This window comes from Hemibagrus wyckioides, linkage group LG07, assembly GCF_019097595.1.
Source record: "Hemibagrus wyckioides isolate EC202008001 linkage group LG07, SWU_Hwy_1.0, whole genome shotgun sequence".
NCBI lineage: Eukaryota > Metazoa > Chordata > Actinopteri > Siluriformes > Bagridae > Hemibagrus > Hemibagrus wyckioides.
The window spans coordinates 8,325,780-8,397,868 of NC_080716.1; the positions used below are offsets into that span (position 1 = coordinate 8,325,780).

General features: G+C 38.5%; 4 non-coding genes across 4 annotated transcripts; 2 read left to right on the forward strand and 2 right to left on the reverse strand.

Annotated features, from left to right (window-relative positions):
• The first annotated feature begins 21,311 nt into the window (after positions 1–21,311).
• On the forward strand, positions 21,312–21,400 carry trnay-gua (transfer RNA tyrosine (anticodon GUA)). The gene is given in 2 exon segments: positions 21,312–21,348; positions 21,365–21,400. It is a non-coding gene; the product is annotated as a tRNA-Tyr (tRNA).
• Positions 21,401–21,458: 58 nt separating this feature from the next.
• trnae-cuc (transfer RNA glutamic acid (anticodon CUC)) lies at positions 21,459–21,529 on the reverse strand. The gene has a single exon. It is a non-coding gene; the product is annotated as a tRNA-Glu (tRNA).
• A 24,960-nt stretch (positions 21,530–46,489) lies between these two features.
• trnae-cuc (transfer RNA glutamic acid (anticodon CUC)) lies at positions 46,490–46,561 on the forward strand. Its single transcript has one exon. It is a non-coding gene; the product is annotated as a tRNA-Glu (tRNA).
• Positions 46,562–46,644: 83 nt separating this feature from the next.
• Positions 46,645–46,733, reverse strand: trnay-gua (transfer RNA tyrosine (anticodon GUA)). Its single transcript is given in 2 exon segments — positions 46,645–46,680; positions 46,697–46,733. It is a non-coding gene; the product is annotated as a tRNA-Tyr (tRNA).
• Between the last annotated feature and the right edge of the window lie 25,356 nt (positions 46,734–72,089).

Consider the following 72,089-nt stretch of genomic DNA (forward strand, 5'->3'; position numbering starts at 1 on the left):
AGAGTGGAACACCAAAATAAAGCCAGCTGGTGAAGTGGAGATGTGTGACCAACCTCACGGACCTGCAGCCTTCTGGAGATTGCTAGGATCACGTACATCAAGACATGTGCACATCATTTCTATGTAAAAACTACATATATGAAACTCCTCACACATCACCATGAGCCAATGTATATACCTTAGAAACATTGCCAAGCTTAGGAACAATTTATATGTATCTGATGCAGAAAAGCTAGTTCATCCATTCCTGACCTCCAGACTGGACTATTGTCATGCATTACTAGGTGGTTGTCCTGCATCCTCAATAAACAAGCTACAGTTAGTCCAGAATGCAGCTGCCAGAGTTCTTACCAGATCAAGAAAATATGGTCATATAACCCCAGTATTACCATCCCTGCACTGGCTACCTGTTAAGTTTAGATTTGATTACAAACTAGCACTACTTGTGCTACTACTTTACTTTACTACTACTAAATAGTTTAGCTCCCACGTATCTAGCCAGTCTTCTGACACGCTACAATCCACCGCGCTCTTTAAGATCACAAAACTCTGGACTTCTGGTAGTTTCCAGAATATCAAAGTCTACAAAAGGGGGTAGAGCGTTTTTAAACTTTGGAATAGCCTTCCTGACAGTGTTCAGGGCTCAGACAGTCTCCCAGTTTAAAAGTAGATTAAAGACATATCTCCTTAGCCTGACATACACATAATACATCCCATAACCTTGTGCTCCAGTACATCTGATTAAATGCACATTATCATCTAGTGCTGCTAATATCATGAACAGCAGCTACGCTAATTCCTTTTCACCTGTTCCTTTTTTTATTCCCATCCTGAGGCATCTGGAGATTGTGCCAGCTTCAGTAGACAGAGGCCAATCCTTCAAGGATCCTGAGGCACCCAGAGATGGACCAGCTTCAGCTGGGTTCTGCTTGGTGAGGATTTGTGTATATCAAAGCAATGCTGCTAGCCCAATGTGGACTTAGAGGACGACAACAACCTCCTAATTAATACACACACTAACATTCTACATATGCTGGATCTGCATCACACTGTAGACTGTACATAACTGCAGAAATGACATTGTTCATAATCACACTCTTCGGTGTTTAGAATAATTTATAATCACACTCTCTGGTGTCACCCAAATGAGGATGGGTTCCCTTTTGAGTCTGGTTCCTCTCAAGGTTTCTTGCGTAAACCAATTTTTCCTTGCTACTGTCGCCATAGGCTTGTTCACTAGGGATGATTTTGTCTAACATCTATGTTTTTTGTTCCGATGTTCTGTAAAGCTGCTTTGAGACACTGTTCATTGTTAAAAGTGCTATACAAATATAATTGAATTGAATTGAATATATGTGCAATTCTGCATTCTTTATTCTTCTGTTCATTTGTTTATTTCAGACTTACATATTGCACACAGAAATTCTGGATAGTGTAGTCGATCAGCACCGTTACATCCTCCAAGGACACATCTGTACAGCCAGCAGCCCTGCTCTGGCCAGTACTGACAGCATTATTCCTAAAAGCACATGCAGATTCAAAACCATTTAACCCTTTCGAGTATTTCCAGAGCAAACTGTATGCTATATCTATGTATTTTACCTCTTTTCTCTCCCGTATGTTAGTCAGCATGACTATGGTGGCAGATTTGTGTTCTCAAACCATTCTCCAGAAATCAGCCACTGTCTCCGGTTTCGGACCTGCAAACAGACCTTTTTAAAGTTTTCCTACAGAAAGTCGTGATGTTCAGTAAATTCACTCTGACATGCACTCTTCTGATCTGTATGCTGTGTAACGTGTGGGTGACTGCTTCTGTGTAATAATCTTGAAAACTGATGAAACCCTCAGATGAAAGGTCACTTACACTAACTACAAGCTGGTGTTAATTGTAGAACCGCACAACACTAACTTGGTTTCACAAAACAACCCTTTACTCTTTTTTATCATCATACTGGCGTTCCTTCCATTTGACTTATCAAACATTTTTAATTAATATAAACAAATGAATTATTTTCCCCCCACAAATCTGATCCAGAATTAGTCAGAATACTGTTGGCTTTCAATGTGTAAAGTATCATGACTCTGTGTTTAGCTGCTGCTGACCAGTGCACTGAGAAGTGGGCGGTGTTTGAGCCCCTGCTGGGCAAATAAATCACACTTATCCACAGTAACACTGGTACAGAGATAAAACATTCAAAACATCTCAAACGTTTTTGATAGTAAAACACTGTACAACTGCTACAATAAAATTATAACATTTAAACCCAAGAATTAAGTAAATAAAATATAAATGAATAAAACTACACATTATTATTACAGGAGACATTCAGGACTTATTAAAGTCCTGAATATCACCTTTCGTATGACCATCCATTAACTACCACTGTGGAGTGTAACACAACAAAATGATTCAACACTGAACCCCCAAAACAGACAGAGTATTTTTCCTCTTGTAAGCTGTGTTGAAGCATGCCATTTCTTTCTAGGGTGAGCATACATAGTGAGGAATGATTTAGTGGCTTTACAGCTGGAACCAGAAGTTTACATACACTGTATAAAAAGACACATAACCACTTTTTCTCACCTTCTGACATTAAATCAGACTAAACTTTTCCCATTTTATGTCAGTTAGGATTTCTAAAATTATTTCTATTTGCTAAATATCAGAATAATGAGTGAGAGAATTTTTTAGATATTTTTTATTATTTCCTTCAAAGTCAGAGGTTTACATACATTTCCTTAGTATTTGGTAGCATTACCTTTAAACTGTATGACTTGGGTCAAACGTTTTGGGCATCCTTCCACAAGCTTCTCACAATAGTTTAGTGGAATTTTGGCCAATTCCTCCTGACAGTACCGCCTTTTCAGCTCTCCCTACAAATTTTCTATTGGATAGAGATCAGGGCTTTGTGATGGCCACTCCAAAACAGTTGTCCTTCAGCCATTTTGTAATTAATTTGGCAGTATGCTTAGGGTCATTGTTCATTTGGAAGACCCATTTGCACGCAAGCTTTAACTTCCTGGCTGATGGCTTGAGATGTTGCTTCAATATTTCTACATAATGTTCTTTCCTCATAATGTCATCTATTTTGTGAAGTGCACCAGTCCCTCCTGCAGCAAAACACCCCCACACCATGATGCTGCCACTCTCGTACTTCACAGCTGGGATGGTGTTCTCAGGTTTGCAAGCTTCCCCCTTTTCCTCCAAATGTAACGATGATCACTATGGCCAAACAGTTCAAATTTAGTTTCATCAGACCACAGGACATGTCTCCAAAAATTAAGGTCTCTGTCCCTGTGTACATTCGCAAAGTGTAATCTGGCTTTTTTTATGTTCCTTTTGGAGTAATGGCTTCTTCCTTGTGGAGTGGCCTTTCAGCCCATGTCGGTACAGGACTCGTTTCACTGTGGATAATGACACTCTCTTTCCAGCTACAGCCAGCATCTTCATTAGTTGTTTTGCTTTTGTTCTGGGGTTGATGCACACATTTCGCTCCAAAGCACGTTCTTCTCTGTGACACAGAACCCGTCTCCTTCCTGAGCAGTAGGATGGCTGGACATTCCTATGGTGTTTATACTTGTGTATAATTGTTTGAACAGATGAACATAGCACCTTCAGGCATCTGGAAATTGTATGCAAGATGAACCAGGCTTGTGGAGGTCCATAATTCTCTTCCAGATATCTTTGCTGATTTTCTTTTGATTATTCCACGATGTCACACAAGGAAGCAGAGTGTTTATAATACATCCACAGGTGTACCTCCAATTGACTCAAATGATGTCAATTAACCCATCAGAAGCTTCCAAAGCCATGACATCATCATCTGGGCTTTTCCAACAGGAAAGTCTGATTTAATGTCAGATAGTGAGAAAAAAAAGGTTATGTGTCTTTTTATACAGCGTATAAAACCTTACACTGACTCTGTGGTAGCATCTGGCATTTTATTTTTTTTTCTGGTGGGGCAGTGGGCATCTCTGCTGCACACAGGAAGAGAGTGGATAAAATCGTAAAGATAAAGATCTGTCCTTCGATGCAATCTCAATCCAGTGGAAGAAAGGAGGATGATAGCCAAGCTATCATGTATGTTGGAGAATCGACTCTCACCTCATGCATGAGACTCTGGGCAGCTCCAGAAGTGCAGACTACTTCACCCCAAGTGTGTGAGAGAGCAGTACCGTAGATCTTACCTCCCTGCTGCTGTGAGACTGTACAACCAGCACTGCTACCAGCAGACCCTTCCACAACCTGGACAACACATCATTGGGATTTCTACTATATAAGATTACAATTCATTATTATTATTATTACTAATTCAATCCAATTCATTTTATTTGTATAGTGTTTTTAACAATGGGCGTTGTCTCAAAGCAGCTTTAAAGAAGTAGAGAAACAGAGAAAGAAAAAATACATATATTTACAAGTTTAAACTTACTATTTTATCTCTATTTTATCCCTAATGAGCAAGCCTGTGGCTATGGTGCCAAGGAAAAACTACGTGTGATGATATGAGGAAGAAACCTTGAGAGGAACCGGGCTCAGAACGGATCCCATCCTCATTTGGGTGAAACTGGAAAGTAAATAATGTAACTGTAACTGATTAATGTCCTTTCTACAACAGCAAACAAGAGCTCATGGGGAACTATTAGGTTAGTGTAGTAACTGAGCCCATTATAGACATTAATTCCTTGCTGTCGCAAGCTGACAGATCTAACGGCACATCCGTGACAGTGTGAAAGTCCCCAAGTGGCTCTGTCCACAGCTGTCTCCTAGTCACAGGCTGTCCACACAGATCCATTCACAGCATCAGTGAGCACCACCAAGCACTGAGACTCCGACCAGGGGTAGAGCCAGTGATCACACTGTAAACTCAGAACACTGGGAGCTCTGGAGTGGGACATAGAGTTCGATGGAGAAAGACAGAGGGAGAGAGAAATATATTAGGTATGCTTGTGATCGTGGTGATGTTTAAAGACAATGTAGATTAAGTGTAAAGTGCAGGCAGGGACTCCGGCAAGACTAGCCAAGACAGCATAACTAAAAGGGAGAGCCAGAAGTTGACAGACATGAAGGCTTCCTGGGACATAAAGCATCCAACCACTTCACAGTCAGCAAACCTGAGCGACTTGTGAGGGTGGTAAGATGACAGCATCCAAACATCCCAGTACACCAAACACTCTATGACCATGAATCTTCCAGATCTGCTCCTTTACCTAAGAAAAACTATACATTGAAAGCTTCACTAAACAAATGTGTCTTTAGCCTAGACTTAAACATTGAGACTGTGTCTGAATCCCGAACACAATTTGTTAGGCTGTTCCATAACTGTGGGGCTTGAGGTATTACCAAATAAACAGCAACCTTGGATCGGAGTAGGTGTGGCAGATCATAAACAACCAAAAGATCACTCAGGTACTTTTACTAGTCCATATTATTATTATTATTATTATTATTATTATTATTATTATTATTATTATTATTATTATCTTCTGTATATTTAAATTTTATATTTATATATTTATCTGTTTGTCTTTTTAAATCTATAATATCAGTTACAATTTATAAAAGTCACTTTGTCTTGATATTATCCTTTTCTTTAGCTGCTATACCTTTACCGCTGCAACCTATGCAAATTTCCTCGCTGTGGGCCGAATAAAGAATGAGAAATGGAGAAAAAGGATTGTTGAATTTTTTAGTGACGCATTTATGAGTACTGTGTTCACATTTACAAAGCTCTTCACACAGTTAGAGCAACAACAGTCTATGTGGACTAAATTGTATATCACCTTTCATTGTTTTGACACAAAGCATTAAATAACCTCAACTTTCAGCTTCATCTATTCTTTTCTCGTTCAAACTCACCCTTTAACAAAACTATGTGTATCTACAGATCTACATTTACATTCTGTTTTCAAAACTAATCAATATCATTAAAAACAAGCAGATTATTTGTCTAATGAAATATATTTATTTAAAGTTGTAAACATTTAAACATAGAAACCAATAGATTAAAAAATAAATAAACTAATAAAGAAGTAAAGTTTATTATTAAGTAAGTGAATTGTTAAAGGATTAAGTATATATTAATATATAAGTGTAATTAAAGTAAATTAGTGCATTAAAGTGTATGTGTTAACAATAAGAACACCATAATAGTCATTTTTATTACAGTCATTAATAACGATAACAACAACCAATAATAATAATAATAATAATCGACATCATCATCATCATCTCCGTGACCCCAATCCGCACGTGGGGTCGCATCTCTTCATCTTTGACGTCATCTGCGTCATCGCTGCTGTAGAGTGGTTTATTTGTATTTAAACTGGCTCCATGGTGATGACGCTGTTCATCGAGTAGTTTCAAGTCAAAACCTGCATTGAGTTTCTGCGTGGCAACAGATAAACATCGTCTCCATCACCACAACTCTACAGATCTACAACTCTACAAGTCAACTCTACAACCAGCGACTTTCAACGAAGGACTTCTGACCACACCATGTCTATCCGAGGATTTCTTCAGGGACTGAAGAACTGGACTCTGGGTGAGATCGCCTGTGCTGCGGGTCTGGTCACTCTGTCTGCCGGTGCGGGATACTTCATTTACCGCAGCCTCCGGACAGAAAGAGCTCCTCCTGACCACACTGAGCTTCCTCAAGGTAGGAGGAGCTTTATCCTACCTCGTGACTTTAATGTCTCACTGATTTTACAATGAATCCAGTAGAAGGTACAGTGTTACAGTCTAATGTTATGTAGCTAACAAGCGACCTCATCTACTGCTAACAATTAGCCTCATGCTAGTTATCGTGCTAGCGAACTTGGCTACTGGTTTAAATTACACAATAAAGTCCTTAAACTTGGTTCAAGAATGTATTTTATTTCTACAATGAATAATTTACCCTGTTAGTAGGTCACTTTTAACAGCCCTGGCTACTGGTTTTACACTAAATCATGCTTAGCCTTGTGATTCTCCAGCTAGCCGGCTAACAGACTTTAGCCGATTTTTAGCGATTTAAATGTCACTGTAATAGTTGGACTAATCATATCTACAACTTATCATATTCTCAAGCTCTAGAGAACCTGTCTATTTGTTGTAATTATTACGCAATTAATTGGTAAATATAATATAAATATAATGTTTAGCCTAATGTTAGTTAAGCTGCTAGCTTAACTTGGCTGTTGGTTTAAAAACACTAAAATCCTGAACCGAGTTGATGAGCTTGAACAACGAGAATTTCATTTATTTCTACAATATAATATTCATCCCCATTAAAAAGTGACTTTTAACAACCCTGACTACTGGTTTTACACTAAATCATGTTTAGACTACTGATTAATCAGCTCTCCTAAAGGGCTTGGTTACAGGTGTATGTTATCTACCTAGAGAACTTCACTAATCATTTTATTTACACAATATCATAGTGAGTATGAAGCTAGTTAGCTTGATGAACTCAGTTTTAATAATTACACAGTATAATATTTGTATAGATTTGGGTGGCGGATAGGGGCAGGAGGTTTTAGAGAGTTTAATCAGTTCACATGTACAGTGAATTTACACAATCTGACTGCTACAATTTGTCTGTTTCTTCACAAGTTAACTAATTATCAAACTTGACAGGTTATTAAGCATTAATAGGAAAGTTTGATGTTGTGTAATTGAAGAGTCAGAATTCTGAGTCCCATAAAAGTGATTTTGTTACAGAGCCTGTGGATGTGCTGGGGGAATCAGTAGGTACTCCCTCTGTCCTCCAGGTATGTGTCTGATAAATAGTAATATTTAACTTCATTTGAAACCTGTAGGTCACTTTTGTCTAAGTGTGTGTGTGTGTGTGTGTGTGTGTGTGTGCACGTTAAGGTCGTTGAGCCAAACCTGCAGCTGCTGCCCCCCGAACCTCAGGACGAACCTTCAGCTGTCATTCTGGTAAACAAATCATTCATTTATTTACTAAAACCAATCAATAGATTTTACAAGGTTGTGTTTACTGTAAAGAATGTTAGTATGAATCTGATTTGATAAGAAGCACTTATGATCTTCATGCTCTCCATTTCACAGCCGCTCGATGCTGATGAGCCGAACAACGCCTGCCGCGATGTCCAGTGCGTGTCTGCAGACTCCTCCCTCTCCCAGTCTGGGGTATTCTACAGTGCTGCAGCTGAGATACAAACACACAAACACCCTTCTTTACAAGTTCTAATGTTTAGTTTTGTTTCTCTATTTCTAGCCAGTGGACATTAGAAGAGACATAGCTGGAATGATAAGGGGTCCAGAGAGTCGGCTCTACTGCTTTGACACTGCAGAGACATGCTGCTTGACTCTCGAGGTAATCACAGTCTTTATTACTCTGGTGAAGGGAATGGACATTTTTAAATTGACATGGTTTTTAGCATTATGTTGAAATGTTGATCCTGAATTTCATCTAATTGTCATTTGCAGGGATTCCCTTATTATACCAGCTATGAGGGGTAGATTCACTGGCATTCAGGTAAGGGACTATTCATTGTGGCATTGTAAAATTATGGTAATTATGCGTGACTAATTTTGTTTGTGTGTTTTAAGGTTGTTGAGCCAACTGTTCAGCTGCTGCCTACTGAAGAAGACCAAGACTCTTCACCTGTTTTTCTGGTAACCAGAGCTTTAAGGAAAGCTATAGAATATTAGTATGAAGCTGCTATGATCAGAAGCATTCACAATCTTCCTGCTTTTCTTTACACAGCCACTGATGCTGGTGAGCTGATCAGCGCCCACCGAAACATACAGTTCCTCTCTTCAGACCCCTCCATCTCCCAGTTTAAGGTATTCTGCAGTGCAGCAACTGAGATACAAACACACAAACACCCTTCTTTACAAGTTCTGATGTCTAGTTTTGTTTCTCTATTTCCAGTCAGTGGACATGAAGTCCTACTTCTTGGGGATGATAAGGGGCCCACAGAGTCGCTCTGTGTTGGTTTAAAACCACCACGACACACTGCTTGACTCCACCTGGTAATCACACACTTGATTATTCTGAGGAAGAGAATTGACCTTGATGATTATTAGATGCTCACGTTTGTGAAATAGATCTTGAGTTCCATCTATTTGTCATTTGCAGGGATTTCCTTATCACACCACCATAGAGGATTGTTTCTCTGGCATACAGGTAAGGGATTATTCGTTGTGGCATTAGGAAACTTTTGCTAATTGCAGTGACTAATTGTGTTCACTTTAAATTGTTCTTTAAGTCTGAATCTGGGAGGGTTACAGAGTTCATCTCCTGTAACCGAGTGGAGACATCGCTCATCGTGCCACATTATAACACGGTAAATTTATTGCACTGTCATGAAGTGTATATTGTAGTTAGTAACTTTGGAATTTTGTCAGATGTACTTTTATTTGTCTGCAGTGACAATATATTTTTTATTCAGCACAAAATCGTTAAAACGGTAACTTGCGATTACCTGTATGTGGCTGGAGATGGGCAGCTGTACACCTCCACCTGGGAGTATGACCAGAACGACTCTGAGGTAATTCCGAGTTTCAGATCTGATGTGTATCTACATATGTTGCTATTCCCTGATTCGATGCTGTAAAACTTACTGTGTGAGTTTTAATGATTTAATGATTCGGATTGCAGGAGAATGAGGAGGAGGTGGAGATGGAGGTGCCCTTTATTTGGTACGATACTATTCACTGTTTATTGATGTAACAGTGTATTGTATGTTTAACACACACTAAGCATTTACATCTCTTCTTCCTTAGCTGCCATCTCTTAGAAAGAGGGGTGACTGACTTCGGCCTGAAGGTGCCCGCTGTCCGTGAGGCGCTCGCTGTGAGTAAAACCTTTCTTCAGCTGCTGTTATTGCGCAGATAAAGTCCACTCTGCTTTAACGTATATTGTGTGCTGTCTTATATTCAGACTTTGCTTGCCAGCATCCACATCCAGGACTTCTTGTTCGTGGTGGGAAAAAGGATTGTCATGCGACTGGCAGCAGCTAACAACCAGGTGACTTTAGAATGATGAAAGACTGTTTGATTTTTGTGATGAACATCCTTTCAGTTACTCAGTCATAGCCAAAGTGAGTTACAGAGATTTTCTTGTTTGTTTGAACAGGATGTAGTTGGTGTGCAGTTGGCATACGAGGCCCTGATTCGATTCCTGAGGACGCCTTCATATCAGGATTCGATTAAAGCAGAGCTCTCCGGGCCCGATGTAAGCTAATAAACGCCTGTGTGAAATGACAGATGTTTAAACAGAAAAGATTTTGATAATATAGAAAACTGAACGTCAATATGTGAGGCTAATTTCTTTTGTACCTTTACTCCTCTGTGCAGGTCTACCACTACAACTTCCTGGATATTTTTATGAGCTGATTCTCTTCGGCTTCTTTTTAAAAATGGCTCAACACCTCAGCTAGTAAGTGTCTCATCAGGGGGTTTAAGTTTCAGAACATGGTCTATTTTACCTCATTTTGATTTCCCTTATTTTTTAATCCTGATAAAACATGGCATTAATGAAGTCTGTTGTCTTTCTTTTCTAAAGTTTAAGGGAGGATTCTTGGAGCGCCTGCTTCAGCTCATCAGCATGTGGGATATAGACGTGTGGGAGCCTGCAGCAGAGCTGTACTTCAAAGTGCTTATTGTAAGTGTTCCAATATCTTCTGATGCCACGATACACAAATTCTCAGGATTGTACCTTAAACTCAGTGACACTATGTTGAATCTGTGTGTCATTTGTCAATAGGATCACCTTACACAGCTTTTTGAAGTACTGTTCACTCAGCCTCTGGAGCTCTACAGCAACCCAGCAGCCTTAGCCTCCATAGTTCAGATTCTCGTCCAGCAGCACGTCCAGCAGATGATGAACATTTTGGAGAAGCTCTGAGCAATGTCTTTCCTTTGCCCTCTTCATCTTTTCTTCCTCTGTTTCATTTCATATTTCTTCTTTTCTCTCACTTCTTTTTCCTACATTGCTCAGGCTCTCCATATACGTGAGTATGAATTAATTTTATTTCTATTTTAGATTAATGTAATATTTTTAAAATCTCTTTTTTTTTTCCTACAGGTTGTACAGTGAACCCCAGGACTGAAGAAGGGCTTAACCCTATCTTAAGATCCCTTATCCCTTAATAATCATCCCTTATTAATCTATCCCTCTATTCCTGTCCCACTCTCCCATTCCCATAAATACCCTATAGTTCATAAATAGATAAATAGAATTGATTGTAAATAAACTTATATCTGTATAGTGCTTATATGCTTTATTTTAATAAATTTTTATATTTGTTCCTATTTCAGTCTCATTCTGAGTATTTTTAGTCATCAGTATATCTGTATATTTTTCCTTTAAAAAGCAACACAAAATGAATTTTTCACTTACATACAGATCCTTTTTAAAGAATTTCACAGTCTTTAAATGGTTCACTAAAATGTAAAATAGCATTTTATATTATATAATGTATTTATGTATTATATAATATATTATTTAATCTAAAAACACAAGCATGAACACAATGGCAGAAAAGAATGGAGCTCCACATTGAAGTGATAAAACAAGATGAAGGTCTTACAATACACTATACAGTTACTGGGGTGTGGTATAAATAAAAACATGAGGTAATTATCATTAATTGGTATTCATAGTAATGTAAATAATGGGATAAGGCCTTCAACCTTCCCTCTGCTCTGTTCCCCACCTTTTCTACATGAGGTATCATGCTGACCAGAGAAAGGGTCAGTGTACTGCTCATGATTTTTGAGTCAGTGGTAAACACAAGTCAGTGTCATAGGAAGTCTCTTTCTGTTCCCATCCTCTCCTGTCTTCACTACAGCCATGTAAGTTAAATAGCTTGTTCTCTTTCCATAGACAATTATGTACTCTTTATCTTGTCTTAGGCCTACAGACTGCATAATGCAGATTTATCCCTGTATAACTGTCTGTTAGACACATTTCAACAGTATCCATCTGACCAATAACCACAAAGAAATAAAAAGTGACATTCTTTACTTCTGCTTCATTCTTGATTTACTATTGTTGCAGTTCCAAGCTGCTTGATAAAACAACAGAAAAGAGATGTTGAAATGAACAATTCAGAATACCTTCAGAGGACCTTGTATTATATAAAGCTGCTATAAAAGTGCATGTGCAGAAATAATCACTCCTCATGGAAAGTTTATTGAATAGAGTATTAAGAAGAAGAAGTATTATAATGTGTGTGTGTGTGTGTGTTGTTTCACAAAGACAGTAAGACAGTACTTAGACAGTAAAGTCTGATCCTGAGGTTGATGAGATGAATGTGTGGGACACTCGGATGGATTATCATAAAGGAGATTCACTGTGAATACCACAATTTTCACAGTTTTAGTTAAGCTGTTCTTATTAAAATGATCGTTTTTATTTATTAATCTTTAGGAATTCACTGTTTAAGAAGTGATCTATGAGCAGTAGATATAAAGAGCTGTGCAGTAACTCCAGAGGAACTGAAAGCCATTATTGAGCTGAGTGAAATTTAACAGTTTTTTATTTTTTATTTTATTAGCAGTAACAACAACAAAAAAGTCTATTTTTAAGAATTTATCTTCAGATGTTTAATATAAAAGCTGTTTCCTGGTTGACAGGTAATTTCTTTATTTTCTGCTCTCTGGTTGAGCATCGCCTGGCTTGCTTTCTACAGCTTCAGCCTCAGCTTCTTCCTGAACCATGTTTTCAGCCTCATCCACTTCTAAAAAAATTAGCATTTTAAATGTGGTGTAATGTTTAGATTGTATTCACTGACACATATAAAATGTTGCACTTCAATTCCTCATTAATTTAATATCAGCAGATCTCCAGGTACATTACCGACATCATGACATGATATTAAGATTCGATTCGATTCGATTCGATTCAACTTTATTGTCACTGCACATGTGGGTACAAGGCAATGAAATACAGTTAGCATCTAACCAGAAGTGCATTCTCGCAGTGCAAATAATTAGCATATATAATCAGTATATAAACAAATAAATAATTTGCATATATAAACAATATATAAAAATATATAAATAATTTGCATATATATACAGTATACAGAGGGAGGTAAATTCAATGAGTGCAAATGAGCAAATGATTATAGGTGGTGCAATAAAGAATGTATTGTATACCATGAAAACAATTAAATATGTAAACAGTATTCAGAGAAGGAGGTATGTACAATGAATGCAATGATTTAGATGTATGCCGTGAGGAAGATATTGTTTACCATGGTAAATATTTGTGTATGTAAACTGTATACAGAAAGCTTCCTGTAAGTGTCCTCGATCTTAGGAAGTGGAACTCCTATGATGCGTTGGGCAGTTTCACCACCCTCTGCAGCGCTTTCCGAGCTGACACAGTGCAGTTACCATACCAGACAGTGATACAGCCAGTCAGGATGCTCTCGATGGTGCAACAGTAGAAGTTCACCAGGATGTCTGAAGAGAGATGGTTCTTCCTCAGAGCCCTCAGGAAGAAGAGGCACTGGTGAGCCTTCTTGACCAGACTGGAGCTGTTGGTAGTCCAGGAGAGAACCTCGGAGATGTGGATACCCAGGAATTTGAAGCTGTGGTGTCACGGTCCACCACCTCTCCATTGATATGAATGCCAAATGAATGCCAGGTGTGTGTCACCTTTCTCATTCCTGAAGTCCACTGTGAGCTCCTTGGTCTTTGCAGTGTTGAGCAGCAGGTTTGTTGTCCAGCGCACCACACAGCACTCAGCACACAGCCTTGAGGTACTCCAGTGCCAAGGATGAGGGTGGAAGAGCATTGGCAATCCATCCGAACATGCTGGGGCCTGTTGGTCAGAAAGTCCAGGAGCCAGTTGCATAGTGATGCATTGATGCCCAGGTCTCCAAGTTTGGTGACTAACTTGGAAGGGATGACAGTGTTAAAGCGTTGAACTAAAGTCCAGGAAAAGCATTCTGGCATAGATGTCTTTATTGTCCACGTGAGAGAGTACTGAGGTGCAGCGCTGTGGATACTGCGTCCTCCGTGCTCCTGTTCTGATGGTAAGCAAATTGATGAGGGTCAAGGGTGGCAGGAAGACAGGTTTTGAGGTGTGCCAGGACCAGCCGCTCAAAGCATTTAGTGATGATGGGGTGAGCGCTACTGGGCGGTAGTCATTCAGGCAGGATGCAGTAGAGTTTTTGGTACCGGCACAATGGAGGTGGTCTTAAGGCAGGTGGGCACAATAGCTAGAGACAGGGTGAAATAAGTCCGAAGGACCCATAGCTCCCAAGCACGTGCTCTGAGGACACATCTGGGGATACCGTCAGGCCTGCAGCTTTCCATGCATTGATCCTGCTTAGTACTCCACTGACATCATTAGTGGAGAGTGTGAGTGGCTGGAAGTCTGCCGGGAGCTCGATTTGATTGCTGGCTCCAGATTATCCCTTTCAAAGCGAGCATAGAAGTTGTTTAACTCATTCAGAAAGGAGATATCAGTAGGGTAAAGGGTTGATGGGCTTGTAGTTGCTAATAGCCTGAATGCCCTGCCACATCTGCTGAGGGATTGGAAGTTGGAGAAGTGTTCTTCAATACTCAGCTTGTAGGTAGTACTTGGCCATCTTAATGCCCGCCTCAAATTGGCCCTGGCTGTACTGTAGGCCTGTGCATCACCAAATCTAAAGGCGGTGTTCTTGCCTTCAGTAAGAGCGAACCTCTTTGTTAATCCAAGGCTTCTGATTTGGGTACATGGTGATCTTTTTCTGGGTGGTGACCCTGTCTGTCGTGGTGTTAATGTAATCCAGTACAGAGGAAGCGTAGCCTTCAATATCCAAGTGGGAACCACAGGTCGCCTGAGTGGCAAACATGCTCCAGTCGGTGTGTTGAAACTGGTCCTGAAGTTCAGAGAGAATATTCATACCTGCTTTGTTGACCTGGACTTTCTTCTTTCCTCCTCCTCATGTCCCTCTCCTGGGCCTTTACTTCCTTTCCTTTTCTTTGATGCTACTTTCCTCAGCAACAGCCTGAGTCTTGGTTTCCTCATCTACTTCAGAAACAAAATCACAATTCACAATTAAAATCTGATAAAAAGTTTTGATTAAATTAATTAAACACAGATAAACTCCATTATTATTGATATTTATTACATAATTAGGAAATAATATACAATGTCAAACACTATCACTAGTGACATTTTTGATTATTAAAAATTTTTTCTTTTTATGAATAAATGATGAATTTGTATTTTTTCATGCTCATTTGTTTAGTTACTTATTTCTTTGAGTATTTGATGTTCAGAGGGATCGTGTGCAGTTTAGTTTACAGTTAAAAAGCTGTATCAGTGTGAGTGATTGCTTTTACAAACTTCTTCTGGAAAGTTACATGATACACAATTTATTTATTTTATTTTATTTTTCAGCTTCTGTCTGCAGCACCTTCAAGCATTTATCTTATGAACATTGTCCATGTCGGTTTTGTGGTATCCTGAACTAAATATTATTATCGCAATGGAAAATGCTTCCTGGATTGACCACTAGGTGTCACTGTGTGATTACTGCTGTTAATATGCTCTCACTAGTTACTGAGAGAGTTGAGTTTTTGGGCTGAAAATGAAGAAAATCTAATCGGTTGTATGCCAGGTTCATTTTTGTTCATTTTACTTACTCATTTTCTGGCTGCTCGTCATTTCAGCTTTGGGTTTTCATAAAGACATTAATATAATTAACATTAAACTAGCATCCAGAGTCTGCTTGTCATACATTGCTGAGAGAAACATGGGGATCATGAGTGTCTGAGAAATTACAAGCTTCTTACAGATTTCTTTTTTTAATGTTAAAGTCAGCCCTGTTCTGTTGTTTATGTCCATAATAGGTAAACATTTCTGTGTCAGAGTTTCATACAGTTAGAGGATGAACTGATTTACATGAGAGCATTGTGTATAACATGCCCCATACAGGAAGTATTTATATTTATACATTTTTATATTGTGTAGTAATTATACTTTTGTTTATCAGGGAGAAAAGAGTTACTGAAGGAGAAGAGGCGAAAAAGACTTAGTTACTTTTCCAAGAACAAAAGGTACAAACCTTTGCATAGTAAACTTTCATATTTAAGCAATGCAAATGTTTTAAAGTCTTTGTAATTGCCTAATGTTTCTAAGCTCTAATTATTACTCATGGATTTTTTAAGGCTTTGGAGAGAAGTAGACTTTGCAGAAGCTCCTGTAGAAAGAATTTGAGACAGTGGTCCAGAAGTAAGTGATGTTTTTATACTAACATACACCAACCAGGCATAACATTATGACCACTTGCCTAATATTGTGTTGGTCCCCCTTTTGCTGTTAAAACAGCCCTGACCCATCATGCACTGTGCACTCTGACACCTTTCTGTCAGAACCAACATTAATTTCTTCAGCAATTTGAGCAACAGTAGCTCGTCTGTTGGATTGGATCACACGGGCCAGTCTTCACTCCCCATGTGCATCAATGAGCCTTGGCCGCCCATGGCTTGTCGCCATTTTACCACTGTTCCTTCCTTGGACCACTTTTGATAGATGCTGACCAATGCAGACCGGGAACACCCCTCAAGAGCTGCAGTTTTGGAGATACTCTGATCCAGTCATCTAGCCACCACAATTTGGCCCTTGTCAAACTCGCTCAAATCCTTACACTTGCCCATTTTCCTGCTTCTAACATCAACTTTGAGGACAAAATGTTCACTTGTTGCCTCTAATATATCCCACCCACTAACAGGTGCCATGATGAAGAGATCATCAGTGTTATTCATTTCACCTGTCACTGCTCACTCAATGTTATGCGGGATCTGTTTATGTATACACACACACACACACACACACTTCACATTCATTTGCATAATTGTGTATTCTTGTTGTTTCTGTTTAGACCACCATCATTGCCAGATGATCAAGGTAAGATCTAAAATTCTTCTGGTAGTTTCCCAACTTTGAATAGATCAGGCATTATTTCTTTGGTTGGTAGACAGTACTTTGGAGGCTATTTTTGTCCTGCAGCTGAGCAGCAGAAGGGAGAAGAAATAAAAGTGAAGAAGTCGAAGAAAGTGTCCAAACGGTAGGCTGAAACATTTATGAATACAACTAGATGTTCTTGCACATGATTATGAGGAAGTGTACAGAACAAAATGACTGCAGTAAAATTCGATGTGTTCAGTCTAATCCATGTGGCTAGAATGCACCTGGATGTAGACTGGCACAGCAGTGCTTTGCACAGGAGCACAAATTGTGTTAAACTGCAGCTTGATGCACAACATCTGTGATTTCTGGCATAACAGCTACAGAAGGTAGTGACTGTTGCTGTGAGGATGTCTGTACTGGATCAGCTAAGTGGCTGATACTCAGAGTTCAGTATCAGTATTGTCAGAAATGGGATTGGTAGCATTAATGCAAAAAAATGGATGATACTTTTGAGGCAAACACTTCAACTTGTGGTTTAGTGCTAACTCTTAGTATACTAACACTTAGGCTCAGGAAAATGAACCATTTTACCACATACCATGTTACATACAGTGCCATGTTGAAAAACAAAAACAGCAATCCAACATGTGGCACTGGTTTAATAAGTTGTGTTACAATATGTATGGTTCAGGAACCCAGAGGAACAACCAGTAAGGAAACAAAACAAGCCAGTGTATATGTGTTTAACAGAACACTCCACCCTGAAAACACATTAAGTTTATACTGAAATATTTGTCATGTGCATAGAGATTGTTTTGGATAACGCTGCATGTTTATTATTCTTGTGAGGCGTTCACAGTTGTCAGTTACTGTAACCAGGCGGACATTACCAGCTCAGTTACTATGACATTTTATAGGACAGAAAAAATCGCTAAGGGATAAATACGTGTAAGCCTTGCTGTAATGTTCAGTATTTACTGTCCCAGTAATGTGTATATCTGCTTCAAATGCTTGATAGTGAGCTGTTTGAAAGGGAAATGGTATCAAACTCAGGCTATATTTTGAGTAGAGATGATGCTGGATGGAACACTGGCTGTTGGCTGCTGATGTGAATATCAGAATCTCCAGTAGTCACAGAGAAGGCCAGAGCATATAATTTACATCATTTTTATACTCATTAAACCACTCAGTGATCCCTCATGCCTTGTAGATATGAATATTGTCATGCTGTAAGATCAGAATAAAATGTTTCATTATATACACACATTACATACAGTAAATATTATATGTGTTTTAGGAGAAGCAGTCTCGTCTGGTCAGACATTTTCATTTCATGGTTGGCCAGGGATTGGAATCTCATCGGACGGAAAAGGAATGATTGATCTGATTGCTGCAGTGCAGAAACAACAACAGCAATCTGGCAACCCCCTATAGTGGTGCACTGCAGGTACACATACACACCCACTCACACACTCAAGCTGCAAACTGATGATTAAAGCTCAGAATTGAAGTGAACAAGAATCCTTGCTGGCTTGGCATAGGACTGATTGAGGAAACAATCCAATTATTTGCAACACTATTATTGTGTGTCAATATATAATCACACTTTCACTGTTTTATATTGCTGTTTTATACACAATAGTTACCACATGTGTTTTGGTTTTAATCAGTGCTGCTGCAAATGACTTGAACGTTCATTGTCCTCAGTAACATTTTGGAGGCGGGTTAAAGCCGAGGGCTTACTGGACGTGAAGAGTTTACGCACTCAGAGACCACACATGGTCCAAACTGTGGTAAGAATCTTTTACACACAAGTGCCTGATTTGTGGAAAAATAACTAGGTCCTGTCACTGTTAGTTTAATACTTCTTATCAATATGTGATAGTGTACTAACATGTAAACAATTATGTTTTTTTCTTTCTTTCAGGAACAGTATGACTTCTGCTACAGTGGTACAAGATTTTGTAGATATTTTCTCAGACGATGCTAATTTCAAATAACTTTTCCTTTCTTCACTTCTGAAAAAACACTTTCACATTTGTTCTGCTTTCAGTTAGAGGAAACTCTTGCTATGGGTTCATAATACTCTATGCACTTGATCTTGATCTTTCTCTTGTTAAGCACTGAAATAAGTGCAGTTTTTTGTACATAAGCAATTCCTCGATTGTGTAACCACATGATAATGATTTGAAACATTTGCGTTTAGACTGTAGTCTCTTTGTGCTTTGTTAAATAATGAAATTGTTTTATTTATATATTTTGGGTACAGGGCTGAATGAGAACATTTTTAGATAATCAACATATATTTTTCATTTGTACATTGCCTGCTACTGTTTTATGTATTATTATTATTATTATTATTATTATTATTATTATTATTGTTGTTGTTGTTGTTATTAGTGAAAAGGAGCAGGTGTTAGGTATTTTGTAAAAATCTGTTTTACTCTGGTATTCTGTATGAAGTCTGTTTAACAAATATTCATTGTTCACAACTGCTAAGTTAACAATTCAGTTTCAGCTGAAAGTCTAGAAGACGCGTTATATTCAGGTATGCTTGTTAAATGGCCCATCATCATTCAGCTGGAATTTCTGCTGCCAAAAGTGGAGCCATTGATACCAAACAGACCCCATTATATTTAGTTTGATTTGGGGATATACAGTTGTGTTCAAAATAATAGCAGTTTGTTAAAAAGAGTAAAGTTCAAAATTTCAATACTGCATAAATGCATTGGGGAAAACTGCACATTCAATTCTAAATCAATACATGAACAAAAATTGATCAAATTTGTTATTACTTTATAGAAAGTGAAGAAAAAGAATATTAGGCTGTTCAAAATAAATAGCAGTGTCTGCATGTTTCTTTACAAAGTCAAATGTTTACAGTATAAACTGAAGAAAAATGCTTGAAGATTTAGCTTTCTTGTGAATCACTGAACTAATATTTAGTTAGTATAACCACTATTTCTGAGAACTGCTTAGCATCTGTGTTGCATGGAGTAGGACTTAACCTATTCCAGCCCAGAGCGACTTGCACTACACACCACAATTCCTCTGCAGTTCTTGGTTTTGCCTCAGAAACAGCATTTTTGGATTTCACCCAAAAGTTTTCTATTGGATCAAGGTCCAGGGACTGGGCTGGCCACTCCATAACTTTAATCTTGTTGGTCTGGAAGGAAGATGCTGCTCACTTACTGGTGTGTGTGGGGTCATTGTCTTGTTGAAACATCCATTTCAAGGGCATTTCCTCTTCATCATAAGGCAACATGACGTCTTTAATTATTTTAATGTACTCAAACTGATCCATGATCCCTGGAATGCAATAAATAGGCCCAACTTACCATAGTATGAGAAACATCCCCATATCATGATGCCTGCAGCACCATGCTTCACTGCCTTCACAGTGTACTGTGGCTTGAATTCAGTGTTTGGGGGTCGTCTGACAAACTGTCTGTGGCCCCTAGACCCAAAAAGAATGATCTTGCTTTCATCAGTCCAGAAAATATTGTGTCATTTCTCTTTAGGTCGGTCAGTGTGTTCTTTGGCAAATTGTAACCTCTTCAGCCACGTGTCATTTTTTCAACAGTGGGACTTTGCAGGCGCTTCTTGCCGATAACTTGGCTTCACATAGATGTCTTCTAATTGTTACAGTACTCACAGGTAACTTTAGACTTTCTTTGATCACCCTGGAGCTGATCATTGGCTGAGTCTTTGCCATTTTGGCTATTCTTGATCCATTTGAATGGTAGTTTTCCATTTTCTTTCACGACTTTCTGGTTTTATTTGCCATTTTAAAGCATTTGATATCATTGTAGCTGAGCAGGCTATCATTTTCTGCACTTTTTATATGTTTTCCCCTCTCTAATCAACTTTTTAATCAAAGTACGCTGTCCTTCTGAACAATGTCTGGAACGACCCATTTTACTCTGATTTTCAGAGAGAAATGCACAGTACAACATTTGCTGCCTTCGATCCTTAAATAAGGGACACATGTTTGACACCAGTTTTTCACAGACTAATTTACCTCTCTAATTGAACTCCACACTGCTATTATATTGAACACACCCTTTTCAATTAATGATTCAATTACAGAATAAGCAACATGCATGTCATTACTGTTGGGTCTGTTGGTTTTCTATTACTCTACTACACCTACTAGTAAAATATTTGCCATGAAGAAATATAATTTTAAGCAAAACCAGTGATTGATCTGGTTAGTGATGTTGGACTGTTATTATTTTGAACACAACTGTATTTTCTGTGAGCAAAAGCCCTTGTAAAAGCCACTTGACTGTGTCTATCATCTAGTGCTGCTAATATTATGAACAGCAGCTACGCTAATTCTGTTCCACTGTTTCTGTTCCGCTGCACTACGTGGCTCGTAACAGACAAAATCGCCAGGCGTCCTGTTTGCCAGGTCGCTGCCCAAAGATGTCCCCTGCCCGCCCTTCGATAGCTCAGCTGGTAGAGCGGAGGACTGTAGGTGCTTATAAATGGACATCCTTAGGTCGCTGGTTCAAATCCGGCTCGAAGGACAGCTTTTACCAGCCGCCAGGAAGCGCGCCGTTTCAGTGAAAACGAAAAACAGTTCGCTTCCCTGACCGGGAATCGAACCCGGCCGCGGCGGTGAGAGCGCCGAATCCTAGCCACTAGACCACCAGGGAGACACGGACAGGCGGGTGGGCCTCGTGCGGCTGTGCGCAGCACCCAGGATTGGCCTCTAGTGGCAATTTACGGCAATTCCGGATGAGTTACACCTGAGGAAACAGCAGTTTAAACAAATTCGCTTTAAGGTCAACAGAATGTCTGCACAGACTGTCTCAAAAGACTTAAAAGAGGTCCCACCTCTCAGCTGCAGGGTCACCAGTTTGCAGTCTGTCCGAGTCCCCGTGCGTGTACACTCGGTGTTCTCCGGTTTCCTCTCACCTGCAAAAGACACGCCAGTAGGTGGATAGGCTGAAACAAATCGCTATTAGGTATGAGCGAGGGCGTGAATGTGTTTGCGCAGTGCCCTGTGATGAGCTGGCGAGCCATGTGGGGTGTACTGCTAACCGATCAGGTCTAGACGAGAACAGGTATTTCTGTCCTACGGAAAAGCTTTGACATGCAGCGATGCACACAAACGTTCACATCTGCCCGTTTTGGCCCATCGCTTTTGAGGCGCCTGGTTGACAAAGTGAAACCCTGTGCATTAGATAGATAGATAGATAGATAGATAGATAGATAGATAGATAGATAGATAGATAGATAGATAGATAGATAGATAGATAGATAGATTCAACTTCATTGTCATTGCAGAGTGCAGGTACATAGCAATGAAATGCTGTTTAGCATCTACCAGAAGTGCAAATAATAGAAATTCTGCCAATGAACAAGTGCAGATAAATATGTAAATATGTACATCGATAAATAAGGCTATGTCAGAGTGTGCATAGAGAAGTATGTGCAAGTAGTATTTACAGTAGATAATGTGACAGGTGTAATTATAATTGTGCTAAAAATGTGTACATTATGTACAATGTTTGTACAACAGTAACAGATAATATACATATATTATATAGTATGTATAAATATAGTATATGTAAATTCATATAAATAGATAGTCAAATAGATAATACTAGGTGTAATCTATGAAATGGACAATATGTACATTAATTATATTACACACTGAGAAAAACTTATATTATAACAGAATGTACAACAGAATGTTTAACAGAGAAAAATATTATATTAACAGAATGTACAGAGTGGAGCAGAACTGTAAAGTGGTAAGTGTAGAAAGACATGAGTGTCCTAGCGGTGTAGTGTAGAGTTCAGTAGTTTTATGGTTGAAGGAAAAAAACTGGCCCTAAACCTACTGGTTCTGGTGAGGACCTGTATCTCCTCCTGGATGGAAGGTTGAACAGTTTGTGACTCGGGTGGGAGGAGTCTTTGATTATTTTGTGTGCTCTGCGCAGACATCTACTGTGGTGAAGAGACCCAATGGCAGGTAGTTGGGTGCCAATGATGCGTTGGGCGGTTTTCACAACCCTTTGCAATGATTTCTTTTCACACATCGTGGAGCTGCCATGCCACACTGTGATGGAGCTCGTCAAGATGCTCTCAATGATGCAGCGGTAAAAGTTGGTCAGGATCTTGGGGGATAGGTGAACTTTCTTCAGTCTCCTTAGGAAGTAAAGACGCTGTTGCGCCTTCCGAACCAGAGTTGAGGTGTTCAGATGCCAGGACAGATCCTCAGAGATGTGGACATCCAAAAACTTAAAGCTGGAGACACGCTCTACTTCAGACCCGTTGATGTAAATAGGGGAGTGTCTGCTGCTGTTAGATTTCCGGAAGGTCTGGAGAAAGTGCAGGCCACTCCATTTGAAGTACCCCAGCCTCCAGCAGCTGTTCCCTAATGATGCGACCTCGATGAGCCGGAGGATTGTCGTCCATGATGAAGAAATTAGGCCTGTGTTGTTCATGCAGGGGCACAATAACTGGATTAATGATGTTATTCAGGTAGTATTGGCTTGTCACTGTACCATTCACAAGATGTAGGGCAGTTCTGTATTGAGTAGACACACCTGCCCAGACTGTAACACCACCACAACAGTGGCTGATGCATAGCGCTCTCCTTGACGTCTCCAACATCGTTGGCAGCCATCATTTCTGCTCAACGTGAATTGACTTTCATCAGAGAACAGCACTGAGGTCCACTGGTCCCTTGTCCAGCGTAAAAGCTCCCTGGCCCGACGCCTGTGCCTGGTGGTGTGGTCAGGTACCCTTTGCAGGTCGTCTAGCACACAGAACACATTGATGTAAACGGTTTCAAATGTTCTGACATGACACCTGGGTGCCTCTCACCTCCCTTAAATGTGCCTGGAGTTGAGTGGCATTCATCGCATTCATCATGAAGCGGTCATCAATGCGGGATGTGGCCAAAGGACGTCCACTTCTATGCCTTTCTGTGACTCTTCCAGTCTCTCTGTATCTCTTTCGCAACCTGCTGATGACACTCTGTGACACTCTAAGCTCAGTGGCCACTTCCCTCTGAGAACATCCTGTCTGAAGCCTCGCAATGGTGAGGTACTGTTGATCAATTGTTAGGTATGGTCTTGGTCTCATGATGTCAAAATGTGAACAGCATGATGAAGAGGACTGTTTAAATACCAATTCTAATTGAACCAGAAAATGTATTGGTCGATTCATGGATCAAACACCAGTTGTGAATTTTGCCGTTAAGCACCTTGTTAGAAAACAGCAAGTTATGCAAAAAGTACTGAAACACTGAACAGTTGGACATGTGCATTCAAAAGTGTAGAGAAGGTCAAATTAAGTTCACCTGTAAAGGTTATAGTGCATTTTAGGTGCATCCTGAAATTTCACCCGAAAGCCGAATATCCTTAACTTTTTTTTTAATTTATATTAATAAATCTATACTTAATAATATAAATATTGGTAGTTTTTCGTTTATAGATTTCTATACTTTGTTAGTATTTTATAATAATTTATCACTTATGTATATTGTTATGGTGTGTGTCTTGGGCTGTATTATTCTTATCTTTGTAAAAAAAATAAAAAAAGACAATATTTCTAACAGTAGGTCGTACTTAGAAGCCATATTTTGCAGATAATTAAATAATCGAAGTCAACTAACTACACAGGACTTAGAACTTGACTCATTTTGACAGCAGGACTGTTTCTGTAGACTAACAGTTGCCATTTCTAAACAGAATGCAATATTTAATCCTTGTCTGAGGTGGGATTCGAGCCGGGACAGTGTGGATGGGAGGGGGACTTGAATTTTTTCTGATTTGTTTGTAAAAAAGCACATTTTTAAATAAAAATTTACAAAACAGGCGCACATAAATCACACGTGGTATTCTGTCTCTCTTTTGTTTTCTTCCTTTCTTTTTTTCTTCTTTTTTTTTTTTCTCTTTTTCTCTCTTTCCCCTTCTTCCCCATTTTTTTCCTTTCTTCCCCACCCGAAACAGACTATTGTTCCCCAGCTTTTCTAAAAGAGCTTCTGGTAAAAGTCTGCTTTTCTTCAAAGCATTAAACAATACATGAGTAATAATTAGAGCTTAGAAACATTAGGCAATTACAAAGACTTTAAAACATTTGCATTGCTTAAATATGAAAGTTTACTATGCAAAGGTTTTTGTACCTTTTGTTCTTGGAAAAGTAACTGTCTTTTTCGCCTCTTCTCCTTCAGTAACTCTTTCTCCCTGATAAACAAAGTATAATTACTACACAATATAAAAAATGTATAAATATAAATACTTCCTGTATGGGGCATGTTATACACAATGCTCTCATGTAAATCAGTTCATCCTCTAACTGTATGAAACTCTGACACAGAAATGTTTACCTATTATGGACATAAACAACAGAACAGGGCTGACTTTAGCATTAAAAAAAGAAATCTGTAAGAAGCTTGTAATTTCTCAGACACTCATGATCCCCATGTTTCTCTCAGATATGTATGACAAGCAGACTCTGGAGGCTAGTTTAATGTTAATTATATTAATGTCTTTATGAAATGAACAAAAATGAACCTGGCATACAACCGATTAGATTTTCTTCATTTTCAGCCCAAAAACTCAACTCTCTCAGTAACTAGTGAGAGCATATTAACAGCAGTAATCACACAGTGACACCTAGTGGTCAATCCAGGAAGCATTTTCCATTGCGATAATAATATTTAGTTCAGGATACCACAAAACCGACATGGACAATGTTCATAAGATAAATGCTTGAAGGTGCTGCAGACAGAAGCTGAAAAATAAAATAAAATAATTAAATTGTGTATCATGTAACTTTCCAGAAGAAGTTTGTAAAAGCAATCACTCACACCGATACAGCTCTTTAACTGTAAACTAAACTGCACACGATCCCTCTGAACATCAACTACTCAAAGAAATAAGTAACTAAACAAAATAAAAAAAAAGTTTAAAAAAAAATACAAATTCATCCTTTATTAATAAAAAAGTATTATTAATAATCAAAAATGTCAATAGCGGTAGTGTTTAAGACATTGTATATTATTTCCTAATTATGTAATAAATATTAATAATAATGAAGTTTATCTGTGTCAATTAATTTAGTCAAAACTTTATATCAGATTTTAATTGTGAATCATGATTTTGTTTCTGGCCCACGAGATCTGTTGATATTAAATTAATGAGGAATTGATATGAAACATTATATCTGTGTCAATGAATACAATCTAAACATTACACCACATGTAAAATGCAAATTCTTTTCAGAAGTAGATGAGGCTGAAAACTTGGTTCAGGCTGAAGCTGAGTCCGAAGCTGTAGAACCAGAGAACAGCACATCTGCTGTGGAAAGCACCAGCTGTGAAAAGGAGAAGAAGAAATGGACCAAAAAGGGACACGAGGCAGAAGAAAGAAGAAAGTCCGGGTCATCAAAGCAGGTATTAATATCATGTCATGATGTCGGTAATGTACCTGGTGATCTGCTGATATTAAATTAATGAGGAATTGAAGTGCAACATTTTATCTGTGTCAATGAATACAATCTAAACATTACATCATATTGAAAAAGCTAATCAAGATTTTTTTTTAGAAGTGGATGAGGCTGAAAACATGGTTCAGGAAGAAGCTGAGGCTGAAGCTGTAGAAAGCAAGCCAGGCGATGCTCAACCAGAGAGCAGAAAATAAAGAAATTACCTGTCAACCAGGAAACAGCTTTTATATTAAACATTTGAAGATAAATTCTTAAAAATAGACTTTTTTTTTGTTGTTACTGCTAATAAAATAAAAAATAAAAAACTGTTAAATTTCACTCAGCTCAATAATGGCTTTCATTTCCTCTGGAGTTACTGCACAGCTCTTTATATCTACTGCTCATAGATCACTTCTTAAGCAGTGAATTCCTAAAGATCATTTTAATAAGAACAGCTTAACTAAAACTGTGAAAATTGTGGTATTCACAGTGAATCTCCTTTATGATAATCCATCCAAGTGTCCCACACATTCATCTCATCAACCTCAGGATCAGACTTTACTGTCTAAGTACGATGGTTTGTGTTGAATTTTGTGAAACAACACACAGACACACACACACACACACACACACATTATAATACTTCTTCTTCTTAATACTCTATTCAATAAACTTTCAACAAGGAGTGATTATTTCTGCACATGCACTGAGTCGTCTAACAGGAAGGTGGTCAGTTTTAACCTTTTGAAGGCAGCTCGACCAAACAGCGTGTTCAGGGCAACCTCTCAATGGAACAGTCACTAATCCCCATGTGAAAAAAAACACTGCACTACTCTTCCAGTCGTGAAAAAGCTTGACAGGGTCTTTACCACCGTAGACCATTCACAGACTTCCAACTGAACTAAAAATGGAAGAAAAATTTCATAGGGCACCAACAATATGTATATAGCTCGTGTATGTTGGAGTAAAATGTTTCTTTAGGATCATGGTGTAACAAATAATTTCTTGTTGAAAACGTGGCATTCGAAATCAACTTCTCTTTTTTTAACAGGATCTGACATTTTTAGGGGTAGCTGACCAGCAATAATGTGCCAGCATCACCTGTTGCTGTTCAGACACGCATGCACGTCCATAGGTAAATAATAAAACGCCAGGCTTTTCAAAATAAAAGCAAAACAGTTGTATTGCGTGCACAACATAAATACTTGTTCATTTATGTTTAATGTCTTCTTCCCATAGTGCATCCTGGTGCCATGTGTTCCCCAGGTAAGCGACTCACACGCACCCAGGCATCCATGTGATGTAAAAGAAAACGTGATTCATCAGACCAGGCCACCTTCTTCCATTGCTCCGCGGTTCAGTTCTGATTCTCACACGCCCATTGTTAGCGCTCTTGGCGGTGAACAAACTGTGATGCACTGTGTATCCTGACACCTTTCTATCAGAACCAGCATTAACTTCTTCAGAAATTTGAGCAACAAATTATATTTCAATTTTCACTCCTGAAAAATCAATACTTTCAAATCCTCAGTACTTCTTTCATCCCTGATCTTTTCCTCCAGTTCACCTTTTAGACTGCAATATTCTGCCACAGAAGAGAGCATCATGTTTTGTGCTGCATCACATGTGCACATCTGGTCCACAGTGTCAGTGTAAAATGCCATTATTTGTTTCTGTAATAGCCTGGATTAGCATATTTATTTTTACATTCAGATGAAGAATGTTCAGATTGATGGCCACTGTCACCTGCAGTGAACTATGATGTGTCCGGCGTGTGCTGGGTTAACACGCTTGACTTTCTTAAGAAACTTGAGCATACCGATAGGCGAGAGTGGAACACCAAAATAAAGCCAGCTGGTGAAGTGGAGATGTGTGACCAACCTCACGGACCTGCAGCCTTCTGGAGATTGCTAGGATCACGTACATCAAGACATGTGCACATCATTTCTATGTAAAAACTACATATATGAAACTCCTCACACATCACCATGAGCCAATGTATATACCTTAGAAACATTGCCAAGCTTAGGAACAATTTATATGTATCTGATGCAGAAAAGCTAGTTCATCCATTCCTGACCTCCAGACTGGACTATTGTCATGCATTACTAGGTGGTTGTCCTGCATTCTCAATAAACAAGCTACAGTTAGTCCAGAATGCAGCTGCCAGAGTTACCAGATCAAGAAAATATGGTCATATAACCCCAGTATTACCATCCCTGCACTGGCTACCTGTTAAGTTTAGATTTGATTACAAACTAACACTACTTGTGCTACTACTTTACTTTACTACTACTAAATAGTTTAGCTCCCACGTATCTAGCCAGTCTTCTGACACGCTACAATCCACCGCGCTCTTTAAGATCACAAAACTCTGGACTTCTGGTAGTTTCCAGAATATCAAAGTCTACAAAAGGGGGTAGAGCGTTTTTAAACTTTCCCATAAACACACTCCTAAACCTTGTGGACAGCCTTCCCAGAAGAGTTGAAGCTGTTATAGCTGCAAAGGGTGGACCGATGTCATATTGAACCCTATGGATTAGGAATGGGATGTCACTTAAGTTCATATGCGAGTCAAGGCAGGTGAGCGAATACTTTTGGCAATATAGTGTACCTTAGAAACATTGCCAAGCTTAGGAACAATTTATATGTATCTGATGCAGAAAAGCTAGTTCATCCATTCCTGACCTCCAGACTGGACTATTGTCCAGAATGCAGCTGCCAGAGTTCTTACCAGATCAAGAAAATATGATCCCTGCACTGGCTACCTATTAAGTTTAGATTTGAATACAAACTAGCACTACTTACGTACAAAGCTCTAAATAGTTTAGCTCCCACGTATCTAGCCAGTCTTCTGACAAGCTACAATCCACCGTGCTCTTTAAGAACACAAAACTCTGGACTTCTGGTAGTTTCCAGAATATCAAAGTCTACAAAAGGGGGTAGAGCGTTTTTAAACTTTGGAATAGCCTTCCTGACAGTGTTCAGGGCTCAGACACAGTCTCCCAGTTTAAAAGTAGATTAAAGACATATCTCCTTAGCCTGGCATACACATAATACATCCCATAACCTTGTGCTCCAGTACATCTGATTAAATGCACATTATCATCTAGTGCTGCTAATATCATGAACAGCAGCTATGCTAATTCCTTTTCACCTGTTCCTTTTTTTATTCCCATCCTGAGGCATCTGGAGATTGTGCCAGCTTCAGTAGACAGAGGCCAATCCTTCAAGGATCCTGAGGCACCCAGAGATGGACCAGCTTCAGCTGGGTTCTGCTTGGTGAGGATTTGTGTATATCAAAGCAATGCTGCTAGCCCAATGTGGACTTAGAGGACGACAACAACCTCCTAATTAATACACACACTAACATTCTACATATGCTGGATCTGCATCACACTGTAGACTGTACATAACTGCAGAAATGACATTGTTCATAATCACACTCTTCGGTGTTTAGAATAATTTATAATCACACTCTCTGGTGTCACCCAAATGAGGATGGGTTCCCTTTTGAGTCTGGTTCCTCTCAAGGTTTCTTGCGTAAACCAATTTTTCCTTGCTACTGTCGCCATAGGCTTGTTCACTAGGGATGATTTTGTCTAACATCTATGTTTTTTGTTCCGATGTTCTGTAAAGCTGCTTTGAGACACTGTTCATTGTTAAAAGTGCTATACAAATATAATTGAATTGAATTGAATATATGTGCAATTCTGCATTCTTTATTCTTCTGTTCATTTGTTTATTTCAGACTTACATATTGCACACAGAAATTCTGGATAGTGCAGTCGATCAGCACCGTTACATCCTCCAAGGACACATCTGTACAGCCAGCAGCCCTGCTCTGGCCAGTACTGACAGCATTATTCCTAAAAGCACATGCAGATTCAAAACCATTTAACCCTTTCGAGTATTTCCAGAGCAAACTGTGTGCTATATTTATGTATTTTACCTCTTTTCTCTGTGTAATAGAGAATTTTTTAATATTTTGCTTCTGTGTAATAATCTTGAAAACTGATGAAACCCTCAGATGAAAGGTCACTTACACTAACTACAAGCTGGTGTTAATTGTAGAACCGCACAACACTAACTTGGTTTCACAAAACAACCCTTTACTCCTTTTTATCATCATACTGGCATTCCTTCCATTTGACTTATCAAACATTTTTAATTAATATAAACAAATGAATTATTTTCCCCCCACAAATCTGATCCAGAATTAGTCAGAATACTGTTGGCTTTCAATGTGTAAAGTATCATGACTCTGTGTTTAGCTGCTGCTGACCAGTGCACTGAGAAGTGGGCGGGGTTTGAGCCCCTGCTGGGCAAATAAACCACACTTATCCACAGTAACACTGGTACAGAGATAAAACATTCAAAACATCTCAAACGTTTTTGATAGTAAAACACTGTACAACTGCTACAATAAAATTATAACATTTAAACCCAAGAATTAAGTAAATAAAATATAAATGAATAAAACTACACATTATTAAAGTCCTGAATGTCACCTTTCATATGACCATCCATTAACTACCACTGTGGAGTGTAACACAACAAAATGATTCAACACTGAACCCCCAAAACAGACAGAGTATTTTTCCTCTTGTAAGCTGTGTTGAAGCATGCCATTTCTTTCTAGGGTGAGCATACATAGTGAGGAATGATTTAGTGGCTTTACAGCTGGAACCAGAAATTTACATACACTGTATAAAAAGACACATAACCACTTTTTCTCACCTTCTGACATTAAATCAGACTAAACTTTTCACATTTTATGTCAGTTAGGATTTCTAAAATTATTTCTATTTGCTAAATATCAGAATAATGAGTGAGAGAATTTTTTAGATATTTTTTATTACTTCCTTCAAAGTCAGAGGTTTACATACATTTCCTTAGTATTTGGTAGCATTACCTTTAAACTGTATGACTTGGGTCAAACGTTTTGGGCATCCTTCCACAAGCTTCTCACAATAGTTTAGTGGAATTTTGGCCAATTCCTCCTGACAGTACCACCTTTTCAGCTCTCCCTACAAATTTTCTATTGGATAGAGATCAGGGCTTTGTGATGGCCACTCCAAAACAGTTATACTTCAGCCATTTTGTAATTAATTTGGCAGTATACTTAGGGTCATTGTTCATTTGGAAGACCCATTTGCACCCAAGCTTTAACTTCCTGGCTGATGGCTTGAGATGTTGCTTCAATATTTCTACATAATGTTCTTTCCTCATAATGTCATCTATTTTGTGAAGTGCACCAGTCCCTCCTGCAGCAAAACACCCCCACACCATGATGCTGCCACTCTCGTACTTCACAGCTGGGATGGTGTTCTCAGGTTTGCAAGCTTCCCCCTTTTCCTCCAAATGTAACGATGATCACTATGGCCAAACAGTTCAAATTTAGTTTCATCAGACCACAGGACATGTCTCCAAAAATTAATGTCTCTGTCCCTGTGTACATTCGCAAAGTGTAATCTGGCTTTTTTTATGTTCCTTTTGGAGTAATGGCTTCTTCCTTGTGGAGTGGCCTTTCAGCCCATGTCAGTACAGGACTCGTTTCACTGTGGATAATGACACTCTCTTTCCAGCTACAGCCAGCATCTTCACTAGTTGTTTTGCTTTTGTTCTGGGGTTGATGCACACATTTCGCTCCAAAGCACGTTCTTCTCTGTGACACAGAACCCATCTCCTTCCTGAGCAGTAGGATGGCTGGACATTCCTATGGTGTTTATACTTGTGTATAATTGTTTGAACAGATGAACATAGCACCTTCAGGCATCTGGAAATTGTATGCAAGATGAACCAGGCTTGTGGAGGTCCACAATTCTCCAGATATCTTTGCTGATTTTCTTTTGATTATTCCACGATGTCACACAAGGAAGCAGAGTGTTTATAATACATCCACAGGTGTACCTCCAATTGACTCAAATGATGTCAATTAACCCATCAGAAGCTTCCAAAGCCATGATATCATCATCTGGGCTTTCCCAACAGGAAAGTCTGATTTAATGTCAGATAGTGAGAAAAAAAAGGTTATGTGTCTTTTTATACAGTGTATAAAACCTTACACTGACTCTGTGGTAGCATCTGGCTTTTTTTTTTTTTTCTGCTGGGGCAGTGGCATCTCTGCTGCACACAGGAAGAGAGTGGATAAAATCGTAAAGATAAAGATCTGTCCTTCGATGCAATCTCAATCCAGTGGAAGAAAGGAGGATGATAGCCAAGCTATCATGTATGTTGGAGAACGACTCTCACCTCATGCATGAGACTCTGGGCAGCTCCAGAAGTGGCAGACTACTTCACCCCAAGTGTGTGAGAGAGCAGTACCGTAGGTCTTACCTCCCTGCTGCTGTGAGACTGTACAACCAGCACTGCTACCAGCAGACCCTTCCACAACCTGGACAACACATCATTGGGATTTCTACTATATAAGATTACATTTCATTATTATTATTACTAATTCAATTCAATTCATTTTATTTGTATAGTGTTTTTAACAATGGGCGTTGTCTCAAAGCAGCTTTAAAGAAGTAGAGAAACAGAGAAAGAAAAAATATATATATTTATAAGTTTAAACTTACTATTTTATCTCTATTTTATCCCTAATGAGCAAGCCTGTGGCTATGGTGCCAAGGAAAAACTACGTGTGATGATATGAGGAAGAAACCTTGAGAGGAACCGGGCTCAGAACGGATCCCATCCTCATTTGGGTGAAACTGGAAAGTAAATAATGTAACTGTAACTGATTAATGTCCTTTCTACAACAACAAACAAGAGCTCAAGGGGAACTATTAGGTTAGTGTAGTAACTGAGCCCATTATAGACATTAATTCCTTGCTGTCGCAAGCTGACAGATCTAACGGCACATCCGTGACAGTGTGAAAGTCCCCAAGTGGCTCTGTCCACAGCTGTCTCCTAGTCACAGGCTGTCCACACAGATCCATTCACAGCATCAGTGAGCACCACCAAGCACTGAGACTCCGACCAGGGGTAGAGCCAGTGATCACACTGTAAACTCAGAACACTGGGAGCTCTGGAGTGGGACATAGAGCTCGATGGAGAAAGACAGAGGGAGAGAGAAATATATTAGGTATGCTTGTGATCGTGTGATGTTTAAAGACAATGTAGATTAAGTGTAAAGTGCAGGCAGGGACTCCGGCAAGACTAGCCAAGACAGCATAACTAAAAGGGAGAGCCAGAAGTTGACAGACATGAAGGCTTCCTGGGAAATAAAGCATCCAACCACTTCACAGTCAGCAAACCTGAGCGACTTGTGAGGGTGGTAAGATGACAGCATCCAAACATCCCAGTACACCAAACACTCTATGACCATGAATCTTCCAGATCTGCTCCTTTACCTAAGAAAAACTATACATTGAAAGCTTCACTAAACAAATGTGTCTTTAGCCTAGACTTAAACATTGAGACTGTGTCTGAATCCCGAACAATATTTGTTAGGCTGTTCCATAACTGTGGGGCTTGAGGTATTACCAAATAAACAGCAACCTTGGATCGGAGTAGGTGTGGCAGATCATAAACAACCAAAAGATCACTCAGGTACTTTTACTAGTCCATATTATTATTATTATTATTATTATTATTATTATTATTATTATTATTATCTTCTGTATATTTAAATTTTATATTTATATATTTATCTGTTTGTCGTTTTAAATCTATAATATCAGTTACAATTTATAAAAGTCACTTTGTCTTGATATTATCCTTTTCTTTAGCTGCTATACCTTTACCGCTGCAACTATGCAAATTTCCTCGCTGTGGGCCGAATAAAGAATGAGAAATGGAGAAAAAGGATTGTTGAATTTTTTAGTGACGCATTTATGAGTACTGTGTTCACATTTACAAAGCTCTTCACACAGTTAGAGCAACAACAGTCTATGTGGACTAAATTGTATATCACCTTTCATTGTTTTGACACAAAGCATTAAATAACCTCAACTTTCAGCTTCATCTATTCTTTTCTCGTTCAAACTCACCCTTTAACAAAACTATGTGTATCTACAGATCTACATTTACATTCTGTTTTCAAAACTAATCAATATCATTAAAAACAAGCAGATTATTTGTCTAATGAAATATATTTATTTAAAGTTGTAAACATTTAAACATAGAAACCAATAGATTAAAAAATAAATAAACTAATAAAGAAGTAAAGTTTATTATTAAGTAAGTGAATTGTTAAAGGATTAAGTATATATTAATATATAAGTGTAATTAAAGTAAATTAGTGCATTAAAGTGTGTGTTAACAATAAGAACACCATAATAGTCATTTTTATTACAGTCATTAATAACGATAACAACAACCAATAATAATAATAATAATAATAATAATAATAATAATAATAATAATAATAATCGACATCATCATCATCATCTCCGTGACCCCAATCCGCACGTGGGGTCGCAGCTCTTCATCTTTGACGTCATCTGCGTCATCGCTGCTGTAGAGTTGTTTATTTGTATTTAAACTGTCTCCATGGTGATGATGCGTTCATCGAGTAGTTTCAAGTCAAAACCTGCATTGAGTTTCTGCGTGGCAACAGATAAACATCGTCTCCATCACCACAACTCTACAGATCTACAACTCTACAAGTCAACTCTTCAATCAGCGACTTTCAACGAAGGACTTCTGACCACACCATGTCTATCCGAGGATTTCTTCAGGGACTGAAGAACTGGACTCTGGGTGAGATCGCCTGTGCTGCGGGTCTGGTCACTCTGTCTGCCGGTGCGGGATACTTCATTTACCGCAGCCTCCGGACAGAAAGAGCTCCTCCTGACCACACTGAGCTTCCTCAAGGTAGGAGGAGCTTTATCCTACCTCGTGACTTTAATGTCTCACTGATTTTACAATGAATCCAGTAGAAGGTACAGTGTTACAGTCTAATGTTATGTAGCTAACAAGCGACCTCATCTACTTCTAACAATTAGCCTCATGCTAGTTATCGTGCTAGCGAACTTGGCTACTGGTTTAAATTACACAATAAAGTCCTTAAGCTTGGTTCAAGAATGTATTTTATTTCTACAATGAATTATTTACCCTGTTAGTAGGTCACTTTTAACAGCCCTGGCTACTGGTTTTACACTAAATCATGCTTAGCCTTGTGATTCTCCAGCTAGCGCGCTAACAGACTTTAGCCGATTTTTAGCGATTTAAATGACACTGTAATAGTTGGACTAATCATATCTACAACTTATCATATTCTCAAGCTCTAGGGAACCTGTCTATTTGTTGTAATTATTACACAATTAATTGGTAAATATAATATAAATAAAATGTTTAGCCTAATGTTAGTTAAGCTGCTAGCGAACTTGGCTGTTGGTTTAAAGACACTAAAATCCTGAACCGAGTTGATGAGCTTGAACAACGAGAATTTCATTTATTTCTACAATATAATATTCATCCCCATTAAAAAGTGACTTTTAACAACCCTGACTACTGGTTTTACACTAAATCATGTTTAGACTACTGATTAATCAGCTCTCCTAAAGGGCTTGGTTACAGGTGTATGTTATCTACCTAGAGAACTTCACTAATCATTTTATTTACACAATATCATAGTGAGTATGAAGCTAGTTAGCTTGATGAACTCAGTTTTAATAATTACACAGTATAATATTTGTATAGATTTGGGTGGTGGATAGGGGCAGGAGGTTTTAGAGAGTTTAATCAGTTCACATGTACAGTGAATTTACACAATCTGACTGCTACAATTTGTCTGTTTCTTCACAAGTTAACTAATTATCAAACTTGACAGGTTATTAAGCATTAATAGGAAAGTTTGATGTTGTGTAATTGAAGAGTCAGAATTCTGAGTCCCATAAAAGTGATTTTGTTACAGAGCCTGTGGATGTGCTGGGGGAATCAGTAGGTACTCCCTCTGTCCTCCAGGTATGTGTCTGATAAATAGTAATATTTAACTTCATTTGAAACCTGTAGGTCACTTTTGTCTAAGTGTGTGTGTGTGTGTGTGTGTGTGTGCACGTTAAGGTCGTTGAGCCAATCCTGCAGCTGCTGCCCCCCGAACCTCAGGACGAGCCTTCAGCTGTCATTCTGGTAAACAAATCATTCATTTATTTACTAAAACCAATCAATAGATTTTACAAGGTTGTGTTTACTGTTAAGAATGTTAGTATGAATCTGATTTGATAAGAAGCACTTATGATCTTCATGCTCTCCATTTCACAGCCGCTCGATGCTGATGAGCCGAACAACGCCTGCCGCGATGTCCGGTGCGTGTCTGCAGACTCCTCCCTCTCCCAGTCTGGGGTATTCTACAGTGCTGCAGCTGAGATACAAACACACAAACACCCTTCTTTACAAGTTCTAATGTTTACTTTTGTTTCTCTATTTCTAGCCAGTGGACATTAGAAGAGACATAGCTGGAATGATAAGGGGTCCAGAGAGTCGGCTCTACTGCTTTGACACTGCAGAGACATGCTGCTTGACTCTCGAGGTAATCACAGTCTTTATTACTCTGGTGAAGGGAATGGACATTTTTAAATTGACATGGTTTTTAGCATTTTGTTGAAATGTGGGTCTTGAATTTCATCTAATTGTCATTTGCAGGGATTCCCTTATTATACCAGCTATGAGGGTAGATTCACTGGCATTCAGGTAAGGGACTATTCATTGTGGCATTGTAAAATTATGGTAATTGCGTTGACTAATTTTGTTTGTGTGTTTTAAGGTTGTTGAGCCAACTGTTCAGCTGCTGCCTACTGAAGAAGACCAAGACTCTTCACCTGTTTTTCTGGTAACCAGAGCTTTAAGGAAAGCTATAGAATATTAGTATGAAGCTGCTATGATCAGAAGCATTCACGATCTTCCTGCTTTTCTTTACACAGCCACTCGATGCTGGTGAGCTGATCAGCGCCCACCGAAACATACAGTTCCTCTCTTCAGACCCCTCCATCTCCCAGTTTAAGGTATTCTACAGTGCAGCAACTGAGATACAAACACACAAACACCCTTCTTTACAAGTTCTGATGTCTAGTTTTGTTTCTCTATTTCCAGTCAGTGGACATGAAGTCCTACTTCTTGGGGATGATAAGGGGCCCACAGAGTCGTCTGTGTTGGTTTAAAACCACCACGACACACTGCTTGACTCACCTGGTAATCACAGACTTGATTATTCTGAGGAAGAGAATTGACCTTGATGATTATTAGATGCTCACGTTTGTGAAATAGATCTTGAGTTCCAGCTATTTGTCATTTGCAGGGATTCCCTTATCATACCACCATAGAGGATTGTTTCTCTGGCATACAGGCAAGGGATTATTCGTTGTGGCATTAGGAAACTTTTGCTAATTGCAGTGACTAATTGTGTTCACTTTAAATTGTTCTTTTAAGTCTGAATCTGGGAGGGTTACAGAGTTCATCTCCTGTAACCGAGTGGAGACATCGTTCATCGTGCCACATTATAACACGGTAAATTTATTGCACTGTCATGAAGTGTATATTGTAGTTAGTAACTTTTGGAATTTTGTCAGATGTACTTTTATTTGTCTGCAGTGACAATATATTTTTTTATTCAGCACAAAACCGTTAAAACGGTAACCTGCGATTACCTGTATGTGGCTGGAGATGGGCAGCTGTACACCTCCACCTGGGAGTATGACCAGAACGACTCTGAGGTAATTCCGAGTTTCAGATCTGATGTGTATCTACATATGTTGCTATTCCCCTGGTTCGGATGCTGTAAAATTTACTGTGTGAGTTTTAATGATTTAATGATTCGGATTGCAGGAGAATGAGGAGGAGGTGGAGATGGAGGTGCCCTTTATTTGGTACGATCCTATTCACTGTTTATTGATGTAATAGTGTATTGTATGTTTAACACACACTAAGCATTTACATCTCTTCTTCCTTAGCTGCCATCTCTTAGAAAGAGGGGTGACTGACATCGGCCTGAAGGTGCCCGCTGTCCGTGAGGCGTTCGCTGTGAGCAAAACCTTTCTTCAGCTGCTGTTATTGCGCAGGTAAAGTCCACTCTGCTTTAACGTATATTGTGTGCTGTCTTATATTCAGACTTTGCTTGCCAGCATCCACATCCAGGACTTCTTGTTCGTGGTGGGAAAAAGGATTGTCATGCGACTGGCAGCAGCTAACAACCAGGTGACTTTAGAATGATGAAAGACTGTTTGATTTTTGTGATGAACATCCTTTCAGTTACTCAGTCATAGCCAAAGTGAGTTACAGAGATTTTCTTGTTTGTTTGAACAGGATGTAGTTGGTGTGCAGTTGGCATACGAGGCCCTGATTCGATTCCTGAGGACGCCTTCATATCAGGATTCGATTAAAGCAGAGCTCTCCGGGCCCGATGTAAGCTAATAAACGCCTGTGTGAAATGACAGATGTTTAAACAGAAAAGTTTTTGATAATATAGAAAACTGAACTTCAATATGTGAGGCTAATTTCTTTTTGTACCTTTACTCCTCTGTGCAGGTCTACCACTACAACTTCCTGGATATTTTTTTTGAGCTGATTCTCTTCGGCTTCTTTAAAAATGGCTCAACACCTCAGCTAGTAAGTGTCTCATCAGATTTAAGTTTCAGAACATGGTCTATTTTACCTCATTTTGATTTCCCTTATTTTTTAATCCTGATAAAACATGGCAAAAAGTCTGTTGTCTTTCTTTTCTAAAGTTTAAGGGAGGATTCTTGGAGCGCCTGCTTCAGCTCATCAGCATGTGGGATATAGACGTGTGGGAGCCTGCAGCAGAGCTGTACTTCAAAGTGCTTATTGTAAGTGTTCCAATATCTTCTGATGCCACGATACACAAATTCTCAGGATTGTACCTTAAACTCAGTGACACTATGTTGAATCTGTGTGTCATTTGTCAATAGGATCACCTTACACAGCTTTTTGAAGTACTGTTCACTCAGCCTCTGGAGCTCTACAGCAACCCAGCAGCCTTAGCCTCCATAGTTCAGATTCTCATCCAGCAGCACGTCCAGCAGATGATGAACATTTTGGAGAAGCTCTGAGCAATGTCTTTCCCTTTGCCCTCTTCATCTTTTCTTCCTCTGTTTCATTTCATGTTTCTTCTTTTCTCTCACTTCTTTTTCCTACATTGCTCAGGCTCTCCATATGTGAGTATGAATTAATTTTATTCCTATTTTAGATTAATGTAATATTTTTAAAATCTCTTTTTTTTCCTACAGGTTGTACAGTGAACCCCAGGACTGAAGAAGGGCTTAACCCTATCTTAAGATCCCTTATCCCTTAATAATCATCCCTTATTAATCTATCCCTCTATTCCTGTCCCACTCCCTCATTCCCATAAATACCCTATAGTTCATAAATAGATAAGTAGAATTGATTGTAAGTAAACTTATATCTGTATAGTGCTTATATGCTTTATTTTAATAAATTTTTATATTTGTTCCTATTTCAGTCTCATTCTGAGTATTTTTAGTCATCAGTATATCTGTATATTTTTCCTTTAAAAAGCAACACAAAATGAATGTTTCACTTATATACAGATCCTTTTTAAAGAATTTCTTTTAAATGGTTCACTAAAATGTAAAAAATAGCATTTTATATTATATAATGTATTTATGTATTATACAATATATTATTTAATCTAAAAACACAAGCATGAACACAATGGCAGAAAAGAATGGAGCTCCACATTGAAGTGATAAAACAAGATGAAGGTCTTACAATACACTATACAGTTACTGGGGTGTGGTATAAATAAAAAACATGAGGTAATTATTATTAATTGGTAATCATAGTAATGTAAATAATAGGATAAGGCCTTCAACCTTCCCTCTGCTCTGTTCCCCACCTTTTCTACATGAGGTATCACGCTGACCAGAGAAAGGGTCAGTGTACTGCTCATGATTTTTGAGTTAGTGGTAAACACAAGTCAGTGTCATAGGAAGTCTCTTTCTGTTCCCATCCTCTCCTGTCTTCACTACAGCCATGTAAGTTAAATGCCCCCCCCAACCCCAGATTTTGTTGATCCCGGAGCTGCACCCTCGTTGCCGGACACCCCGACTTCCTGGCCTGCCCCTTTAGATACACCTCTACTGTGTAATAATTTAAAATCTGTGTAATAATCTGTAATATTGACATGTAATGCTAAGGAGGAATCTTCATCTATCTTCATCAATAAATAAATCCAGGGAGCAACAATCACTTGTGTATTATGTGGGAGAAACTCTTACTCAGATCATAAAGAGGCAATGTTTGTGACGTAATCCTGGAAAAAGTGTTATATGAGATGGATATTATATCATTATTATTAACCTATCCTTTTTAATAAATGTAATATTTTGTAAAATTTTATTCATGTTAAAAAACATTATTCCATGTTATTTAATTCATTCATGTTCTTATTTTCTTTTGGGTAATGAACCAGTATTTTCTTTTACCACCTGAATAGCTTGTTCTCTTTCCATAGACAATTATGTACTCTTTATCTTATCTTAGGCCTACAGACTGCATAATGCAGATTTATCCCTGTATAACTGTCTGTTAGACACATTTCAACAGTATCCATCTGACCAATAACCACAAAGAAATAAAAAGTGACATTCTTTACTTCTGCTTCATTCTTGATTTACTATTGTTGCAGTTCCAAGCTGCTTGATAAAACAACAGAAAAGAGATGTTGAAATGAACAATTCAGAATACCTTCAGAGGACCTTGTATTATATAAAGCTGCTATAAAAGTGCATGTGCAGAAATAATCACTCCTCATGGAAAGTTTATTGAATAGAGTATTAAGAAGAAGAAGTATTATAATGTGTGTGTGTGTTGTTTCACAAAGACAGTAAGACAGTACTTAGACAGTAAAGTCTGATCCTGAGGTTGATGAGATGAATGTGTGGGACACTCGGATGGATTATCATAAAGGAGATTCACTGTGAATACCACAATTTTCACAGTTTTAGTTAAGCTGTTCTTATTAAAATGATCGTTTTTATTTATTAATCTTTAGGAATTCACTGCTTAAGAAGTGATCTATGAGCAGTAGATATAAAGAGCTGTGCAGTAACTCCAGAGGAAATGAAAGCCATTATTGAGCTGAGTGAAATGTAACAGTTTTTTATTTTTTATTTTATTAGCAGTAACAACAAAAAAAGTCTATTTTTAAGAATTTATCTTCAGATGTTTAATATAAAAGCTGTTTCCTGGTTGACAGGTAATTTCTGCTCTCTGGTTGAGCATCGCCTGGCTTGCTTTCTACAGCTTCAGCCTCAGCTTCGTCCTGAACCATGTTTTCAGCCTCATCCACTTCTAAAAAAAAAATCTTGATTAGCTTTTTCAATATGATGTAATGTTTAGATTGTATTCATTGACACAGATAAAATCTTGCACTTCAATTCCTCATTAATTTAATATCAGCAGATCACCAGGTACATTACCGACATCATGACATGATATTAATACCTGCTTTGATGACCCGGACTTTCTTCTTTCTTCTGCCTCGTGTCCCTTTTTGGTCCATTTCTTCTTCTCCTTTTCACAGCTGGTGCTTTCCACAGCAGATGTGCTGTTCTCTGGTTCTACAGCTTCGGACTCAGCTTCAGCCTGAACCAAGTTTTCAGCCTCATCTACTTCTGAAAAGAATTTGCATTTTACATGTGGTGTAATGTTTAGATTGTATTCATTGACACAGATATAATGTTTCATATCAATTCCTCATTAATTTAATATCAACAGATCTCCAGGTACATTGCTGACATCATGACATGATATTAATATTCATACCTGCTTTGTTGACCAGGACTTTCTTCTTTCCTCCTCCTGGTGTCCCTCTCGTGGGCCAGAAACAAAATCATGATTCACAATTAAAATCTGATATAAAGTTTTGACTAAATTAATTGACACAGATAAACTTCATTATTATTGATATTTATTACATAATTAGGAAATAATATACAATGTCTTAAACACTACCACTATTGACATTTTTGATTATTAATAATACTTTTTTATTAATAAAGGATGAATTTGTATTTTTTTTAAACTTTTTTTTAATTTTGTTTAGTTACTTATTTCTTTGAGTAGTTGATGTTCAGAGGGATCGTGTGCAGTTTAGTTTACAGTTAAAGAGCTGTATCAGTGTGAGTGATTGCTTTTACAAACTTCTTCTGGAAAGTTACATGATACACAATTTATTTATTTTATTTTATTTTTCAGCTTCTGTCTGCAGCACCTTCAAGCATTTATCTTATGAACATTGTCCATGTCGGTTTTGTGGTATCCTGAACTAAATATTATTATCACAATGGAAAATGCTTCCTGGATTGACCACTAGGTGTCACTGTGTGATTACTGCTGTTAATATGCTCTCACTAGTTACTGAGAGAGTTGAGTTTTTGGGCTGAAAATGAAGAAAATCTAATCGGTTGTATGCCAGGTTCATTTTTGTTCATTTACTTACTCATTTTCTGGCTGCTCGTCATTTCAGCGGTTTTCATAAAGACATTAATATAATTAACATTAAACTAGCATCCAGAGTCTGCTTGTCATACATTGCTGAGAGAAACATTGGGATCATGAGTGTCTGAGAAATTACAAGCTTCTTACAGATTTCTTTTTTTAATGCTAAAGTCAGCCCTGTTCTGTTGTTTATGTCCATAATAGGTAAACATTTCTGTGTCAGAGTTTCATACAGTTAGAGGATGAACTGATTTACATGAGAGCATTGTGTATAACATGCCCCATACAGGAAGTATTTATATTTATACATTTTTTATACTGTGTAGTAATTATACTTTGTTTATCAGGGAGAAAGAGTTACTGAAGGAGAAGAGCGAAAAAGACTTAGTTACTTTTCCCCGAACAAAAGGTACAAACCTTTGCATAGTAAACTTTCATATTTAAGCAATGCAAATGTTTTAAAGTCTTTGTAATTGCCTAATGTTTCTAAGCTCTAATTATTACTCATGTATTGTTTAATGCTTCGAAGAAAAGCAGACTTTTACCAGAAGCTCTTTTAGAAAAGCTGGGGAACAATAGTCTGTTTCGGGTGGGGAAGAAAGGAAAAAAATGGGGAAGAAGGGGAAAGAGAGAAAAAGAGAAAAAAAGAGAAGAAAATGTGCGTTTTTACAAACAAATCAGAAAAAATTCAAGTCCCCCTCCCATCCACACTGATCCGGCTCGAATCCCACCTCAGACAAGGATTAAATATTGCATTTTGTTTAGAAATGGCAACTGTTAGTCTACAGAAACAGTCCTGCTGTCAAAATGAGTCAAGTTCTAAGTCCGGTGTAGTTAGCTGACTTCAATTATTTAATTATCTGCAAAATATGACCTACTGTTAGAAATATTGTCTGACACACACCATAACAATATACATAAGTGATGAATTATTATAAGATACTAACAAAGTATAGAAATCTATAAACGAAAAACTACCAATATTTATATTATTAAGTATAGATTTAATAATATAAATAAAAAAAAAGTTAAGGATATTTGGCTTTCGGGTGAAATTTCAGGATGCACCTAAAATGCACTATAACCTTTACAGGTGAACTTAATTTGACCTTCTCTACACTTTTGAATGCACATGTCCAACTGTTCAGTGTTTCAGTACTTTTTGCATAACTTGCTGTTTTCTAACAAGATGCTTAATGGCAAAATTCACAACTGGTGTTTGATCCATGAATCGACCAATACATTTTCTGGTTCAATTAGAATTGGTATTTAAACAGTCCTCTTCATCATGCTGTTCACATTTTGACATCATGAGACACCAAGACCATACCTAACAATTGATCAACAGTACCTCACCATTGCGAGGCTTCAGACAGGATGTTCTCAGAGGGAAGTGGCCACTGAGCTTAGAGTGTCACAGAGTGTCATCAGCAGGTTGCGAAAGAGATACAGAGAGACTGGAAGAGTCACAGAAAGGCATAGAAGTGGACGTCCTTTGGCCACATCCCGCGTTGATGACCGCTTCATTGTGAACAGTGCCCTGCGGTACCGGATGATGAATGCCACTCAACTCCAGGCACATTTAAGGGAGATGAGAGGCACCCAAGTGTCATGTCAGACCATTTGAAACCGTTTACATCAATGTGTTCTGTGTGCTAGACGACCTGCAAAGGGTACCTGACCACACCACCAGGCACAGGCGTCGGGCCAGGGAGCTTTTACGCTGGATGAGGGACCAGTGGACCTCAGTGCTGTTCTCTGATGAAAGTCAATTCACGTTGAGCAGAAATGATGGCTGCCAACGATGTTGGAGACGTCAAGGAGAGCGCTATGCATCAGCCACTGTTGTGGTGGTGTTACAGTCTGGGCAGGTGTGTCTACTCAATACAGAACTACATCTTGTGAATGGTACAGTGACAAGCCAATACTACCTGAATAACATCATTAATCCAGTTATTGTGCCCCTGCATGAACAACACAGGCCTAATTTCTTCATCATGGACGACAATCCTCCGGCTCAACGAGGTCGCATCATTAGGGAACAGCTGCTGGAGGCTGGGGTACCTCAAATGGAGTGGCCTGCACTTTCTCCAGACCTTCCAGAAATCTAACAGCAGCAGACATTCCCCTATTTACATCAACGGGTCTGAAGTTGAGCGTGTCTCCAGCTTTAAGTTCCTGGGTGTCCACATCTCTGAGGATCTGTCCTGGCATCTGAACACCTCAACTCTGGTTCGGAAGGCGCAACAGCGTCTTTACTTCCTAAGGAGACTGAAGAAAGTTCACCTATCCCCCAAGATCCTGACCAACTTTTACCGCTGCATCATTGAGAGCATCTTGACGAGCTCCATCACAGTGTGGCATGGCAGCTCCACGATGTGTGAAAAGAAATCATTGCAAAGGGTTGTGAAAACCGCCCAACGCATCATCGGCACCCAACTACCTGCCATTGGGTCTCTTCACCACAGTAGATGTCTGCGCAGAGCACACAAAATAATCAAAGACTCCTCCCACCCGAGTCACAAACTGTTCAACCTTCCATCCAGGAGGAGATACAGGTCCATCCTCACCAGAACCAGTAGGTTTAGGGCCAGTTTTTTTCCTTCAACCATAAAACTACTGAACTCTACACTACACCGCTAGGACACTCATGTCTTTCTACACTTACCACTTTACAGTTCTGCTCCACTCTGTACATTCTGTTAATATAATATTTTTCTCTGTTAAACATTCTGTTGTACATTCTGTTATAATATAAGTTTTTCTCAGTGTGTAATATAATTAATGTACATATTGTCCATTTCATAGATTACACCTAGTATTATCTATTTGTCTCTATTTATATGAATTTACATATACTATATTTATACATACTATATAATATATGTATATTATCTGTTACTGTTGTACAAACATTGTACATAATGTACACATTTTTAGCACAATTATAATTACACCTGTCACTTTATCTACTGTAAATACTACTTGCACATACTTCTCTATGCACACTCTGACATAGCCTTATTTATCGATGTACATATTTACATATTTATCTGCACTTGTTCATTGGCAGAATTTCTATTATTTGCACTTCTGGTAGATGCTAAACAGCATTTCATTGCTATGTACCTGCACTCTGCAATGACAATGAAGTTGAATCTATCTATCTATCTATCTATCTATCTATCTATCTATCTATCTATCTATCTATCTATCTAATGCACAGGGTTTCACTTTGTCAACCAGGCGCCTCAAAAGCGATGGGCCAAAACGGGCAGATGTGAACGTTTGTGTGCATCGCTGCATGTCAAAGCTTTTCCGTAGGACAGAAATACCTGTTCTCGTCTAGACCTGATCGGTTAGCAGTACACCCCACATGGCTCGCCAGCTCATCACAGGGCACTGCGCAAATACATTCACGCCCTCGCTCATACCTAATAGCGATTTGTTTCAGCCTATCCACCTACTGGCGTGTCTTTTGCAGGTGAGAGGAAACCGGAGAACACCCAGTGTACACGCACGGGGACTCCGGACAGACTGCAAACTGGTGACCCTGCAGCTGAGAGGTGGGACCTCTTTTAAGTCTTTTGAGACAGTCTGTGCAGACATTCTGTTGATCTTAAAGCGAATTGTTTAAACTGCTGTTTCCTCAGGTGTAACTCATCCGGAATTGCCGTAAATTGCCACTAGAGGCCAATCCTGGGTGCTGCGCACAGCTGCACGAGGCCCACACACCTGTTTGTGTCTCCCTGGTGGTCTAGTGGCTAGGATTCGGCGCTCTCACCGCCGCGGCCCGGGTTCGATTCCCGGCCAGGGAAGCGAACTGTTTTTCGTGTCCGGCTAGAGCTAGCAGCTGCAAGAAGTGGGTTCACTGAAACTTCCCGGCGGCTAGTAAAAGCTGTCCTTCGAGCCGGATTTGAACCAGCGACCTAAGGATGTCCATTTATAAGCACCTACAGTCCTCCGCTCTACCAGCTGAGCTATCGAAGGGCGGGCGCAGGGCCGTCTTTGGGCAGCGACCTGGCAAACAGGACCCCTGGCGATTTTGTCTGTTACGAGCCATGTAGTGCAGCGGTTTCAGGGGCACTAGGCCAGATTTACTGGGGCCTATAAATGTGCTTGTCGATGTTGGACCCTTCTCTCCGCTCTACCAGCTGTGCCGAAGCTGGGGAACCATAGTCTGTTTCGGGTGGGGAAGAAAGGAAAAAAATGGGAAAGGAGGGGAAGGAAGAAAAAAGAGAAGAAAAGAGAAAAAAGAGAAGAAGAGAAAGAAAGGAAGAAAGCAAAGGAGAGACAGAGTGCCACGTGTGATTCATATGCACCTGTTTTGTAATTTTTTTAAAAATATGTGCTAAAAATAAGTCCCCCTCCCATCCACATCGACCCAGACCGACCGAATCCCACTTCAGACAAGGATTAAATTAATTAATATAATTTAATTCAGTTTAGAAATGGCAACTGTTAGTCTACAGAAACCTTCCTGCTGTCAAAATGAGTCAAGTTCTAACTCCTGTGTAGTTAGTTGACTTTGATTATTTAATTATCTGTAAAATATGGCTCAGTACGTACTGTTAGAAATATTGTCTTTTTTTATTTTACATAGATAAGAATACAGCACAAGACACACACCATAACAATATACATAAGTGATAAATTATTATAAAATACTAACAAAGTATAGAAATCTATGAACAAAAAACTACCAATATTTATATTATTAAATATATATGTTGAAGCACACACCTAAATAAACTTATAATGATAAAACAAAGAATACATTCAAGTCAGGTCAAGAATCTTTTATTGTCCTTTTGACCACATATAGCTGATGCAGTACACAGTGAAATGAGACCACGTTCCTCCAGGACCCTGGTGCTACATAAACAACATAACATAATTACAAAACACAGAGCTAAGGACGGAAAGTAAGCTGTCCTAGCTTCATAAAGTACATTGTGTGCAACTTGGTGCTAACAGTGCAAGACAAAAGACAGTGCAAAGAGATAATACAGTACGTATAGCAGCAGTTGAATAATGAGCAAATACAATTCAAATAATACATTATTTAATACATGTACCCTAATAATAAATACAAGTGACAAATTATAAAATAGCAATATATTAAACTATAAACAAAACAGAAAAATACTATTTAAACATCAAATGTTGAAATATAAAATACATGTAACTTTGTAAGAATACAAGCACTATATGCAACATAATCTATATTTTCTTTATTTTTTTGAGCAACTGCTGTTTCGTCTCTGTCACTGGACAATAAATTCTGGCCTTGTCCTGGCTATGTCCAGTTGCTGATGTCCTAGAACGACCACACTTTCTGCAAGTGTCAGCCTTCACTTAATGTATGCACGTGGTTGACATGGCACAGGTGGTTGAAATGCTGTTGGAGGAACACGGCTTGGTTGATGGACCATCACGTAGGGTGGAGTGCTGCTGGGCTGGGGAGTGCTGGTTGCTGAGGCTCCAGGGTCCATGTCCAGGGTCCGAATGTGGGTTCGGTGTGGGGACCATGCTTGATAAAAGTGCTGGGCTCGATGGAAACAGCACCAGCTTGCGCCAGTATGACTAAAACATGATGAAAAAAATATACATTAACAGTCTACATATATGGCAGTAAAATTTAAGCAGTGGGTAAAGAGTTTAGGTGAGATATTTCAGATGTAATATACTGAGATGAATAATACCAGTACACTATGATGAATAATACCAGTACACTATGATGAATAATACCAGTACACTATGATGAATAATACCAGTACACTATGATGTATAATTTTTTTGTTTATTTATAACACTTATCAATACATGATACACATCGAGGCATGGATTTAAACAAAAAACAGCTCTTACCTGGGGCGGTATAATGTTCCACATCCTCCTAAAAATTAAGGTTACTCACAGCACATGATTATAATACTCCAAAAGTTATTTCAAAAATGATCTATTATCTATAAAGCTATTGCAAAAAATTATCGAATAATAAACACAAACTAAAGTTAAAATATGAAGTCTAAACGAACCAGCGTGTGCGCTCTGCTTAAATGTCAGTTTAAAGACGATACGAATTAAAAAAAACAAACCTCTTCACTCACTCTAGCTGACGCAATCACACTAATAATAATAATGATAAATAGTGACGATAACAAGACTAACAATAATAATAATAATAACAATAATAATAATAATAATAATAATAATAATAATAACAAACATCATCATCATCTCCGTGACCCTAATGCGCACGTGGGGTCGCATCTCTTCATCTTTGACGTCATCTGCGTCATCGCTGCTCTAGAGTGGTTTATTTGTATTTAAACTGTCTCCATGGTGATGACGCGTTCATCGAGTAGTTTCAAGTCAAAACCTGCATTGAGTTTCTGCGTGGCAACAGATAAACATCGTCTCCATCACCACAACTCTACAGATCTACAACTCTACAAGTCAACTCTACAAGTCAACTCTACAATCAGCGACTTTCAACGAAGGACTTCTGACCACACCATGTCTATCCGAGGATTTCTTCAGGGACTGAAGAACTGGACTCTGGGTGAGATCGCCTGTGCTGCGGGTCTGGTCACTCTGTCTGCCGGTGCGGGATACTTCATTTACCGCAGCCTCCGGACAGAAAGAGCTCCTCCTGACCACACTGAGCTTCCTCAAGGTAGGAGGAGCTTTATCCTACCTCGTGATTTTATTGTCTCACTGATTTTACAATGAATCCAGTAGAAGGTACAGTGTTACAGTCTAATGTTATGTAGCTAACAAGCGACCTCATCTACTGCTAACAATTAGCCTCATGCTAGTTATCGTGCTAGCGAACTTGGCTACTGGTTTAAATTACACAATAAAGTCCTTAAACTTGGTTCAAGAATGTATTTTATTTCTACAATGAATTATTTACCCTGTTAGTAGGTCACTTTTAACAGCCCTGGCTACTGGTTTTACACTAAATCATGCTTAGCCTTGTGATTCTCCAGCTAGCGCGCTAACAGACTTTAGCCGATTTTTAGCGATTTAAATGACACTGTAATAGTTGGACTTATCATATCTACAACTTATCATATTCTCAAGCTCTAGAGAACCTGTCTATTTGTTGTAATTATTACGCAATTAATTGGTAAATATAATATAAATATAATGTTTAGCCTAATGTTAGTTAAGCTGCTAGCGAACTTGGCTGTTGGTTTAAAGACACTAAAATCCTGAACCGAGTTGATGAGCTTGAACAACGAGAATTTCATTTATTTCTACAATATAATATTCATCCCCATTAAAAAGTGACTTTTAACAACCCTGACTACTGGTTTTACACTAAATCATGTTTAGACTACTGATTAATCAGCTCTCCTAAAGGGCTTGGTTACAGGTGTATGTTATCTACCTAGAGAACTTCACTAATCATTTTATTTACACAATATCATAGTGAGTATGAAGCTAGTTAGCTTGATGAACTCAGTTTTAATAATTACACAGTATAATATTTGTATAGATTTGGGTGGTGGACAGGGGCAGGAGGTTTTAGAGAGTTTAATCAGTTCACATGTACAGTGAATTTACACAATCTGATTGCTACAATTTGTCTGTTTCTTCACAAGTTAACTAATTATCAAACTTGACAGGTTATTAAGCATTAATAGGAAAGTTTGATGTTGTGTAATTGAAGAGTCAGAATTCTGAGTCCCATAAAAGTGATTTTATTACAGAGCCTGTGGATGTGCTGGGGGAATCAGTAGGTACTCCCTCTGTCCTCCAGGTATGTGTCTGATAAATAGTAATATTTAGCTTCATTTGAAACCTGTAGGTCACTTTTGTCTAAGTGTGTGTGTGTATGTGTGTGTGTGTGTGTGTGTGTGTGTGTGTGTGTGTGCACGTTAAGGTCGTTGAGCCAAACCTGCTGCTGCTGCCCCCCGAACCTCAGGACGAACCTTCAGCTGTCATTCTGGTAAACAAATCATTCATTTATTTACTAAAACCAATCAATAGATTTTAATAGAAGGTTGTGTTTACTGTAAAGAATGTTAGTATGAATCTGATTTGATAAGAAGCACTTATGATCTTCATGCTCTCCATTTCACAGCCGCTCGATGCTGATGAGCCGAACAACGCCTGCCGCGATGTCCAGTGCGTGTCTGCAGACTCCTCCCTCTCCCAGTCTGGGGTATTCTACAGTGCTGCAGCTGAGATACAAACACATAAACACCCTTCTTTACAAGTTCTAATGTTTAGTTTTGTTTCTCTATTTCTAGCCAGTGGACATTAGAAGAGACATAGCTGGAATAATAAGAGGTCCAGAGAGTCGGCTCTACTGCTTTGACACAGCAGAGACATGCTGCTTGACTCGCGAGGTAATCACAGTCTTTATTACTCTGGTGAAGGGAATGGACATTTTTAAATTGACATGGTTTTTAGCATTTTGTTGAAATGTGGATCTTGAATTTATCTGATTGTCATTTGCAGGGATTCCCTTATTATACCAGCTATGAGGGTAGATTCACTGGCATTCAGGTAAGGGACTATTCATTGTGGCATTGTAAAATTATGGTAATTGCGGTGACTAATTTTGTTTGTGTGTTTTAAGGTTGTTGAGCCAACTGTTCAGCTGCTGCCTACTGAAGAAGACCAAGACCCTTCACCTGTTTTTCTGGTAACCAGAGCTTTAAGGAAAGCTATAGAATATTAGTATGACGCTGCTATGATCAGAAGCATTCACGATCTTCCTGCTTTACTTTTCACAGCCACTCGATGCTGGTGAGCTGATCAGCGCCCACCGAAACATACAGTTCCTCTCTTCAGACCCCTCCATCTCCCAGTTTAAGGTATTCTACAGTGCAGCAACTGAGATACAAACACACAAACACCCTTCTTTACAAGTTCTGATGTCTAGTTTTGTTTCTCTATTTCCAGTCAGTGGACATAAAGTCCTACTTCTTGGGGATGATAAGGGGCCCACAGAGTCGTCTGTGTTGGTTTAAAACCACCCACGACACACTGCTTGACTCACCTGGTAATCACAGACTTGATTATTCTGAGGAAGAGAATTGACCTTGATGATTATTAGATGCTCACGTTTGTGAAATAGATCTTGAGTTCCAGCTATTTGTCATTTGCAGGGATTCCCTTATCACACCACCATAGAGGATTGTTTCTCTGGCATACAGGTAAGGGATTATTCGTTGTGGCATTAGGAAACTTTTTGCTAATTGCAGTGACTAATTGTGTTCACTTTAAATTGTTCTTTTAAGTCTGAATCTGGGAGGGTTACAGAGTTCATCTCCTGTAACCGAGTGGAGACATCGTTCATCGTGCCACATTATAACACGGTAAATTTATTGCACTGTCATGAAGTGTATATTGTAGCTAGTAACTTTTGGAATTTTGTCAGATGTACTTTTATTTGTCTGCAGTGACAATATATTTTTTTATTCAGCACAAATCCGTTAAAACGGTAACCTGCGATTACCTGTATGTGGCTGGAGATGGGCAGCTGTACACCTCCACCTGGGAGTATGACCAGAACGACTCTGAGGTAATTCCGAGCTTCAGATCTGATGTGTATCTACATATGTTGCTATTCCCCTGATTCGGATGCTGTAAAACTTACTGTGTGAGTTTTAATGATTTAATGATTTGGATTGCAGGAGAATGAGGAGGAGGTGGAGATGGAGGTGCCCTTTATTTGGTACGATCCTATTCACTGTTTATTGATGTAATAGTGTATTGTATGTTTAACACACACTAAGCATTTACATCTCTTCTTCCTTAGCTGCCATCTCTTAGAAAGAGGGGTGACTGACATCGGCCTGAAGGTGCCCGCTGTCCGTGAGGCGTTCGCTGTGAGTAAAACCTTTCTTCAGCTGCTGTTATTGTGCAGGTAAAGTCCACTCTGCTTTAACGTATATTGTGTGCTGTCTTATATTCAGACTTTGCTTGCCAGCATCCACATCCAGGACTTCTTGTTCATGGTGGGAAAAAGGATTGTCATGCGACTGGCAGCAGCTAACAACCAGGTGACTTTAGAATGATGAAAGACTGTTTGATTTTTGTGATGAAAATCCTTTCAGTTACTCAGTCATAGCCAAAGTGAGTTACAGAGATTTTCTTGTTTGTTTGAACAGGATGTAGTTGGTGTGCAGTTGGCATACGAGGCCCTGATTCGATTCCTGAGGACGCCTTCATATCAGGATTCGATTAAAGCAGAGCTCTCCGGGCCCGATGTAAGCTAATAAACGCCTGTGTGAAATGACAGATGTTTAAACAGAAAAGATTTTGATAATATAGAAAACTGAACGTCAATATGTGAAGCTAATTTCTTTTTGTACCTTTACTCCTCTGTGCAGGTCTACCACTACAACTTGCTGGATATTTTTTATGAGCTGATTCTCTTCGGCTTCTTTAAAAATGGCTCAACACCTCAGCTAGTAAGTGTCTCATCAGGAGATTTAAGTTTCAGAACATGGTCTATTTTACCTCATTTTGATTTCCCTTATTTTTTAATCCTGATAAAACATGGCATTAATGAAGTCTGTTGTCTTTCTTTTTCTAAAGTTTAAGGGAGGATTCTTGGAGCGCCTGCTTCAGCTCATCAGCATGTGGGATATAGACGTGTGGGAGCCTGCAGCAGAGCTGTACTTCAAAGTGCTTATTGTAAAGTGTTCCAATATCTTCTGATGCCACGATACACAAATTCTCAGGATTGTACCTTAAACTCAGTGACACTATGTTGAATCTGTGTGTCATTTGTCAATAGGATCACCTTACACAGCTTTTTGAAGTACTGTTCACTCAGCCTCTGGAGCTCTACAGCAACCCCAGCAGCCTTAGCCTCCATAGTTCAGATTCTCGTCCAGCAGAACATCCAGCAGATGATGAACATTTTGGGAGAAGCTCTGAGCAATGTCTTTCCCTTTGCCCTCTTCATCTTTTTCTTCCTCTGTTTCATTTCATATTTCTTCTTTTCTCTCCACTTCTTTTTCCTACACATTGCTCAGGCTCTCCATAACGTGAGTATGAATTAATTTTATTTCCTATTTTAGATTAATGTGATATTTTTAAAATCTCTTTTTTTCCTACAGGTTGTACAGTGAATCCCAGGACTGAAGAAGGGCTTAACCCTATCTTAAGATCCCTTATCCCTTAATAATCATCCCTTATTAATCTATCCCTCTATTCCTGTCCCACTCCCTCATTCCCATAAATACCTATAGTTCATAAATAGATAAGTAGAATTGATTGTAAAGTAAACTTATATCTGTATAGTGCTTATATGCTTTATTTTAATAAATTTTTATATTTGTTCCTATTTCAGTCTCATTCTGAGTATTTTTAGTCATCAGTATATCTGTATATTTTCCTTTAAAAAGCAACACAAAATGAATGTTTCACTTATATACAGATCCTTTTTAAAGAATTTCTTTTAAATGGTTCACTAAAATGTAAAAAATAGCATTTTATATTATATAATGTATTTATGTATTATACAATATATTATTTAATCTAAAAACACAAGCATGAACACAATGGCAGAAAAGAATGGAGCTCCACATTGAAGTGATAAAACAAGATGAAGGTCTTACAATACACTATACAGTTACTGGGGTGTAGGTATAAATAAAAACATGAGGTAATTATTATTAATTGGTAATCATAGTAATGTAAATAATAGGATAAGGCCTTCAACCTTCCCTCTGCTCTGTTCCCCACCTTTTCTACATGAGGTATCATGCTGACCAGAGAAAGGGTCAGTGTACTGCTCATGATTTTTGAGTTAGTGGTAAACACAAGTCAGTGTCATAGGAAGTCTCTTTCTGTTCCCATCCTCTCCTGTCTTCACTACAGCCATGTAAGTTAAATGCCCCCAACCCCAGATTTTGTTGATCCCGAGCTGCACCCTCGTTGCCGGACACCCGACTTCCTGGCCTGCCCCTTTAGATATACCTCTACTGTGTAATAATTTAAAATCTGTGTAATAATCTGTAATATTGACATGTAATGCTAAGGAGGAATCTTCATCTATCTTCATCAATAAATAAATCCAGGGAGCAACAATCACTTGTGTATTATGTGGGAGAAACTCTTACTCAAGATCATAAAGAGGCAATGTTTGTGACGTAATCCTGGAAAAAGTGTTATATGAGATGGATATTATATCATTATTATTAACCTATCCTTTTTAATAAATGTAATATTTTGTAAAATTTTATTCATGTTTAAAACATTATTCCATGTTATTTAATTCATTCATGTTCTTATTTTCTTTTGGGTAATGAACCAGTATTTTCTTTTTACCACCTGAATAGCTTGTTCTCTTTCCATAGACAATTATGTACTCTTTATCTTGTCTTAGGCCTACAGACTGCATAATGCAGATGTATCCCTGTATAACTGTCTGTTAGACACATTTCAACAGTATCCATCTGACCAATAACCACAAAGAAATAAAGTGACATTCTTTACTTCTGCTTCATTCTTGATTTACTATTGTTGCAGTTCCAAGCTGCTTGATAAAACAACAGAAAAGAGATGTTGAAATGAACAATTCAGAATACCTAGAGGACCTTGTATTATATAAAGCTGCTATAAAAAGTGCATGTGCAGAAATAATCACTCCTCATGGAAAGTTTATTGAATAGAGTATTAAGAAGAAGAAGTATTATAATGTGTGTGTGTGTTGTTTCACAAAGACAGTAAGACAGTACTTAGACAGTAAAGTCTGATCCTGAGGTTGATGAGATGAATGTGTAGGACACTCGGATGGATTATCATAAAGGAGATTCACTGTGAATACCCACAATTTTCACATTTTTAGTTAAGCTATTCTTATTAAAATGATCGTTTTATTTATTAATCTTTAGGAATTCACTGCTTAGAGAAGTGATCTATGAGCAGTAGATATAAAGAGCTGTGCAGTAACTCCAGAGGAAATGAAAGCCATTATTGAGCTGAGTGAAATGTAACAGTTTTATTTTTTATTTTATTAGCAGTAACAACAAAAAGTCTATTTTTAAGAATTTATCTTCAGATGTTTAATATAAGCTGTTTCCTGGTTGACAGGTAATTTCTTTATTTTCTGCTCTCTGGTTGAGCATCGCCTGGCTTGCTTTCTACAGCTTCAGCCTCAGCTTCTTCCTGAACCATGTTTTCAGCCTCATCCACTTCTAAAAAAAAAAAAAATCTTGATTAGCTTTTTCAATATGATGTAATGTTTAGCTTGTATTCATTGACACAGATAAAATGTTGCACTTCAATTCCTCATTAATTTAATATCAGCAGATCACCAGGTACATTACCGATATCATGACATGATATTAATACCTGCTTTGATGACCCGGACTTTCTTCTTTCTTCTGCCATCGTGTCCCTTTTTGCAGGTCCATTTCTTCTTCTGCTTTTCCACAGCTGAATTGCTTTCCACAGCAGATGCATGCTGTTCCTCCTGGTTCTACAGCTTCGGACTCAGCTTCAGCACTGAACCAAGTTTTTCCAGCCTCATCTACTTCGAAAAGAATTTGCATTTTACATGTGGTGTAATGTTTAGATTGTATTCATTGACACAGATATAATGTTTCATATCAATTCCTCATTAATTTAATATCAACCAGATCTCCAGGTACATTGCTGACATTGCCATGACATGAGTATTGTAATATTCACATACCTGCTTTGTTGACCAGGACTTTCTTCTTTCCTCACTCTATGGTGTCCCTCTCGTGGGCCAGAAACAAAATCATGATTCACAATTAAATCTGATATAAAGTTTTGACTAAATTAATTGACTTTGGAACAGATAAACTTCATTATTATTGATATTTATTACATAATTAGGAAATAATATACAATGCTCTTAAACACTACCACTATTGACATTTTGATTATTAATAATACTTTTTTATTAATAAAGGATGAATTGTATTTTTTAAACTTTTTTAATTTTGTTTAGTTACTTATTTCTTTGAGTAGTTTGATGTTCAGAGGATGCGTGTGCAGTTTAGATTTTACAGTTAAAGAGCTTCCATCAATCAGTGTGAGTGATTGCTTTTTACAAACTTCTTCTGGAAAGTTACATGATACACAATTTATTTATTTTATTTTATTTTTCAGCTTCTGTCTGCAGCACCTTCAAAAACATTTATCTTATGAACATTGTCCATGTCGGTTTTGTGGTATCCTGAACTAAATATTATTATCGCAATGGAAAAATGCTTCCTGGATTGAAGCCACTAGGATTGTCACTGTGTGATTACTGCTGTTAATATGCATCCTCACCTAAGTTACTGAGAGAGTTGAGTTTTGGGCTGAAAATAGAAGAAAATCCCTAAATCAGTTGTATGTCTCACTGGGTTCATTTTGTTGACATTTACTTAGCTCATTTTTCTGGCTGCTCGTCATTTCAGCGGTTTTCATAAAGACATTAATATAATTAACATTAAACTAGCATCCAGAGTCACTGCTTGTCGCCCATTTGTACAGAGAGAAACATGGCGATCGCATGGTGTCTGTATTACAAGCTTCTTACAGATTTCTTTTTAATGCTATAAGTCCAGCCCCTGTTCTGTTGTTTACTTGTCATCTCATAATAGGTAAACATTTCTGTGTCAGAGTTTCATACAGTTGAGGATGGGAACTTTAGATTTACATGAGAAGCATTGTGTATAACATGCCCCATACAAGGAAGTATTTATATTTATACATTTTTTATACCTGTGTAGTAATTATACTTTGTTTATCAGGAGAGAAAGAGTTGCTGAAGGAGAAAGAGGCGAAAAAGACTTAGATTACTTTTCCCAGACAAAAAGTACAAACCTTTGCACATAAGTAAACTTTCATATTTAAGCAATGCAAATGTTTTTTAAAGTCTTTTGTAATTGCCTAATGTTTCTAAGCTCCTAATTATTACTCATGTATTGCTTTAATGCTTCGAAAGAAAAGCAGACTTTTACCAGAAGCTCTTTTAGAAAAGCTAGGAACAATAAGTCTGTTTAGAATTTGGTGGGAAGAGAAGGAAAAATGGGGAAGAAGGGAAGAGAGAAAAAGAGAAAAGAAAGAGAGAAGAAAATGTGCGTTTTTCTACAAAGCCAAATCAGAAAAGAAATTCAAAGTCCCCCTCCCATCCACACTGATCCATTTCGAATCCCACCTCAGACAAGGATTAAATATTGCCATTTTTGTTTAGAAATGTGCAACTGTTATTCTACCCAAGTGAAACAGTCCTGTACTGTCAAAATGAGTCAAAGAGTTCTAGAGTCCCGGTGCTGGTTAGATTTGACTTCTATTATTTAATTATCTGCAAAATATGACCTACTGTTAAGAAATATTTGTCATGACACACACCATAACAATATATATACATAAGTGATGAAATTATTATAAAAATACTAACAAAAGTATGAAATCTATAAACGAAAAACTACCAATATTTATATTATTAAGTATAGATTTAATAATATAAATAAAAAAAAGAGATTAAGGATATTTCGGCTTTGGAGTGAAATTTCCAGGATGCTACCCTAAAATGCACTACCTAACCTTTACAGGTGAACTTAATTTGACCTTCTCTACACTTTTGAATGCACACATGTCCCAACTGTTCAGTGTTTCAGTACTTTTTGCACTTAACTTGCTGTTTTTCTAACAAGATGCTTAATGGCAAAATTCACAACTGGTGTTTGATCCATAAGATAAGCGAGCCAATACATTTTCTGGTTCAATTAGAATTGGTATTTAAACAGTCCTCTTCATCATACTGTTCACATTTTGACATCATGAGACACGCAAGACCATACCTAACAATTGATCAAGCAGTACCTCCACCATTGCGAGGCTTCAAGAACTGGGGATGTTCCTCAGAGGGAAGTGGCCACTGAAGCTTACAGTGTCACAGAGTGTCATCCAGCAGAGATTGCGAAAGAGATACAGAGAGACTGGAGAGAAGTCACAGAAAGGCATAGAAGTGGGCGTCCTTTGGCCACATCCCGCTTCATTGTAGAACAGTGCCTTCCCCTCTGCGGTACTGGATGATGAAATGCCACTCCAACTCCAAGGCTTACATTTAAAGAAGGAGATAGAGAGGCACCCAGAGTGTCATGTCAGACCATTTGGAAACCATTTTACATCAATGTGTTCTGTGTGCTAGACGACCTGCAAAAGGGTACCTGACAACCACACCACCAGGCTGACAGGCGTCGGGCCAGGGAGCTTTCTACACTGGATGAGGGACCAGTGGACCTCAGTGCTGTTCTCTGATGAAGAAGTCAATTCACGTTGAGGCCCAGAAATGAGTGGCTGCCAACTTGATGTTGGAGACGTCAAGGAGGGCGCTATGCATCAGCCACACTGTTGTGGGTGAGGTGTTTACAGTCTGGGCAAGTGTGTCTACTCAATACAGAACTGCCCTACATCTTGTAAAAGATAGGTACAGTGACAAGCCAATACTACCCTGAATAACATCATTAATCCAGTTATTTGTTGCCCCTGCATGAACAGCACAGGCTAATTTCTTCATCATGGGCGACAATCCTCCACGGCTCAACGAGGTCGCATCATTAGGAACAGCTGCTGGAGGCTGGGGTACACCTCAAATGGAGTAGCCTGCACTTTCTCAGACCTTCCAGAAATCTAACAGCAGCAGACATTCCCTATTTACATCAACTGGGTCTGAAGTTGAAGCGTGTCTCCAGCTTTAAGTTCCTGGGTATCCACATCTCTGAGAGATCTGTCACAACTGGCATCCTGAACACCTCAACTCTGGTTTGGAAAGGCCTGCAACAGCGTCTTTACTTCCCTAAGGAGACTGAAGAAAAGTTCACCTATCCCCCAAGATCCACAATACAGCTTTTACCGCTGCATCATTGAGAGCATCTTGACGCAGGCTCCATCCACAGTGTGGCATGGCAGCTCCACCAGTGTGTGAAAGAGAAATCATTGCAAAGGAGTTGGCTGAAACACCTTGCTTGCACTGCATCCATCGGCACCCAACTACCTGCCATTGGGTCTCTTCACCACAGTGAGATGTCTGCAGAGCACCACAAAATAATCAAGACTCCTCCCACCCGGGTCCTGAACAAACTGTTCAACCTTCCATCCAGGAGGGGATGCAGGTCCATCCTCACCAGAACCCAGTAGGTTTAGGGGCCAGTTTTTTCCTTCAACCATAAAACTACAGGACTCTACGACTGACCGCTAGAGACACTCATGTCTTTCTACACTTACCACTTTACAGTTCTGCTCCCTCTACTTACATTCTGTTAACCTCATAATATTTTCTCTGTTAAACATGGTGGGGTCTGTTGCTTTTAACATTGGCTGTTACTAATATAAGTTTTTCTCAGTGGCCTGTAATATAATTAATGCTTACATATTGTCCATTTCATAAGATTACACCTAAGTGATTATCTATTTGTCACCTCTATTTATATGAATTTACATATACTATATTTATACACTACTATATAATACTAATATATTATCTATTACTGTTGTACAAACAATTGTACATAATGTACACATTTTAGCTAATTATAATTACACCTGTCCCACTTTATCTACTGTAAATACTGCACTTGAACATACTTCTCTATACACACTCTGACATGCTTATGTTATCTGATGTGTACATATTTACATATTTATCCTGCACTTGTTCATTGTGAATTTCTATAATGTTGTGGCCCCTTCTAGTGAGATGCTAAACAGCATTTCCTATTATGCTATGTACCTGCACTCTGCAATGACAATGAAGTTGGAATCTATCTATCTATCTACATCTATCCCTATCTATCTATCTATCTATCTATTCTCCTATCTATCTATCTATCTATCTATCTATCCTATCTATCTATCTATCTATCTATCTATCTGCCTCTATCTATCTATCTGTCTGTCTATCTATCCCTTATCTATCTATCTATCTATCTATCTAATGCACAGGGTTTCTACCCTGTCCACCAGAGTGCCTCAAAAGCGATAAGGGCCAAAACAGACCCAGATGTGAGCGTTTGTGACTGCATCGCTGCATATCAGTAAACTTTTCCGTAGGACAGAAATACCTGTTCTCGTCTGAGACCTGATCGGTTAGCAGTACACCCCACATGGCTCGCCCAGCTCATCACAAGCACTGCGCCAAATACATTCACCGCCCTCGCTCATACCTAATAGCGATTTGTTTCAGCCTATCCACACTACTGGTGCGTGTCTTTTGCAGGTGAGAGGAAACCGGAGGAGCACCCCAGTGTACACGCTTGGGGACTCCCAGGACAGGAGCTGCAAACTAGGTGACCCTGCAGCTAGGAGAGGTGGGACCTCTTTAGAGTCTTTTGAGACAGTCTTATTGCAGACATTCTGTTTGATCTTAAAGCGAATTGTTTAAACTGCTGTTTCCTCCAGGTGTAACTCATCCCGGGAATTGCCGTAATTGCGTGGGGTACTAGAGTGTGGCTCAATCCTGGGTGCTGCACGCTTTGGCAACTACACGAGGCCCACACACCTGTTTGTGTCTCCCTGGTGGTCCCCTAGTGGCTAGAGATTGACGCTCTCACCGCGCGTGACCCGGGTTTGAAATTCGGCCAGGGAAGGCGAACTATTTTTAGAGTGTCGGCTAGGAAGCTAGCAGCTGCAAGAGTGGAGTTCACTAGAAACTTCCCGGCGGCTAGTAAAAGCTGTCCTTCGAGCAGTTTGAACCAGCGACCTAAGGATGTCCATTTATAAGCACCTTTACAGTCCTCCGCTCTACCAGCTGTGGGCAGCTACTCGAAGGGCGGGTGCAGGGCCATCTTTGGGCAGCGACCTGGCAAACAGGACCCTACTGGCGATTTTGTCTGGTTCCAGAGCCATGTAGTGCAGCGGTTTCAGGGGGCACTAGAGCCCAGATTTACTAGGGCCTATAAATGTGCTTATCGATTTGTTGGACCCTTCTCTCCAGCTCTACCAGCTGTGCGAAGCTGGGGAACCATCAGTCTGTTTCAGGTGGGAAGAAAAGGAAAAAATGGCGGGAAAAGGAGGGAAGAGGAAGAGAAAAAGAGAAGAAAAGAGAAAAGAGAGAAAGAAGAGAAAGAAAGGAAGAAAGCAAAGGAGAGACAGAGTTACCCCTTACGTGTGATTCATATGCACCTGTTTTTGTAATTTTTAAAAATATGTGCTCAAAAATACAATCCCCCTCTCCATCCACATCGACCCAAGACCGACGGAATCCACACTTCAGACTAAGGATTAGAATTAATTTATATAACATTTAATTCAGCGGTTTAGAAAATAGCAACTGTTAGTCTACAGAGAACTTCTTCCTGCTGTCAAGAATGAGTCAAGTTCTAACTCCTGTGTAGTTAGTTGACTTTGATCTATTTAATTATCTGTAAAATATGGCTCAGTACGTACTGTTAAGAAATATTGTCTTTTTATTTTACCATAGATAAGAATACAAGCACAAGACACACACCATAACAATATACATAAGTGTCAGTAATACTGTATTATAAAATACATTTTTTTACACAAGCTTGTACTCAAGTATGAGGAAATCTATGAACAAAAAACTACCAATATTTATATTATTAAATATATATGTTGAAGCCACACACCTAAATAAACTTATAATGATAGAAACAAAGAATACATTCAAGTCCAGGTCAAGAATCTTTTTGTATTGTCCTTTTGAACACATATAGCTGATGCAGTACACAGTAGAAATGAGACCACGTTCCTCCAGGACCCTGGTGCTACATAAACTTAAACATAACATAATTACAAAACACAGAGGCTAAGGGACTGGAAAGTAAGCTGTCCTAGCTTCATAAAGCTACATTGTGTGCAACTTAGTCACTAACAAGTGCAAGACAAAAGACAAGTGCAAAGAAGATAATACAGTACGTATATAGCAGCAGGTTGAAGATAATGAGCAAATACAATTTCAAATAATACATTATTTAATACATGTACCCTAATAATAAATACAAGTGACAAATTATACAAATAGTAATATATTGAAACTATAAACAAAACAAGAAAAAATACTATTTAAGAAACATCCAAATGTTGAAATATACAAAATACATGTAACTTTAACTAAGAATACAAGCACTATATACATACATAATCTATAAGCTTTTCTTTATTTTTTTTGAGCAGCTTTGCTGTTTCGTCTCTGTCACTGGACAATAATAATTCTGGCAACTTGTCCTAAAAGCTATGTCCAGTTGCTGATGTCCTAGAACGACCACACTTTCCGCAAGAAGTGTCAGCCTTCCATAGCTTAATGTAATACACGTGGTTGACATGGCACAGATGGATTTGAAATGCTGTGTGGAGGAACACGGCTTGGTTGATGGACCATCACACGTAGGGTGCAGAGTACTGCTGGGCTGGGAGTGCTGGTTGGCTGAGGCTCCAGGGTCCATGTCCCAGGAGTCCCAGATGTGTGGGTTGGTGTAGGGACCCATGCTTGATAAAAAGTGCTGCTGGAGAAACTCGATGGAAACAGCTTTTTCCAGCTTTAGCTTGAGCCAAGGTATGAACTAAACACATGATGAAAAAAATATACCATTCTAACGAGTCTACATATACTTGGCCAAGTAAGAAAATTTAAGCGAGTGGGTAAAGAGTTTTAGGTAGGAGATAATATTCAGATGTAATATATACTGAGATAGAATAACACCAGTACACTATGATGAATAATACCAGGCTACACTATGATGAATATTTGATACCAGTACTATGATGAATAATACCAGTACACTATGATGCTTATAATTTTTTGTTTATTTATAACACTTATCAATACATGATACACACTCGAGGCATGGATTTGCAAACAAAAAAACAGCTCTTACCTGGCGATAATGTTTCAAATCACTCCCTAAAAATTAAGGTTACTCACAGCACATGATTATAATACTCCAAAAGTTATTTCAAAAATGATCTCTATTATCTCTATAAAGCTATTGCAAAAATTATCAAATAATAAACACAAACTAAAGTTAAAATACTGAAGTCCTAAGCAGAACCAGCGTTAATGCGCTCTGCTTAAATGTCAGTTTAAAAAGGCGTCTGAATTAAAAAAACAAACCCTCTTCACTCACTCTAGCTAGCCTATAATCACACTAATAATAATAATGATAAATAGTGGCGATAACAAGATACATAACTTAATATTAATAATAATAACAATAATAATAATAATAATAATAATAATAATAACAAACATCATCATCATCTCCACAAGTGACCCCAATCGCATCGTAGGGTCGCATCTCTTCATCTTTGGCGTCATCTGCGTCATACGCTCAACTCAATAAAGTGGTTTATTTGTATTTAAACTGTCTCCATGAGTGATGACCCAGTGCTCATGGCAGGTAGTTTTCAGAAGTCGAAGAACCTGCATTATGAGTTTCCTGCGTGGCAACAGATAAACATCGTCTCCCATCACCCACAACTCTACAGATCTACAAGCTCTACAGGAGTCAACTCTACAATGCAGCGACTTTCAGCGAAGGGACTTTACTAGACACCACCATGTCTATCCGAAGAGTTTCTTCCAGGGACTGAAAGAACTGGACTCTAGGTGAGATGCGCCTGTGCTTTGCGGGTCCTGAGTCAACTCTGTCTGCCGGTGCTTGGGATAAGCTTCATTTTACACGCAGCCTCCGGACGAGAAAGAGGCTCCTCCTGACCACACTGGAGGCTTCCTCAAGGTAGGAGGGAGCTTTATCCTACCTACGTGATTTTATTTATCTCACTGATTTTTACACAATGAATCCAGTAGAAGGAGTACAGTGTTACAGTCTAATGTTATGTAGTTCTAACAAAGACGACCTCATCTACTGCTAACAATTAGCCTCATGCTAGTTATCGTGCCCCTAGCCCGAACTTGGCTACTAGGTTTTAAATTACACAATAAAGTCCTTAAACTTGGTTCAAGAATGTATTTTATTTCTACAATGGAATTATTTACCCTGTTAGTAGGTCACTTTTAACAGCCCTGGCTACTGGTTTTACACTAAATCATGCTTAGCCTTGTGATTCTCCAGCTAACGCCAGCTAACAGACTTTAGCCGATTTTTAAGCGATTTAAATGACACTGTAATAGTTGGACTTATCATATTCTCAAGCTCTAATAAGAGAACCTGTCTATTTGTTGTAATTATTACATAATGTGTTTAATTGGTAAATATAATATAAATATAATGTTTAGCCTAATGTTAGATTAAGCTGCACTAAGCGAACTTGGCTGTTGGTTTAAAGACACTAAAATCCTAGAACCAGGTTGGTAAGAGCTTGAACAACGAGGAATTTCATTTATTTCTACAATATAATATTCATCCCCATTAAAGTGACTTTAACTAACCCTGACTACTGGTTTTACACTAAATCATGTTTGGGCAGACTACTGAGTTAATCAGCTCTCCTAAAGGGCTTGGTTACAGGTGTATGTTATCTACCTAGAGAACTTCACTAATCATTTATTTACACAATATCATAAGTGAGTATGAGAAGCTAGTTAGCTTGATGAACTCCAGTTTTAATAATTACACAGTATAATATTTGCTTATAGATTTGGGTGGTGGACAGGGGGCAGGAGGTTTTAGAGTTTAATCCCGAGTTCACATGTACAGTGAATTTACACAATCTGATTGCTACAATTTGTCTGTTTCTTCACAAGTTAACTAATTATCCAAACTTGACAGGTTATTAAGCATTAATAGGAAAGTTTGATGATGTGTAATTGAAGTCAGAATTCTGAGTCCCATAAAGTGATTTTATTACAGAGCCTGTGGATGTGCTGGGGAATCAGTAAAGGTACTCCCTCTGTCACTCCAGGAATTTATGTGTCCTGATAAATAGTAATATTTAGCTTCATTTGAAACACTGTAGGTCACTTTTGTCTAAGTGTGTGTGTGTGTGTGTGTGTACACGTTAAGGTCGTTGGGCCAATCCTGCAGCTGCTGCCCCGAACCTCAGGACAGGCCTTCAGCTGTCGATTCCTGATAAACAAATCATTCATTTATTTACTAAAACCAATCAATAGATTTAACAAGGTTGTGTTTACTGGCCCAAAGGTGTTGGGTATAGATCTGATTTGATAAGAAGCACTTGCTGATCTTCATGCTCTCCATTTCACAGCGGCTTTCGATGCTGATGAGCAGATAGCGCCTGCTAGCGATGTCCAGTGCGATATCACAGACTCCTCCCTCTCCCAGTCTAATTGTTCTACAGTGCTGCAGCTGAGATACAAACACACAAACACCCACTTCTTTACAAGTTCTAATGTTTTACTTTTGTTTACTCTATTTCTAGCCAGTGGACATTAGAAAGACATAGCTGGAATGATAAGGAGTCCAGAGAGTCGGCTCTACTGCTTTGACACGCAGAGACATGCTGCTTGACTCTCGAGGTAATCACAGTCTTTATTACTCTGGTGAAGAGAATGGACATTATTGAATTGACATGGTTTTAGTACTTTGTTGAAAGGTGGATCTTGAATTTCATCAAATTGTCATTTGCAGGGATTCCCTTATTATACCAGCTATGAGGGAGATTCACTGGCATTCAGGTAAGGGACTATTCATTGTTGCATTGTAAAATTATGGTAATTGCAGTGACTAATTTTGTTTGTGTGTTTTAAGGTTGTTGAGCCAACTGTTCAGCTGCTGCCCACAGAAGACTACCAAGACCCTTCACCTGTTTTTCTGGTAACCAGAGCTTTAAGGAAAAGAATATTATTATGAAACTGCTATGATCAGAAGCACTCACGATCTTCCTGCTTTACTTTTCACAGCCACTCGATGCTGGTGAGCTGATCAGTGCCTGCCGAAACATACAGTTCCTCTCTTCAGACCCCTCCATCTCCCAGTTTAAGGTATTCTACAGTGCAGCAACTGAGATACAAACACATAAACACCCTTCTTTACAAGTTCTGATGTCTAGTTTTGTTTCTCTATTTCCAGTCAGTGGACGTAAAGTCCTACTACTTGGGGATGATAAGGGGCCCACAGAGTCGGCTTTGCTGGTTTAAAACCACCACGACGCACTGCTTGACTCACATGGTAATCACAGACTTGATTATTCTGAGGAAGAGAATTGACCTTGATGATTATTAGATGCTCACGTTTGTGAAATAGATCTTGAGTTCCAGCTATTTGTCATTGCAGGGATTCCCTTATCATACCACCATAGAGGATTGTTTCACTGGCATACAGGTAAGGGATTATTCATTGTGGCATTAGGAAACTTTTGCTAATTGCAGTGACTAGTGTGTTCACTTTAAATTGTTCTTTTAAGTCTGACTCTGGGAGGGTTACAGAGTTCATCTCCTGTAACCGAAAGTGGAGACATCGTTCATCGTGCCACATTACAACACGGTAAATTTATTGCACTGTCATGAAGTGTATATTGTAGTTAGTAATTTTGGAATTTTGTCATATGTACTTTTGTCTGCAATGACAATATATTTTTTTATTCAGCACAAAACCATTAAAGCGGTAACCTGCCATTACGTGTATGTGGCTGGAGATGGGCAGATGTGCACCTCCACCTGGGAGTATGACCAGGACGACTCTGAGGTAATTCAGAGTTTCAGATCTGATGTGTATCTACATATGTTGCTATTCCTCTGATTCGGATGCTGTAAAATTTACTGTGTGAGTTTTAATGATTTAATGATTTGGCTTGCAGGAGAATGAGGAGGAGGTGGAGATGGAGGTGCCCTTTATTTGGTACGATCCTATTCACTGTTTATTGATGTAACAGTGTATTGTATGTTTAACATACACTAAGCATTTACATCTCTTCTTTCTTAGCTGCCATCTTTCAGAAAGAGGGGTGACTGACATCGGCCTGAAGGTGCCCGCTGTCCGTGAAGGCGTTCGCTGTAAGTAAAACCTTTCTTCAGCTGCTGTTATTGCGCAGGTAAAGTCCTCTGCTTTTACGTGATATTGTGTGCTGTCTTATATTCAGACTCTGCTTGCCAGCGTCCACAACCAGGACTTCTTTTTCATGGTGGGAAAAAGGATTGTCATGCGACTGGCAGCAGCTAACAACCAGGTAACTTCAGAATGATGAAAGACTGTTTGATTTTTGTGATGAAAATACTTTCAGTTACTCAGTCATAGCCAAAGTGAGTTACAGAGATTTTCTTGTTTGTTTGAACAGGATGTAGTTGGTGTGCAGTTGGCATACGAGGCCCTGATTCGATTCCTGAGGCGCCTTCATATCAGGATTCGATTAAAGCAGAGCTCTCCGGGCCAGATGTAAGCTAATAAACACCTGTGTGAAATGACAGATGTTTAAACAGAAAAGATTTTGATAATATAGAAAACTGAAGCTTCAATATGTGAAGCTAATTTCTTTTGTACCTTTACTCCTATGTGCAGGTCTACCACTACAACTTCCTGGATGTTTTTTTATGAGCTGATTCTCTTGGCTGTTTTAAAAATGGCTCAACACCTCAGCTAGTAAGTGTCTTATCAGGAGATTTAAGTTTCAGAACATGGTCTATTTTATCTCATTTTCCCTTATTTTTTAATCCTGATAAGACATGGCATTAATGAAGCCTGTTGTCTTTCTTTCCTAAAGTTTAAGGGAGGATTCTTGGAGCGCGTGCTTCAGCTCATCAGCATCTGGGATATAGGCGTGTGGGAGCCTGCAGCAGAGCTGTACTTCAAAGTGCTTATTGTAAGTGTTCCAATATCTTCTGATGCCACGATACACAAATTCTCAGGATTGTACCTTAAACTCCAGTGACACTATGTTGAATATGTGTGTGATTTGTCAATAGGATCACCTTACACAGATATTTGAAGTACTGTTCACTCAGCCTCTGGAGCTCTACAGCAACCCAGCAGCCTTAGCCTCCATAGTTCAGATTCTCGTCATGCAGGGACGTCCAGCAGATGATGAACATTTTGGAGAAGCTCTGAGCAATGTGTTTCCCTTTGCCCTCTTCATCTTTTCTTTCTCTCTTTCAGTTCATATTTCTGCTTTTCTCTCACTTCTTTTTTCTACATTGCTCAGGCTCTCCACGTGAGTATGAATTAATTTTATTTCTATTTTAGATTAATGTAGTATTTTAAAAATCTTTTTTCTTTCTTACAGGTTGTACAGTGAACCCCAGGACTGAAGAAGGGCTTAACCCTAAATCTTCAGATCCCCTTTCCTTAAAAATCATCCCTTATTAATCTATCCCTCTATTCCTGTCCCACTCCCCATTCCCATAAATACCCTATAGTTCATAAATAGATAAATAGAATTGATTGTAAATAAACTTATATCTGTATAGTGCTTATATGCTTTATTTTTAATAAATATTTATATTTGTTCCTATTTCAGTCTCATTCTGATTATTTTTAGTCATCAGTATGTCTGTATAATTTCCCTTTAAAAAGCAACACAAAATGAATTTTTCACTTATATACAGATCCTTTTTAAAGAATTTCACAACCTTTAAATGGTTCACTAAAATGTGAAATTTTATATTTTATTTATATTATGTAATGTATTTATGAATTGTATAATATGATATTTAATCTAAAAACACAAGCATGATCACAATGGCAGAAAAGAATTGAACTCCATATTGAAAGAATAAAACAAGATGAAGGTCTTACAATTCACTATACAGTTACTGGGGTGTGGTATAAATAAAAAATGAGGTAATTATCATTATTTTGTAATCATAGTAATGTAAATAATAGAATAGAATAAGTGCCAAGCTGTTCCCCACCTTTTCTACATGAGATATCATGCTGACCAGAGAAAGGTCAGTCTACTGCTCATGATTTTTGAGTCAGTGGTAAACACAAGTCAGTGTCGTAGGAAGTCTCTTTCTGTTCCCATCCTCTCCTGTCTTCACTACAGCCATGTAAGTTAAACGCTCTGTAAGTTAATGATACTGGAGCTGCACCCTCGTTGCCGGACACCCCCAACTTCCTGGCCTGCCCTTTAGATACACCTCTACTGTGTAATAATTTAAGATCTGTGTAATACTCTGTAATCTTAGCATGTAATGCTAAGGAGGAGTCTTCATCTATCTTCATCAATAAATAAAAGCAGGGGGCAACAATCACTTGTGTATTATGTGGGAGAAACTCTTACTCAGATCATAAAGAGGCAATGTTTGTGACATGTAATCCTGGAAAAAGTGTTATATGAGATGGATATCATATCATCATTATTAAACTATCATTTTTAATAAATGTAATCTGTTGTAAAAGCGTTTATTCATATTAAAAAAACATTATTCCATGTTTTTAATTCATTCATGTTCTTATTTTCTTTGGGTAATGAACCAGTATTTTCTTTCACCCCTGAATAGCTTGTTCTCTTTTCATAGACAATTATATACTCTTTATCTTATCTTAGGCCTACAGACTGCATAATGCAGATTTATCCCTGTATAACTGTCTGTTAGACACATTTCATCAGTATCCATCTGACCAATAACCACAAAGAAATAAAAAGTGACATTCTTTAATTCTGCTTCATACTTGATTTACTGTTGTTGCAGTTCCAAGCTGCTTGATAAAACAACAGAAAAGAGATGTTGAAATGAACAATTCAGAATACCTTCAGAGGACGTTGTATTATATAAAGCTGCAGCTTGTTTCTTCTGCCATTTACTTCCTGCAAATCCATGCAAATTTCTGCAACCTTCTTCTCCATTCTTTCACATGCTAAAGTCATTAGATAATTAGCTATGTATAATGTAGTTAATATTCTCCAGCCAGCAATTACTGCTCATTGAAATTAAAACAGAATATGGAGTGGGTGGAATAATCAACCCATTTGCTCCAGATTTCTTAAATCACATCTATAACCAGACCAATAATTCCATCTAAAACTCTGTCTATCTATATGCAAGTAGCCATCTGATTCTTTAGAATTCCACCTCAGGCACCTTAAAAGCAAAATAAAATTAATCCCCTAAAAAATTATGTATCTGTAAAGAGTATTATAAGTCATCTCTTTCCCCTTCTATACTTCTCGTACTAAAAAGAACTCAAAGGCTCTCAGATTAACACTGTCAGGTAAATTTCCATTACAGCAGGTCTGAGGTCTTGAGGAGTCATCCACCATCGTACCACAGTGTTGCTGTAATTATAAAGCGTCTAATAACATTTTCTATTACATTGACTACACTTTACCTACAGTAATCACAGTCAAGTGGCCTTTACAAAGGCATTTGGCCACAGGAAATGTATCCCCAAATCAAACTGAATATAATGGGGTCTGTTTGGTATCAATGGCTCCACTTTTGGCAGCAGAAAGTCCAGCTGAACGATGATGGGCCATTTAACAAGCATACCTGAATGCAACTTGTGTCTTCTAGGCTTTCAGCTGAAACTGATAATAATATAAAAAATAATAATAATAATACTAATAACATAAAACAGTAGCAGGCAATGTACAAATGAAAAATATATGTTGATTATCTAAAAATGTTCTCATTCAGCCCTGTACCCAAAATATATAAATAAAACAATTTCTTTATTTAACAAAGTACAAGAGACTACAGTCTAATGCAAATGTTTCAAATCATTATCATGTGGTTACACAATCGAGGAATTGCTTATGTACAAAAAAATCTGCAATTATTTCAGTGCATAAGAGAAAGATCAAGATCAAGTGCATAGAGTATTATGAACCCATAGCAAGAGTTTCTTCTAACTGAAAGCAGAACAAATGTGAAAGGTTTTCGGAAGTGAAGAAAGGAAAAGTCATTTGAAATTAGCATCGTCTGAGAAAATATCTACAAAATCTTGTACCACTTTGTAGCAGAAGTCGTACTGTTCCTGAAAGAAAGAAAAACATAACTGTTTACATATTAGTACACTATCACATATTGATAAGAAGTATTAAACTAACAGTGACAGGACCTAGTTATTTTTCCACAAATCAGGCACTTGTGTGTAAAAGATTCTTACCACAGTTTGGACCATGTGTGGACTCTGAGTGCGTAAACTCTTCACGGCCAGTAAGCCCTCGGCTTTAACCCGCTCCAAAACGAGAGCAATGAGCGTTCCAGTCCGGCCTGCACCAGCACTGATTAAAACCAAAACACAAGTGGTAACTATTGTGTATTAACAGCAATATAAAACCGTGAAAGTGTGATTATATATTGACACAAAATAATAGTGTTGCAAATGATTGGATTGGTTCCTCAATCAGTCCTTTGCCAAGCCAGCAAGGATTCTTGTTCACTTCAATTCTGAGCTTTAATCATCAGTTTGCAGCTTGAGTGTGTGAGTGGGTGTGTATGTGTACCTGCAGTGCACCACTATAGGGGGTTGCCAGATTGCTGTTGTTGTTTCTGCACTGCAGCAATCAGATCAATCATTCCTTTTC